This window comes from Bos indicus, chromosome 24 (genome assembly GCF_029378745.1).
Source record: "Bos indicus isolate NIAB-ARS_2022 breed Sahiwal x Tharparkar chromosome 24, NIAB-ARS_B.indTharparkar_mat_pri_1.0, whole genome shotgun sequence".
In the NCBI taxonomy this organism is placed as follows: domain Eukaryota; kingdom Metazoa; phylum Chordata; class Mammalia; order Artiodactyla; family Bovidae; genus Bos; species Bos indicus.
The window spans coordinates 13588414-13660502 of record NC_091783.1 but is presented as its reverse complement, the minus strand read 5'-3'; positions in this window follow the sequence as shown (position 1 = coordinate 13660502).

Sequence of the window (72089 nt, the reverse complement as noted above, 5' to 3'; positions counted from 1 at the left end):
TGTTTTGACCCATTTGGATAATATCAATGGTAGATTGGTTGGGATTACCTCTTGTGTATGACCTTAAATTCATCAGAATCCCAGGCTACACTTTTGTATCCACCCCTGTAGATGTTAAGGCCATATATTAGTGCCACAAATCCACTGAGTTCTATATCAATCACTCTCTCTAAGGGTAATAATAGGCATAGTTCATATAGAACCCAACCTTGTCTCATAATATTACTAGGTTTATCATTTTTAATATGATTTAATAGTTCTCAACGTACAGGAGCTTTTGAACTTTAACAACCAAAGCCTGGTGCTAACCATAAAGATCCATCCCATAACTGTGGGGGTTTTCCTTTTAATAGATGAGAGGTTAGTTTTTTTGACTAAGACTCAGTTTGTCACTCTGATTGAATTTGAATAACCCTAAGAGAAAACTGGATCATGGAAAAAGCAAGAGAGTTCCAGAAAAACATCTATTTCTGCTTTATTGACTATGCCAAAGCCTTTGACTGTGTGGATCACATGAAACTGGAAAATCTGAAAGAGATGGGAATACCAGACCACCTGATCTGCCTCTTGGGAAATCTGTATGCAGGTCAGGAAGCAAAAGTTAGAACTGGACATGGAACAACAGACTGGTTCCAAATAGGAAAAGGAGTACGTCAAGGCTGCATATTGTCACCCTCTTCATTTAACTTATATGCAGAGTACATCATGAGAAACGCTGGACTGGAAGAAACACAAGCTGGAATCAAGATTGCCGGGAGAAATCTCAATAACCTCAGATATGCAGATGACACCACCCTTATGGCAGAAAGTGAAGAGGAACTAAAAAGCCTCTTGATGAAAGTGAAAGTGGAGAGTGAAAAAGTTGGCTTAAAACTCAACATTCAGAAAACGAAGATCATGGCATCTGGTCCCATCACTTCATGGGAAATAGATGGGGAAACAGTGGAAACAGTGAGCGACTGAACTGAACTGAAGAGAAAATTTAAATCTATGGCCAGCATCAGAGCAGGTATTATTAATTGGCCAGGTGAGAGTCTACCATTTAGTGATATCAGGAATAGACAGAACAGAACTGTACTCTCATCTAAAATAAATTTCCTAGGTAGTATCCAATCAGAGCCCTGGAGGACAGAAATCCATCAAGGTGAACCAGGTGTACTAAACACAGCTAATTGGCCAAACCCAACAATTGGATTGAGTTTTAAAGTAGCATAGAATCATTGTCATGACAGAAAACATTTTATTGATAGGAATAGGTCCAAGGACTCAAGAAAACATTGTGAATGATCATACAAATCACATCAGCATCTTGGGTAAGCTGTCTTACTTCTGATGTCATCTTTTTCTCATCCTGCTGCTAAGTCACTTCAGTCGGGTCCGACTCTGTGCGACCCCATAGATGGGAGCCCACCAGGCTCCCCCGTCCCTGGGCTTCTCCAGGCAAGAACACTGGAGTGGGTTGCCATTTCCTTCTCCAATGCATGAAAGTGAAAATTGGAAGTGAAGATGCTCAGTTATATCCAACTTTTAGTGACCCCATGGACTGCAGCCTACCAGGCTCCTCCATCCATGAGATTTTCCAGGCAAAACTACTGGAGTGGGGTGCCATTGCCTCTCTTTGAGCATCGTTTTAATGTGAGTTTGAGCTGGCAGGCCTCTGTATAGACCAGTCCACCTTAGGGGCCTTTGGAAGTGGGAGTTAGTCCAAGAGTCAATATCCCTTCAGTTTCACTGTGAATGTGTCAGTTAAGAGTAGCTGACAGGTGCTTCCATCCAGATTGGAGACAGTTTCTTAAATTATGTCTTTTTCCAGTCTTGGTTGTAGATTGAAACATTTGATCTTTATCCAATGATAGCTTCAGAAATAAACCTAGAGCATCATTAAATAGTTTAATTAAATTTTACATAATATACTCTAACAGCAAAGATCTATCCAGGAAATGCATCTTAGTAGATACAGGCCTCCATTAACAAACTAGGATTTAACATTTATTGAAACATTTTTTTCTGCCTAAAATCATCATCATTTTAACCAAATATAACCAAATTAAGATGTGAATTCCTCCCTTCTCAAGGTCTCCAAAATTCCTTGAGATTTCTATACCTATTAGTGAGATAACTTTCCTAATTTATCTGATAAAGTTACTGGAAACGAAGAGTTTCCAATCTCTGGAGGGTTCAGATAGAAAAGATAAATGTTTCAATTTGTTTATAAAATATAATTTTATAAAATTACTGTCATAATTAGTTTGAGGGGAATAATTTTTTCTTACACCTGGAAGACACAGATTCAAACTGGCAATTTTTCAGATAGAAAACATGAAAGTGGTAAGCATATTCACCAGTTCATTCAGTCCTTTTGTTAACCTTTGTGAAGCCATAAGCTTTTCTGTTAGAATCCTCACCCAGTTTAGAAATCGGTATTTATCCAAAAATCCTTTCTATAAACCTTCTTGAAGAGGAAGCATTTTTGCAAAACTTGGTTAGTGCTATGACAATATTTTGAGATTGCAACTAGAATTATGACTGATAACATTTTATCCAAACATATCAGAAGTTCCACATATTTTCTAGGATAACTATACTAGGAACATTTACCATACAATATAACCCAAGACTTACTACTCAGTTGATAATACTTACCATGTATTTTTGTATACAAAATGAACCTAACTAGTGTAATATCTCTTTGTGATGTTTCAAGGGCCCTCTGAGGCATCCCAAAGTTAGCTAGAAATCAAGCTCTTCATTAGAATGATTTAGGAAGTTTTGTCAACAAATATCAAAAAGGTTTAGAACACTCAGTCAAATAGGATCATAGGTCATTGTGAAACAGCTATTCACTTAGTCAAAGTGAAATCCAAAGGATTTCAGAACAATTCCTTTAAGAGATAGAGAAACTTAAATCTATTATCAAAGGCAGTTCAACCTCTGAAGAAAAGGTGTCCTTAACAGAGAGAAAAGCTAAATTCAAGTTTTTGCACCAACTTACTTTATTTAAAAGGTAAACTTAATTAAATTTATGTTAAGCTTAGTCCTAACTACGTACAAAACTCTTTTCTCATGGTTCACTATCCACAAAACTTCTTTTCAGCTTCTATACCCATTACTGTGTTTTTTCATCCTAAAAAGTCATCTGTAAGTCAAGTTTACCTCCTTCCCCTTCACAAAATTCAATCCCATTCCTCATAACTTTTTTTTCTTACCAAAAAAAAAAAAAAAAAAAAACCACTTCCTACTTTCCTTAAGCAACAAAGAACTGACTTTTAACATTTTATAGATTGGTGAGTATAAATACCAGTGATAATTTCTAAAACCTTTGCTTTCTTGGAGAGAAAATTTTAGAATGGCACCAAACATTATTTATTTTTAAGTCCCAAATCTCTTTAGTTTCTCTGTAAGAGGAAATTAGTGTTCAATTAGTAATAAATGTCTCAAAATCTTATTTGGAAATGACTTAGCTATTCAATAGACTTCCAACACTTAGTTTAGTACAACCCTTAGAAATTCAGGTTACCCCAAAATGGAGAGACTATTTTAGACAGACATTCCTAAAGCATTCTTAATAGATTTATCTAAAAACTCATATCTCATTTACATTTTTTAGAAGTTTCTTCACTCAAGGTAATTTCCTTGCTCACAAACTTGTAGCAGATATGATAATATTTAACATTTTAAGCCTAGGTACAATAAAAATATTTTTCTTAATGTTAATTACTCTTAGATAGGTCTATATTAGTTAGGTCAAACAAGCAAACATTAATATCACATATTTAATACTTAATACTAAACATTTCTTAGTTCACATGAACCTGAAATTATTTAGGTAAATTTCTCTGGTATTTAGAATTATTTGATTTGTAAGCACTTACTTTTTTTTTTTTTTTTTTTTAAGGCCAATTAGATTAGAGCTCATTTACAAACTAATCTCAGCAATCAGCAATATTATCCAGAAAACAAAGTCACACACTGAGACATACATAGACACAAAAGAAATCCTATAGCTTTGTTTTCCAAACTTAGTTATAAACCAGATGTCACAATACAAAACTCACTAGTAGTAAACAATGGTTGGAACAAGATTTTAAAAGGCTTTGTCTCCTCTCCCTTTCTTTCTTTTTCTTTCTTTCTTTATTTTTTTATTTTTCAGGAATTAGAAATTGTGTCCAGATAAGTGATCCAGAGAGCTCTGGTGTAAAGGTATGCTGCTGCTGCTGCTAAGTCGCTTCAGTCGTGTCTGACTCTGTGTGACCCCATAGACAGCAGTCCATCAGGCTCCTCCATCCCTGGGATTCTCCAGGCAAGAACACTGGAGTGGGTTGCCATTTCCTTCTCCAATGCATGAAAGTGAAAAGTGAAAGTGAAGTTGCTTAGTCGTGTCCAACTCCTAGAGACCCCCAAGGACTGCAGCCTACCAGGCTCCTCTGCCAATGGTATTTTCCAGGCAAGAGCACTGGAATGGGTTGCCATTACCTTTTCCAGGTGTAAAGGTATAGGGGGAGTTATTTCCTCAGGGCAAGAATTCTTAAAGAGATAATTTTTTCTTCAAGCTGTCTCTGGAGTCTAAAGAATATTGTGACCACATTGTCAAAATTTTTCTGTGGTCATAGTTTTATTGCCAAAATTTAGACCAGATAGTGCTCAAACTGGCCCCGATAACAAGGGCAGTTTGGTCCCAGCAGGGATTGTCCCTCTTGAGAAGTGGGGGGTCTTAGTTTGATTAGCCTCAGCCTGTTAATTACAGGAGGAAGTCCTGAACATAAGGGAACTTTAGTCCATTTTCCTATCCTATGTCAATAAAGATCTAAAGTTTTTAGGCCATTTTTCTTGGCATTGGATCATAGCTACAGATTGACCAGTCAAAATTTTTTTTTCCAAGGGGTTCCCAGGTGGGGCATTGGAACCTTAGAGGGAACAATTCCCACATTACGTCTAGCATTTTGTACCAGATGCCTGTGCATGCAAACCAAACCAACAATACCAATCCAAACCAGAACCTCACCAGCTGGGCATCATACTCCAAATAAAACAAAAGGCAAAGAGATGCCCAGAAATCAAAAGCCAAGTGGCAAGAACACCCCCAAAAGACGGCAAAGTGATCCCCAGAAATAAAATGCCAGATGGGCTAAATACCAAATGTGACTTTCCATTTCCACTAGACCTATGGCCTGGCAGAGTCAGTGCTAGTGGCCTTTTTTTAGTTTTTATATACTTTCAAGCAATTTCTTGTTGATTTTCTGAAAGAAGTTACTCTACTGTTCACTCTTTTAGAACTTTCTAGATACCAAAGTAAGCATTCCATTCAGTCTGTTTGACCTTACAGCAGGCTTTTTCTAACTGTGCGTGAAAAAATATCAATTTTGGAATATCAAAAGAACCTCAGTTTGGGCACTTTGTTGAGATCTCATTTAGTATAATTTCTCCAATTAATTAAGTACTTGCAAGTATGAGCTATATATGTATTGTACTGGATCGGCTAGAGTGTTTGTCAGAGGTTGGCTTTCTGACATCCTTCATTTCTGTTTTTGAGATTCTGTTTCCCATTTTAAGTTGAATTTTTCAGGGATTAGCCATCACTAGTGAAACTGTTTGGTGGGCCTATGTGCTGCTTGTGAGCTTAACTCCTCCAAGTGTCACCCCAGATTCATTTCAGCTCCTCTTACATGTCTCCAATTCTGCATCTGGCAAACTAAGACCTCCATGGCTGCTCAGGTTGCTGAATGGCCAATTCATACTGTGACCCCCAAATGAGCTAGTGTTTTAATTGAGTGGGTTTCCCTATGGGACCGCTGCAAAGTAGGAGGACCCGGCCTCCACCACTGCCATAGGTTTCTCAATCACCTGAGAAAGCCATAACTGGCTGGAAGGAGTCTTGTCCCTTTTCTTTGGAGCAAAGCTCTCATGTATTTTCCTCACTTTTATCCTAACAGATTCTATGAAGACAGACAAATTGAAGAAAAATGTGTCAGATCAGCCTCTTACCTAACCACTCAGTCAAGACTACTCAGTCCCCTACAGTGGAGTAGCCACAGTATCTTTTCAACTGAGCCACGGGTATCCCTCAGTTTCCTTAAATTGAACCCCCCTCAGTACATTTCCACTGTGTGGGTGTTCCCCTGGTTATCTGCAGCTAGCACCCCTACCAAGTATCTTTTGACTGGGTGGGAATTTCTTTGTATCTTTCAATCAAGTCCCACTGAGTGTTTAGACCATGTGTGGGTATGCCCCTAATATTTCACCTGCTCCCACTGAGTCTTTCCAACTGGAAAGGAGCAGGTAACCTGCTCCATTGCCAAATAAAACTCAGAATCTCAATGAATATGGGAGATTTGAGAACCAGGGAAGACTTACACAAATTAGTCTACACTCTCCAAGGAGGCAGATGGGTGCAAGGGGCTGCTGCTGGTACCAAAGCTCTGGTTGCTTGTGGGGTTCAGGCAAAGGAGGTAAGCCCACTCTGGGTCCCTTCAGGGTCACCACAACTGTCAAATAAAAGAGATGCACAACTTGAGAATTTCTAGTTAAGTTTTATTTGAAGCAAAATGAGGACTGCAACCTGGGAGACAGCACCTCAGATAGTTCTGAGAGATTGCACCAAAGAGGTAGGGGCCAGGGGGAAAGTCAATATAAAAGATTTTGGTGAAGCAGGGGTTCAATGCAATCAAGTGTTTACAAAAGGTTTTCTGCTAGTCATCAGGATCTGATGTCATCATGAAAGGACTTAGTGTTTTTCGAGGTATGAAGAGATGCAAAGATTGGGATCATGAAATCAGTTCCTGAAAATATCTATCTGAAGACCTGTTCCACAAGATTCCCTGGAGCACGGAGTGCCTCACTCCACTTGAATTCCCTCAGGGCATGTTGAAGGTCAACAGCTGCAGTAGCACAGGTTTCAATCTCTGCAGAGGCTGATGGCAAATGCCTTTGTTGTTCAGGAGCTGGCAACACTCTTGGCAAGTGCCACTTTGTAGTTGTCAAAATGACCTTTCCAGATGTTTGAAAATTTAAGATTCTAAAGCTGTGCCCATTTAAACTAAGTGATGAAAGTTTATTTAGAAAATACTGAAACATCAATTACTAAATTAAAAAAAAAAAAGGCATTTTGAAAATGTTAATGAAAATGTCTGCATGCACGCTCAGTAGTATAAGACGACAAATGATTTTAAAAATTATTACTGATGTTTAAGCTCACTAATTTATAAAATGCCAATGTAAAGACAGTTCATAATCGCTTGCTTCTTAGTTTTATTAAAATTAAAGTTTTAACAGTTGAGGATTCTAATTTAAACATGTAATTAAAGCTATTAGAAATAATACAGCAACTTTTCAGGATACCGTAGGAAATAAAATGTATGTTTTTAGTAAAGGAGATATGAGAAATGAAATTACATTTTAGTGAGAACAAATAAGTTGGTTAATTTTATTTAGAGGAAAAATGAAAGGCTGGATACAAAAAGTAATGAGAGATTATGAAGAGGAACCCTAAGGAAAAAGTTTTATACTATGAAATGAAATGTGTTCTGCTCTAAAGTCTTCCAGTAAACAAGACTTTTCCAAATGCAAATTTCTGAGCCCAGGTGAAACAAAGTCAGCTCTTTGGAAGCCATCACCTACTTCCTCCCCAGTAAGAGCTGAGATGCTGGGAGGTGGGTGATATGAGAAGGGGCCATCAGCCACATTTTCCATCTCTTAAAGGAAATAAGAAATTAGTATGTGAACAATAAAGAAAGCAGGATTGGCCCCAAATAACTAGATGCATATGAAAGAAATGATTTCAGCAAGCCCAAAAGCTTGCATCTTCCCATACATAGAAGATGGCTAAATCTCTTTATGAAAGAGATTTAGTTTTCTCTTAATTAGCAGTAAACCTTTTAATATTCAGATGACCTGTCCCTCACTGAAATCTTGTATATAGCCTTGCTCTATCCCTGCTTTCTCGGGATCACCTGAGATACTGTCTCCTGGGGTCAAGTCCTAAAATTCCCACCAAATAAAATCAAACTTTCAACTTTTAGATTGCACATATTTTTCTAGGTCTACAATACACAGTCAGGACTAACTAAATTTAGATTGAAGTTAACTTTGTTAAGTAAGCTAATGCAAGATTGGAAATTTTATTTTGTCTAAATGCTCCTTTGCAAAAAGGCAAAATGGTTGTCTGAGGAAGCCTTACAAAAATAACTGTGAAAAGAAGGATGCTAAAGGTAAAGGAGAAAAGAAAGATAAACCCATCTGAATGCAGAGTTCCAAAGAAAAGCAAGGAGAGGTAAGAAAGCCTTCCTAAGGGGCCAATGCAAAGAAATAGAGGAAAACAATAGAATGGGAAAGACTAGAGATCTCTTCATGAAAATTAGAGATACCAAGGGAATATTTCATGGAAAGATGGGTACAATAAAGGACAGAAATGGTATGGACCTAACAGAAGCAGAAGATGTTAAGAAGAGGTGGCAAGAATATACAAAACAGCTATACAAGATCTTAACAACCCAGAAAACCATGATGGTGTGATCACTCACCTCGAGCCAGGCATCCTTGAGTCTGAAGGCAGATGGGCCCTAGGAAGTGTCACTATGAGCAAAGCTAGTGGAGGTGATGGAATTCCAGCTGAGCTATTTCAAGTCCTCAAAGATGATGCTGTTAAAATGCTGCACTCAGATCAGATCAGATCAGTTGCTCAGTCATGTCCAACTCTTTGTGACCCCATGAATTGCAGCACGCCAGGCCTCCCTGTCCATCACCAACTCCGGGAGTTCACTCAGACTCACGTCCATCGAGTCAGTGATGCCATCCAGCCATCTCATCCTCTGTCGTCCCCTTCTCCTCCTGCCCCAAATCCCTCCCAGAGTCAGAGTCTTTTCCAATGAGTCAACTCTTCCCATGAGCTGGCCAAAGTACTGGAGTTTCAGCTTTAGCATCATTCCTTCCAAAGAAATCCCAGGGCTGATCTCCTTCAGAATGGACTGGTTGGATCTCCTTGCAGTCCAAGGGACTCTCAAGACTCTTCTCCAACACTACAGTTCAAAAGCATCTTCAGTGCTCAGCTTTCTTCACAGTCCAACTCTCACATCCATACATGACCACAGGAAAAACCATAGCCTTGACTAGATGAACCTTTGTTGGCAAAGTAATGTCTCTGCTTTTGAATATGCTATCTAGGTTGGTCATAACTTTCGTTCCAAGGAGTAAGCGTCTTTTAATTTCATGGCTGCAGTCACCATCTGCAGTGATTTGGGAGCCCAGAAAAATAAACTCTGACACTGTTTCCACTGTTTCCCCATCTATTTCCCATGAAGTGATGGGACCGGATGCCATGATCTTTGTTTTCTGAATGTTGAGTTTTAAGCCAACTTTTTCACTCTCCACTTTCACTTTCATCAAGAGGCTTTTTAGTTCCTCTTCACTTTCTGCCATAAGGGTGGTGTCATCTGCATATCTGAGGTTAGTGGTATTTCTCCCGGCAATCTTGATTCCAGCTTGTGTTTCTTCCAGTCCAGCGTTTCTCATGATGTACTCTGCATATAAGTTAAATAAACAGGGTGACAATATACAGCCTTGATGTACTCCTTTTCCTATTTGGAACCAGTCTGTTGTTCCATGTCCAGTTCTTACTGTTGCTTCCTGACCTGCATACAAATTTCTCAAGAGGCAGATCAGGTGGTCTGGTATTCCCATCTCTTTCAGAATTTTCCACAGTTTATTGTGATCCACACAGTCAAAGGCTTTGTCATAGTCGATAAAGCAGAAATAGATGCTTTGGAAAACTTCACAGTGGCCACAGGACTGGGAAAGGTCAGTTTTCATTCCAATCTCAAAGAGAGGCAATGACAAAGAATGTTCAAACTACTGCACATTTGTACTCGTCTCACATGCTAACAAAGTAATGCTCAAAATTCTCCAAGCGAGGATTCAACAGCACATGAACTGAGAACTTCCAAATGTTCAAGCTGGATTTAGAAAAAGCAGAGGAACCAGAGATCAAATTGCCAACATCCGCTGGATCATGGAAAAAGCAAGAGAGTTCCAGAAAAACATCTACTTTCTCTTTATTAACTACACCAAAGCCTTTGACAGTGTGGATCACAACAAACTGTGGAAAATTCTTCAAGAGATGGGAATATCAAACCACTTGACCTGCTTCCTGGGAAATCTGTATGCAGGTCAAGAAGCAACTGTAAGAACTGCACATGGAACAACAGACTGGTTCCAACTTGGGAAAGGAGTACCTCAATTTGTATATTTACTGTATATTGTCACTCTGATTATTTAACTTACATGAAGAGTACATCATGAGGAATGCTAGGCTGGATGAATCACAAGCTAGAATCAAGATTGCCAGGAGAAATATCAATAAGTTCAGACACCACCCGTATGACAGAAAGTGAAGAAGAATGGAAAAGCCTCTTGATGAAAGTGAAAGAGGAGAGTCAAAAAGCTGGCTTAGAACTCAACATTCAAAAAACGAAGATCATGGCATCTGGTGCCATCACTTCATGGCAAATATATGGGAAAACAATGGAAACAATGACAGACTATTTTCTTGGGCTCTAAAATCACTGCAGATGGTGACTGGAGCCATGAAATTAAAAAATGCTTGCTACCTGGAAGAGAAGTTATGACCAACCTAGACAGCATATTAAAAAGCAGAGACATTAGTTTTCCAACAAAGGTCCAATCCTCTCAAATCTATGGTTTTTCCTGTAGTCATGTACGGATATGAGAGGTGAACCATAAAGAAAGCTGAGCACTGAAGAATTGATGCTTTTGAACTGTGGTGTTGGATAAGATTCCTGGGAGTCCCTTGGACTTTAAAAGATATCAAACCAGTCAATCCTAAAGGACATCAGTCCTGGGTGTTCATTGGAAGGACTGATGCTGAAGCTGAAGCTCCAATCCTTTGCCCACCTGATGCGAAGAACTGACTCACTGGAAAAGACACTGATGTTTGGAAGGATGAAGGCAGGAGGAGAAGGGCCCGACTGAGGATGAGATGATTGGATGGCATCACTAACTTGACAGATATGAGTTTGAGCAAGCTCCAGAGGTTAGTGATGGACAGGAAGGCCTGGCGTGCTGCAGTCCGTGGGATCTCGAAGAGTCAGACATGACTGAGCAACTGAACTGAACTGAAGTTCCCCTTTTGATAACAGATTCTGTGAGTTTCTGTGCCCTTAAATGATCTATATTTATTTTCTTTGTGACATTGGTTAAGTGAATAGGTGTTGCTTCAGCGATCTATGATCCTGTGTTTTAGAATCTTTTTGATATTTCTAATAACATTTCCAAATATCAAAATCTAAGTTTTTTAGTCTCCACCTGACACTGGGATGGATGCTTTGAAGAAACATCTCTGAGGAACCTCAGAAATAAATGTTAAAAAAAAAAAAGAAAGAAATGTTAAGCTAAGTTTGCTTAATATTTTTACTTCAAAAATGTTATCAAGTGATTAAAAGCAAATTTTAGGTTGTAATATATAGATAAATATCATTACAGAAATCCAAAATTTATATGGAATCCCTAACATCTGATATGTCCTGATTTAATGTTATCAGTCATAATTCTAGCAATTATACTAAAGTGTTACATGTTGTAGAAATATGCAAGTTTCCTAATTACTTTGTACTCAAATCTTTAAGCATGCAGAAGGGCCATGGCACAATAGATAGGGAAGTTGCTTTTAGAAAGAGTAATTTCCATCTGGGGAATCTCCTTCTATCTACATAGTGATAGAAGGTCCCACTTTACTGGACAAATTATTTAGGAAATTTATAAATGTTAGCCAATTACGCAACATTTCCATTGTGCCTATCACCCCAAATCTTTTGAGTTTGTGGAAAGGACGAATGGAACAATTAAAATAAAATTGGCTAAAATTATGGATGCTTATTCCTTACCTTGCCCTAAACCCCTTCCATTGGTTCTCTTAAATCTCAGATCCATTCCTCGGGCAAACATCACTTATTTCCCTTTGATATTATTACAGGGAGACCAATGAGATTGATTGAAGCACTATACGATTTGATATTACTTAAGGGAGATATATCATCTTATTGAAAGTGTTTAATCAAATTATTGACAAGTCATTCTAAACTTTTTTCTGAAGATTATCACAATAATCTATCCTCAAATGAAAATCAGATTTCCCATGACTAACAATGTACATTGGAAAAGACATCATTTAAAGGACTCCTTCCAACCTAAATGGAAAGGGTCTTATCAGCTTCTTTTGAGTAGCTCATGGCAGTAAAATGAAGGGAATTTAATCTTGGATTCATATTTCCCACTTAAAAATGGCTCATGTACCATTCTGGTCTATAGGGAGAACTGCTGAGCTCAAACTCACCTTAAAGCAACTCTCTGATAATAAGGAAACACCAAAACCAGGATGAGAATCAGACAGCAAAAGTACACAGCTGTCCCAAAATTTTGCACCTAACACGTATGATTTTTCATAACATTTTCTTAGTTTCTTGGACTCTTATACAAATCAAATGTTTTCCTATCATGGGCGTGATCTCATGCAAATTTTAGAAATTCATCAAATTATTGGGTTTGTGGTCAATTACCTGCATCCAGTATCTGGTTTACCTTAGTGGGTTTCTCCCTTCCAAGGCTCTGATTGGTTGGTTCTGAGAAAGTTTATTTTAAAATAAAGGAATTATAGCTGTCTGGGCTACTTCTGATATCACTAGATGGAACCCACTTGGCCTATCAAACATACTTATTCTGACCCTGGCCGTGAATATGAATTTTCGCTTAAGGTTATTCAAGCTCAATCAGAGCAACAAAAAAAATTTCAGACAAAAAAAAAAAAAAAATGTCTCTAGACTATTAGAAAGGATGTTGCCTCAGTCATGGGATGGTTGAAACAGATTGGGTCAGATGTCCAGAAATATATTGGATGACAGGCACCTAACGGGACTCAGTGGCTTTGTGGGTTTAATTTATGGCCTTCGCTTCTACCAGACTGGCTTGGGAGGTATACTTTAAGATTTTCTTGGGCCCCAGGCCACTTGCATACAAATTTAGAAGTGACTCCAGCATATTTACCATCAATACAAGCCTGATGGACCAAGAGATCTGTATTTAACTGGTATGATCACTTAGAAGCTATTTTTATACCTTCAGTAGGATTGGAAAATGTTATTCCTCACATTGAAGTCATAACAAAATTCACTTAAAAAGCATTAAGTGATAGCAACCAGGTTATTAGCCTACTAAATTTTGTGGTCTTTATGATGAGAAAAGCTGTATTATAAAATCATATGGCCCTTGATATCCTTACAGCAACTCAAAGGGGTACTTGTGCTATAATTCAAACTGAACATTGTGTTTACACACCAGATGAAACACATTTAATGAGTCACATGAAAAATCAGATTGCTGCCTTTGATGATCCATTTCCCAGCCTTGGTAATCTTTTAGAAAGATGGTTTGGTCCTGAAAGCTCATGGCTTAAATCCCTGTTTGTAACCTTAATTATTTTGTTACTAGCTGTGTTATTTGTAATCTTTTTATTTTATAAGATTGTTGCCTTTTGTATTACATGATGTATAACCAGGCTTCTGGTCAAATTAATGATAGCTAAACATCTTGAAAAATAGATCACATATATAATGTAGAATAATTGTAACTGTGATTCTAGGTATGGGAAGAAGCAACAAGGGAAATTTCTCCTGGATTGTGTTAGGTTAGAAGCTTGAGGATTCAGAGAATCTTTTATTATCAATAGGCCTAATCTGAAAATTAACACCTGGAGTGACATATCAATGAGAACCTTGCCTGATCTGGGATAAGTCTCCCAGTGTCTTGGGACAAAAAATAAAAAAGAAAGGTCATCAAATGTCTCCCAAATATGGTCGAATTTGTGATCATGGTGAAGGACTGTGAAATGAAAATATCTACTACCATATCAATAAATAAGAAATGTCACAGCCATCAGTGATTTCTGGCCTCCAAATGTGAATGAGAGGTCCCAAAACTGCAATCCAGCCGATGCCACTCCCGCCACGTCCCCCAAATCAGGTGATTGGTGATTGCTGAGGAGCAGGGTGGGGGTGGGGGGGCAGGGATGCAAGAAGCAGCCATCTGCCACTCCTTAAGGTGAACAAGGAAACAGGATTTGGCCCCAGGCAGCTGACATACACACGAAAGGAAAGAATTCAGTGAGCCCAGAGGCTTGCATCTTCCCACATATAGAAATTCCTTAACTTGACATCTGATCTTTGATGTTCAGACTTCCTGGTACCTTTGTTGCAAACTTGTGTACAGCCTGACCACCCCCCCACCCACACCCCCTCCTCCTTGGAGCATTTTTCTCAGCGCTACTGAGATACTGTCTCCCGAGCTTGGAGTCCTAAACATTACCATCAAATAAAGTAACTCTGTATTTTCATGTTGTGACTATAATTTTTTAGTCAACAGATCCATATTCTGTGATGATGTAACATAAGGCACATAACTACCTTTTAGGAATTTATGGGAGTTATCCAAGAAAATCAAAATATAAAGTGAAAATAAGTAGAAAGAGAGAGTAACCTCATGGACAGAACTTTAGGCAGAATATGCAAATGCTCAGCGACATGGGAGAAGATGGTATATTCAAGAAACTACATAAAGTTGAAGGGCAAACAGTGAATTGAGGTTGATAAGGAAAACAGGCTAATTCATAAGAGTTTTGATAAGTGGTCTAAATAATTAGGAATGTACCCTCTGGCAATAGCAATTCCTTGAAAGATACTAAGTGGGGAAATTATATGACCAGACTGGACCCTTAAAAGATCAGTTGAGCTGAAATGTATTAAAAGGATTACTGGGTATCAGGAGTTGGGTTAGAGGATAAATTACTTTGAGACTGTATAATTTGGGAGAGTATTAGTAGCCTGAAATAAGGTTGTATACTGGTGGAGCAAAGAAATGTATATATTTCAACATACTACGTATGAAAGTAGAATCTAAAATGCTTTATAAGAGATTGGACAAAGGAATTGAACAAAAATTAGAGTTGAAACTAATACCAAGTTTCTGGTTTAGGCAACTGGATTTATAGTGGTGCTCTTCAATAAGTGGGCAGGATTATCTGAACAGTTTATTAGGATAAATAAGGTTAGTTGTTATGTCAACCCATATCTGCCCCTGGGAAATCAAGGAACCTTGTTTTGGTTTATTTCTAAGATTATTTTAAAGTACTTGGCATTTGTCAAAGATGTTTTACAGCTGTGCTTCAAAAGATATGCAGTGATCAACTGCCCTGAACCAACTCTGATTTGATCAAAGAAGCATGTCTGGCATTTGAGGCTTGGAGATGACCAAAAGTTTCCTTTGTTTCATTACCATGCTGAAGTCTCTGACCAGTGGGGGAAGCTTGCATTTTGCTAGGCACAGTTTGTGTCATGTACAAAGAAATGTAGAAGATTGCACATACCCTAACTGCCCCTGAAAATCTCTGTCCCTTTCCTAGAGTTCTGATAATAATGCCCTCTCATAGCCCTTAAAATTCCTCCACTCATCTCCCCTCAGGAAGAAGGTGTTTTTAGAGCACTTCCTCCCTTCTCAAGGAAGGATCAATATTCCTGGATCAAAGAATATTTCCTCCTCTGCTGTAGTGAATCCAATTTTGTTAGATTGGCCTGTCAACACTGGACAAAAGACCCAATGAGGAGTCACCAACCCACTGGGGATTGGCAACAATTAAAACAATAATTTTCAAATACAGTGGCTTCATACAATAGAATTTTTTTTGTGTTGATCACTATACAATATGATGAAGAAAAGACAATTCACCAAGTGGCAACTCAGGGTTCAGGGCAACTCTGTGTCCCTTCCATCATGGAATTCTCCAACTTCTGAGTCCTTTAATTCTATTTTCATTGGTGAAATAGATTTTTTAAATTATTTTAAGCTCTTAACATTTGAAAAAATAGCAATTTTTATCATTCTGACTAATACAGAAGTAGGGTGCTACTATAGCAAACACTTAAAACATGTGGCAAATGTTAGTGGTCAGGCAGAAAGCAGGAAGCAATCTGATATTATAGATTTAAAAATTCCTATACATGTCATGTGGAGAAGGAAATGGCAACCCATTCCAGTGTTCTTGCCTGGAGAATCCCATGGACGGAGAAGCCTGGTAGGCTGCAGTCCATGGAGTCACACAGAATCGGACACGACCGAAGTGGCTTGGCAGCAGCATACATGTCATGCAGTGAAAAAATATTAGAAAAATATTTTTCTGTAATAACTTGGGAAACATATTGCTGATCCAGTTCATGACACCAATTGTCTTGCTGGTCACAATGTCCGCACTGTTCATTGAACCCAGGGTAGGCAAGGTTTGAGCTAAGAGGCTGGAAGAAGATGAGGGGCCATAGGAACTGCAGACATGTTTATTCTCTCCTAGCTGGCTTGGCAGCCATAACACAGCCTCTCTCCGGGCTGACAGCAGCCATAGCAGCAGCCACAACATACCCATAACAGAGCCATAACATAACCTCACATAACATAATCATTATGTTGCTCCAGTGTAGCCCCAATGCAGCAGCAGCCAGGGCATTCGTGGTGAAGCTCATACAGGCGAACCACACGCAAGCCATGACCAAGCGAATACCTCGGGCTGTGCATGCACAGTGCTCTAAGTGATATAAGTGCTCTAAGTGATCTCAGTTGTTACATAAACCTTGAGACATGTATGTGCAGTGCAGTGAGTGAATTCAGCTGTTACATAATCATTATTTACAAAACGTGGGGCAAAAGTTAGAGGCTGTGGGGCGAGAGCCTGACCACGCCATCTTGGCTAATTTGCTCTTTCCCTACACATACTATATATCCCGAATTGTCAGAAAATATTTTAGTTTTGTGTCCTTGGTTTAAGTGGCTGTTTTGGGCAAGTGGTGCAATGCAGACAAGAACTCAGGAAACAACTGCTTTTTAAGGATCTTGGCTAAAATTAAGTAACAAGATAATATTGTAACTAGATGAATGTGTGGTGTCAATGGAGACTTTAAGGTATGAGAAGATAAGAAGGAATGATTGCAGAGAATCCTTATACTATATTCTAACAGTAATTCCACTTGTAATCCTAAAATAATTTCTATACTTCATTCTAAATCCCCACAAGTTAGCTTTTAAACTGCATCAATGCATGGGATGTCTCTGCTTTTTCAGGGATAAATAGAGATTGAACACGCATTCATCAAACATGTATTTCATAAATGGCTTAGAGACAGTGAAGGTTTGAGGAATACCTCCATCTCAGAATACCATTCAAATTGCCTGAAGATGTTTTCACTATACAGGGCTGGCCCTTAAAGTCTTGATTCTGTGTTCAACCTCAGGGTACTCTGGGAATCACATGGCACTTGATGAATTTTAGAAGCACCACAGTACTTAGCAATAAATTCTTTCAGTCAGTATCTAGGAACTGTAGGCTTGTGGTATTCTTTTAGACCCTGAAAGCACCTAATGTCGATTACCTGTTGTATATAACTGCCTACTTGCAAAACTGACCACAGGAAAAAGAGGTGACATAGGTGAAAGACCTGGATTGATTTTCAGTTATAGTTTCAAACTATAGCAAAGCTTAATTTTCAGAGATTGCATGAAGAATTATATTTACTTTTTGTTAAAGTGCATGATACTAAGTGAAGTTACAATATGGTAACTTCTTTTTAGTAATGGTCAAACTAACTGATTGTTCCTTTTTTGATCAAACTGCAGATAATGTCCTGTTCTTCTCATGGAAATAGAAAAAAAAGTAGGCCTTTGGAGACAGACAGGAACATGGTCTAATAAGGATTTCAAATGAGTGCTACTGAGCTATTGAGTTTGCACCCAGTGCTGTATTCCAAATGTTACATTCTTAGTGTCATATATTTTCAAAAACTATATTTAAATGATGGGGAAAAAAGATGATCAGGTGTCAGCGGGAGGTATTTTAGAGCTTTCCATACTAATTTTGAACTAGATATTGCACACAGCTTTCAAATACTTTGAAGCACTGTTTACATTGGAGAGCTAATCTTTCTCAGAGAATATTATCTATTAAGTCTCCAAGTAAGGAGTGCTCCTTAGGATATATCACCTGGTTTCAGCTAAAGAGATTTGGACTGATCAGAGGTGTGAGTTTTACAATTAGGTTAATCTAATATTTTTTGATACAAATTTTTTAACTACTCCATGTTAGTTTTCTTACATACAAAATGGGAAAGTAATTCCTGTGCCTTTTACAGGAATTATAGGGTGTCAAATGTGTATTTCCATAGAAATAAATATCTAGAAAATATCTTATTTAACAATACAGTGTTTATCATTCTTATGTCCTGCTACTGCTGCTGCTAAGTCGCTTCAGTCGTGTCCAACTCTGTGCGACCCCATAGACGGCAGCCCACCAGGCTCCCCTGTCCCTGGGATTCTCCAGGCAAGAACACTGGAGTGGGTTGCCATTTCCTTCTGCAATGCATGAGAGTGAAAAGTGAAAGTGAAGTCGCTCAGTCGTGTCCGACTCAGCTACCCCATGGACTTCAGCCTACTAGGCTCCTCCGTCCATGGGATTTTCCAGGCAAGAGTACTGGAGTGGGTGCCATTGCCTTCTCTGTCTTATGTCCTATATATTATCATATTCCACTAGCTATTGTGGACCTGGGGTACTTTGAAATGTGGTACACTTTTTGTTTTAACTTTCTATTTTCAAAATTGGCTCATAGCTTGGATACGGTTGAGTTAAACAGCTCTTCCTTATGGTCACAATTATATGACTCTTGAAAATATAGGGAAGAGTGTGAAAGAAGATGGTGAGAAAACAGAACAATAATGATTCAGACTGCTTAACCTTTTCATGAAGTATTATATCTGAAAAGAAAGCTAGAGGGAAGAAAAAGAAAAAGACCAGAGTCTTCTTCTTTATCCTTTAAAAAATATTTCCTGTGGCTAAATTTACTTACGTGATTTTTAACTTTCACTAAGTGCCAGTAAGAAATTATATTTTTAAAAAAAGAAATTAGATTAAACTTTATTAATCTCTCCTGAGTTCTGACATATGTGTAAGCAGGTTGAAGCAGGCCAGCATCTGCCTTTAAAAGGAAGAATTCCTCCAAATGCCTTTTTTCAAATTGATGTCCCTGTTTCAGATTCTGCTTTTCATTTATGTCACTGGCTAATATGTACTGACTCCCAGAAATGCTCATTGAGGATTCGAATACACTCTCTTTGGTTGTAATTGCAGGGAAGCAAACTTAGAAACTAGCTTTTGGTTTCTTAGGGAATGGTGCCATCTCCCTGGCACTTACAAAGACAATGAAATATTCATGAATTTCTTAAATTGTTTTGGAAATAACATGTGCTGGAGTGGAACATTAATGAGCCAATCTCTTCTGATTTCATGCTAGGCAGGGAATGTTAAATAATGAAGGTGTAAGAAGCCAGAGTTTACACAGGAGGAGGTGGACAGAAGAATTCCTTCAGCATTGGAAATGTTCCCCTGTCATACTGAAATGAACACTCATCTGGTCCAGATTCTTTTATATTATTTCAAATATTATCTTTAAAAACATCACTGTACCCAGTGTATTAAATTGTTTTAACAAAAAATTGCTAAAGTCATATCGAGCTACTTCAAACATGTATGGAAATCATTCAACTAGTTTTATTGTGAATAGTACTATGAGGCAGTGGGGAGAAAAATAAAACAATCATACCTCAAGATTCTTGCATTCGAGTACACTCGGACTAATTGAAAAGCTATGGAAAACAAGTACTCTCTAATCAACTGTTAAACTGTATAGATATTTAAATGCTTAAGGGAGAGAGTACCATGAGCGCTGCTGAGTCAATGAAGTTTTCATGGATAATGGACTTACGTTGGGGCTTGGAAGAGTCATAAGAAAATGAACAAACATATATAGAAAGGAATGCACAAATATAAATGGTACAAATATTACACAATCTCATATCATCAGAAGACAATATAGAAAATAATATTCATATTTTTCACATTGCCAACAACCATAGAAAAAGCGAGAGAGGTCCAGAAAAACATCTTCTGTTTTATTGACTATGCCAAGCCTTTGACTGTGTGGATCACAATAAACTGTGGAAAATTCTGAAAGAGATGGGAATACCAGACCACCTGACCTGCCTCTTGAGAAATCTGTATGCAGGTCAGGAAGCAACAGTTAGAACTGGATGTGGAACAGCAGACTGGTTCCAAATAGGAAAAGGAGTACGTCAAGGCTGCATATTATCATCCTACTTATTTAACTTATATGCAGAGTACATCATGAGAAATGTTGACTGGATAAAGCACAAGCTAGAATCAAGATTGTCAGGAGAAATATCAATAACCTCAGATATGCAGATGACACTACACTTATGGCAGAAAGTGAAGAGGAACTAAAGAGCCTCTTGATGAAAGTGAAAGAGGAGACTGAAAAAGTTGGCTTAAAACTTAACATTCAGAAAACTAAGATCATGGCATCTGGTCCTATCACTTCATGGCAAACAGATGGGGAAACAATGGAAAGAGTGACTGACTGTATTTTTGGGGGCTTCAAAATTACTGCAGATGGTGATTGCAGCCATGAAACTAAAGACACTTGCTCCTTGGAAGGAAAGTTATGACCAACCTAGACAGCATATTAAAATCCGAGACATTACTTGCCAACAAAGGTCTGTCTAGTCAAAGCTATAGTTTTTCCAGTAGTCATGTATGGATGTAGTGTTGAACTGTGAAGAAAGCTGAGCACCAAAGAATTGATGCTTTTGAACTGTGGTGTTGGAGAAGACTCTTGAGAGTCCCTTGGACTGCAAGGAGATCCAACCAGTCTATCCAAAAGGGGATCAATCCTGAGTATTCATTGGAAGGACTGATGCTGAAGCTGAAACTCCAGTCCTTTGGCCACCTGATACAAAGAACTGACTCAGTGGAAAAGACCCTCATGCTGGGAAGGATTGAAATGGGAGGAGAAAGTAATGACAGAGGATGAGATGGTTGGATGCCAACACTGACTTAATGGACATGAGTTTGAATAAGCTCCAGGAGTTGGTGATGGACAGGGAAGCCTGGCATGCTGTGGTCCATGGGGTCGCAAAGAGTCAGACATGACTGAACTGACTGACACAACATCAACAATGGTTTTCCCTGGTGGCTCAAATGGCAAAGAATCTGCCTGCAATGCAGAGATCTGGATTCGATTCCTGAGTTGGGAGGACGATCCCCTGGAGAAGTGAATGGTTACTTACTCCAGTATTCTTGCCTAGGAAATCTCATGAACAGAGGAGCCTGGTGGGCTACAGTCCATGGGTTGCAGCCGGACACAACTGAGTGACTATCACTTTCACTTTTCAACATCAATCTATAATTCAGTGCTTATTTTCTCAGGGTAAATTCCCAGATGTGAAATATCTAAATCAAAATGCATCAACATTTTTGTAACTTGGGCACATTCTGATAAAAATGCTGCTGCTGCTAAGTCGCTTCAGTCATGTCCGACTCTGTGCGACCCCATAGACGGCAGCCCACCAGGCTCCTTGTCCCTGGGATTCTCCAGGCAAGAACACTGGAGTGGGTTGCCATTTCCTTCTCCAATGCATGAGAGTGAAAACTGAAAGTGAAGTCGCTCAGTCGTGTCCGAATCTGTGCGACTCCATAGACAGCAGCCCACCAGGCTCCTCCGTCCATGTGATAAAAATAGTCTTCTAAAAATGCCAATTTATAATCCATTCAATATATTAGAAAGAAAGAAAGTGTAGTTGCTTAGTTGTGTCCAACTCTTTGCAACCGTATGGACTGTAGCCCACCAGCCTCCTCCATCCTTGGGATTTTCCAGGCAAGAATTCTGGAGTGGGTTGCCATTTCCTTCTCTAGGAGATCTTCCAGACCTAGGGATCACACTCAGGTCTCCCACATTGCAGGCAGACTCTTTACCCTCTGAGCCACCAGGGAATGATCCTTCTATTTCATAAGAGATTTCTTGTCAACTTGGATATTACCTTTTAAAAAAGATACTTGCCAATTTGATAGGTGAAAATAATGTCTTTGCTTTTATTTGTATTATTTATAAATTTGAACATTTTCTTTTTTATTTAATGGACACTTTTGTGGATAATTGTGTGACACTGTGTGTGTGTATGAGAGAGAAAGAGCTGTTTCCTCATGACTTTTGACTACTTTTCTATTTCTGTGAGTAGGTTTTAATGATTCCTAACAACAATTATTATTTTTGAGGTCCCCATGATAGTCCTATTCTTGAATAAATTTGATCTTCAGATTAATGAAGAATCATACCTAGGAGTTGTTTAGCCCAAATTCAACATTACAGGAAGAAAATTGAAATCTAATTACTTTTTTCTTTTTACTGGAAATTTAAATATATTCAATTTAAACTTAAAAGGCTGATTACTTAATAACTGGCTTGATTTTTAAAACCAAAGTCTGTTTATTGTTCCACATTGCTTTATAACATACAATTTTCCACCTAGTAGGAACTATTTAAATTCAGACATAGACTTCCAGAACAAATATCTGGTTTCTGCTTTTTTTTTTTTAAGACAGCAAATTATACATTTCATTATGTTATAAAGATAATCTTTAAGTGCAGGGAAATATTTAATAAACATAATTACAACTTGGGAATATTTAGCTTGCTCATTCAGCCCTTTGCTCCCCACAAGACTGGGATGAAACATCATTCCCCTTGAGTATAATTTCACTCCTCCATTGCATACTTCCTCTTCTCCTATAGTCATCCATGAGATTGTTGTTGTTGTTCAACTGCCAACTGTTTGAGGCCCCCTTGAACTACAGAATGCCAGGCTTCCCTGTCCTTCACTATCACCTGGAGTTTGCTCAAACTCATGTCCTTTGAGTCAGTGATGCCATCAAACCATCTCATCCTCTGTTGCTCCCTTCTCCTCTTACCCTCAATCTTTCCCAGCATCAAGGTCTTTTCCAGTGAGTCAGCTCTTCCCATCAGGTAGCCAAAGTAATTGAGCTTCAGCTTTAGCATCAGTCCTCCCAGTGAATATTCAGGGTTGATTTCCCTTAGAAATGACTGGTTTTATTTCCTTGCAGTCCAAGGGACTCTTGAGAGTCTTCTCAAGCACTGCTTTTCAAAAGCACCAGTTCTTCAACACTCAGCCTTTTTTACGATCCGACTCTCAGATCTGTACCTTGCCGGGGTCCAGCCCCAGTGGATCCAGGGAACTCGAAGGGGGGATGGTATCAGCGACCAGGAAACAATAGATCAATTAAGCGTTAATTAAAGGTATAAAGAGTGGTTAAATAAGGATAGCTCAGCGAGAAAATTCAGTGGAGAAAAGAGGCTGAATACCTGGGTTTATGTGGAAAACCAATAAAATTCCAAGACAAGGAATTTGCACCACCTATATAGGCCGCAGGTGTCCTCCCGTTCTCCCGAAGGAGAGGAGACACTAAGGCCTCCCCGGTCAGATCTTAGAAGCCCAGGCAAAATTAGTAGGCTTGGTGAGCTTCCACGCTCCAGATGGGAATTCAGCCAGAAGGTGAGAGAAAGAATGACATGAGGAGACCAGGCTTTCTAGGAACTGATCCATCTCTTTATTTTTCGGGTCTGCTTTTATACACAGAGATGGAATACAAAAGTCATGCGGGGTCTGCAGTCCTGACTTTTATCAAAATCAGGTGCTTCATACAAATATATACAAAGGTCTTAGGGGTGTTACATCATCTTCTGGTCAGGGGGCCTGCTAACAATTTACAACCCTTTCTTTGTGATAGTGGTCAGTCAACCAGAACACTTATTTCTCCAGGGGTGATTTATTCCTAAACCAGGCGCCACCTTCGGAAGGCACCAGATAAAGTTGCATTCCTATAGGGTGAGGGTGCGGTGGGTTCTAATTAAGAAAAGAATTTGCTTAGCCCAAGGTCTAACGTGATTAATATCAAAGGTTAATACTTATTTCTCCTATATGCTAGTTATTTTCATTAATGTGTATAAGTGCAGGGGATGTGGAGACTTAGCATCAAACATTGGCTCAACAAATGAAAACCCTTCACCAATACAATTTCTAATCAGCCCACTATACTACACTAATAATTTCCTAACTGCTCAAAAGAATCTGTTTTTAGAAGATTTAAAGCATCTTGTGCCTCTCACTAGATGGGAGATGGGAGGCTGTGAACAATCACATGTGGCTGGACAAACCTGTCAGGCAGGCTAGAGAACCTTCAGAGGAGTTTGTTGGTTGAAACACTCTTGTCACGCCCAGGAATTATTAACTGGAGCTCTAAGTTAACTCCTTCTCAGAAAGAGATGGTGGGGGACAGACCCCTGTAAAGTCAGAGGTGTAGGTGAGAGCACAAAGCAGTAAAGTAGGCAGACTCTGGTTTTGGGGGTAGATGCTCGAGAATTTCCAGGGGGACTCCTGAGGCACGATCCCGCCTTTGCGTATGCTGAGCCTCCTTCCTCATGACCTTTGCCACAGGCGGAGTTCCTCACGCTGGCTCCTGGCAGTACATGACTACTGGAGAGACCATAGCTTTGACTAAAGGGACCATATAGTTCATTTTATTGCAAATCCTTCAGAATAAAAACCTTACTTTCATTTTTTTATGTCATTGTACCTTTAAAAAATATTTTTTTTTCTCAAACAGGAAAAGAAGATCTCTGAGGTCACAATATCTTGCACATTTTCAAAAATAACAATTTGTAGAGCCAGGAAGAGGACCTGTTACTATTTTGGAATGAATATTCATTCTAGAATAGTCATCATTCATTAAATTAAAATGTTTTCATATTAAAAGAGTTTATATCTAGTCTCATAATTAAGATCCTTGATGCACCTAGCTTAACATCATGTTGTTACCAAAATACTTTATTTTGAAAAGTTACTATTAACAGGGAAATAATGTCTGAGGCTCTGGAAAGCAAGACTGTTTAGCATACAGCTATAAATGAGTTTTGCTCTGTATTGGGGATATCTAAACTCAGCCTTGATTTTAGCTAGTGTGGTGGGAGTAGCAGTTGGGGAGTTAGGGATAGAATCCTCCACATGTGTCACTGCTTTTTGAAGTTCACTGTCATTGGGAATGTCTGAGTAAATACATGAAACCGTGCCGGATCCTCCCAGGTAAAAAGCCCCTCTATGTTCATTTCTTGTTTGTAAGGAAAAAAAGGTCTTTAGTCTCCTAGGCTTTTTGTGAGTTTCAAAAAAGCAACCTCATCTTGTTAACATTATTAAGACAACTGATTCACAGGACTACCAGTTTCTCCTAAAGGGATAAAGGTAATAATCTAATGCATATTTTTGAGTTCTGCAGAGACCAAGACTCCCATCTGGTGGAGGGTGGCAACTACATGCTGACCAAAAGCTTGCAGATCCCATACTGGTTGGTGTAATACTACTTGGTTACCTCACCATCAACCAATCAAAAGAAAGTCATACATCACGCAGCTGTCACCCTGTATTATGCCATTAAAAAACTGTTCCCTCAAAACCATTGAGGAGTTTGGGCTTTTTGATCATAGCCACCTATTCTCCTTACTTGGCCCTTGCAATAAGCCTTTCTCTGCTCTAAACTCCAAATTTTTGCTTTGTCTGGCCTAACTGTGCATTGGACACAGGAACTTGGGTTTAATCACATACACAGATAAAATGCCATCACATCCATGAAAAAGTAAATGGATATTATTAAAAATTATCTAGAATATAAGTCACTCTAAAGAAAATCAATCCTGGAATCCACATAAGGAAGAATATTTAGTGATACTTTGCTCATGGGTTGTTATAGATCAGTTTTGTTAATAAGGCAGGACCAAGGCCAGAATTTTGTAGGAAGCTTTCTAATGAAGTGCCTGCATCTATGTAAGGCAGTGGGGAAGAGCTGATCCTACAGTTGCAGTCAGTACTTCCTGGTCATTGGCAATAAGCTAATAGATCTTGTTTCTTCCTAAGCTTAAAATAAGGCTACTCTTGATCCTGAGATTGCTTTTTTCTATCTCCTTATCCTTATTTCATTGTTTACCTACTCCTTCATTCCTGGCTTTTATCCAAATCCACATTTGCATCCTCAAGTTTCACCCTTGCTTGACTTGTACTTTAGGTAATTGGTTAAGGCACTATACAGTGAATACTAGGGTGGGCATCCTTGCCCAATTTGGGGTCAGGAAGCTTCTGGTGATGATCAGGGGAGCTTTTGACAATGGTTATAATGGGAGTCAATCAGTTTCAGAGGTGATCTTAACACTGGGCTCTGCTTTTGTGATCTTAATACAAGACCTTGCACATGTGGCCTTGGAGCATGAATCTTTGGCCCCTTAACACCCTGCTCATGTCAACCTGTCTATCCTCATCTTGGGTCATGGGGACCTGGGTCACTGGCAAAGGGGCAAAAACTAACTCTAGCTTCTTCCTGCTAGACAGAGCATTGTGGGGTCCTGGGTCCCAATGCCCACTCTCTGTCATTGTGCATTTACAAAAGGAGATGAGAGTCCATGGAATGACAAGGCAGCTTGTTCTAATGTAGTCCATGTGCTAGCTGGCTGGTATTCTTGTTGTAGCACCAACTGGAAAAGTATTTGTTGTATTCTAGAAGAAACAAGCTTAATTAGATGGTTAGAGATATATGGCCCGAAGGTTTTAGAAGTAGAAAACCTGCCAAGGGGACTAAAAGAGGGGCTAACTAGGAGAACCAGGATCAGATGGACATTGGTCCATGATGTTAGTGTTTCTCTAGGTATGAGAAGATGCAATAATTGGGCCTTATGAAAATCTTTACCTGAAAAGATATAACTATTTGAAGGCCTGTTCTGCTAGCTTTTCCCAGAGCACAGACTGTCTTATTTCTGATTTCTACCCTGAACTCTTTTCAGAGGGTGTTGAAGGTCAGCAGCTGAAGTGGTTCCTAATTTAACCTTTGTAGAGGCAGATGAAAATTACCAATTTCCAATTGGCAGGACACCTTCATGGCCATAAATTTGACCATGGTTTCAGGGGCATCTCATGTCCATTTTGTCCCATGGTGTTAGGAATGCTCATTCCCAAGTCTGGCAAATATTTTTCTGGTAGGTCACTCACTTTGCTCTTACTGGATTAGATCACGAAAATAGCAAAAGTTCTGGAGCATACTTGCTTTGCTGGTAGTCTCTTGTAGTCCAGGAAAACATCCCCCCTTTTTGCTTCTTTCTGTATCTAGAGTTACATTATTACAATCATTGATCTCATGTGGAACTATATATCATCATTTTATTAGGGGCTAAGTCACACATTTGGTAGTGTAAGAGGCAACAATTTTCTGAAATAAGCAATATAAGAAAAATTATAGTTAGAAGTAATAGTAAGGCCATGAGTAAGAATTTAAGAACTTTCATACTGAACTGAACTGAAGTATATATCTAGGTAGTCTGACTTTGTTTGTTAAATGATTATAGCCTGGTGTTAAACTCCTGGTTATAGATCATGAAGCAGCTGGTCTTTATTCAAAGACTGATTTGAAGTTAAGCTTCAGAAACAAACTTTGAATGTACTTTTATTAACTCAATTAAATCTTGCAATAGTATAATGTAACATCAAGGAACTAACTGGGAAGTGAGTCTTGGTAAATGGAGACCTTAATTAACAAAACCAGAATGTAATATTTAGTGAAATGTATTTTTTTGTCTAAAATTACCCCCATTTATATTAAACACAGCTAAGACTAGTTTGTTTTAAAAATAATTTTGGTCCATTGACTATAGATACCATAGGTCTGTCATTAGATTTTCCTAGGTGATTTTTTCTTTTTTCTTCTAGAGCTTCCCAAAATACTTTGATGTTTCTGTACATGTTGAAGGCTGCCTTTTAATTTACTTGCTAAGTCTTCTCAGAACACAAGTGTCTCCCATTTCTGGAGGGACAAGACAGAGAGAAAATGAAAATGTTATAATTTTACCCAGAGATGTAAATTACCAAACTGTTTTAAGTAGCTTGAGGAGAAGAGCTTCTTTATATCTGAAAATAAAGACTAAAACCCAGTAATATGTTAGATAAAAACTCATGAAAACTACAATCATATTTAGCAGTTTATTTAATCCTATGTAGTTAATATTTGTTCTGTCGTCTTTGCCTGATGACTGAGGATGATAATGACAGCAATTGATTTAAGAAGTTTGTGAAGTTTTTGTTAAGGCTTGTATAACTTGTTTAGTGATGTGGGTCCCCTGATCATTGGAGATTATAAAAAGTATATCCCAAGTGGAAGACACATTTTTAATCTTTTTTTTTCTCCATTGTTAAAGCATCAACAATGCAGCCAAGAAATAATTTATCAAATTAAAAGGTGACATTTGTCAGAGAGCACAGAAAAGTCAAGTGGCCATCTTGGATTTTCCATAACCCTCACTGTGATTTACATCCATTGTTTGCCCATTTTAAATTCCCTGATTTAGGAGATCGTTGTCATGTTTTAAGGACATTGGGATAGCAAAAGTTTAACAATGAGTGAGGAATTAATTTTTATAGAAGCAAATTGTACTTTATCTACATGTGCCATAATTGTCATAGATCATTATGAAATGATGTTTATTCATTTTACCAAAGTAACAAAATATTTGAACAAAAAAAACAAATATAAATCACTTATAGGCAAAGTAATTCACGTAATCTGTTATTTAAAGCAGCATTCTAAGAAAACTTCATAGAATGTTTAACTTTATAAACTTACAGAGAAAATCAAATTCTAGATTAGCAGCAGCTTTTATTTACTATGAAACAATAGTTATTCACTTCAAAGTAACAAGAAAATATTTCAAAGGCACTTTAGTGTCTTAAGAAACTTGTACCACACACAAAACTCTTTTTTTGGGGTCTACTTTCTGCAAACATTTTTTTCACTTTCTGTATTCATCACTTTGTTCATTCAGAAATAGTAAGTCATACGTACTTCCTAATTCATTTTTTATATATTTTATTAAAAACATCCTATTAAAAAAAATGAACTGCCCTTTATATCAATACTCTGTAGATTAGTAAACATAAATCACGCAAAACTCTTATCACATTTGCATTTTCTTTCCTTAAAAGTTTCTTCACATTGAGTTACTTCCCTTGCTAGAAAATTTGCAGTAGATATAACAGAATCTTCTTTTGCTTATATTGAAGCTAAGCACAATAAAAGTATTGCTCTTAATGTTGATGATTCTTCAGATAGGTCCATATTAATTAGTTTAACAAAAAAACCCTCAGGTATTATCTTAACGTTAAATATTTCCCAATGCAACAATTCATTGGAAAAGACCCTGATGCTGGGAAAGGCGGAAAGCAAAAGGAGAAGATGGTGGCAGAGGACAAAATGATTAAATAGCATCACCAACTCAATGGACATGAATTTGAGCAAACTCCGGAAGAAAGTGAAAGACAGGGAAGCCTGGCATTCTGCAGTCCACAGGGTCTGAAAGAGTCAGACACATCTTAGCGACTGAACATTTCCCTTTTCACATGAACCTGATATTCATTTAGTTTAATTTCTATTGTATTTAGGATTGTTTGATTTGTAAGTGTTTACTTTTCTTTAGGCCAATTGAATTAGAGCTCGTTTACAAATTAACAGCCGCAATATTATCCAAAGACACACACTGAGAGATACATAAATCAGGACAGACAGAGATCTCATACTTTTCCACAAGAGATTTAAAATGTCTCTTTGCCCATTCTTCTGTTTTTCTCTTGGCTTGAAGTTCTACTAATTTGCCCAAGTTTGAAATCTCAGGCAGAGTGGGCTGTGTATCTCAAGGACATAAGGACTTCAGGCTTTTTCTTAGCCATGTTTCTGTTTTCTCAGGGTTGGAGCTCCAAAAAATGTATCTTAACAAGCCAGTTTTTTCTAATTGCACATGTGAAAAGAAGCAGTTTTGCAATTTCAAAAAGACTTCATTTTAACCAGTTTTCTCTGGAGTTTAAAGAATATCATAGCTCTATTGTCTTTTTTCTTTCTATGATCATGATCTCATAGTTAAAAATTTTAAACCAAAGAATGTTCAGATTGACTCTGAACAGGGCAGACTGGATGATAAGATGTTTTCTCACCAGGGATTGTCCCTCTCGGGAGATGGGGTCTTAGTTTGATCAGCAGAATCTGAAGGAGTAAGGGAACTTTCAAAAATGGGGGAAGTTTGGTTCATTCTCCCCCTCCCCCTCCAGAGATATAAGGAGTTAGAAGGGGATTCTTTAGAATATTAGCAGAGTTCATTCAGTGTTTTGATTACAGGAGAAGTCTTGGGCCAGAAAATCTGATGGAGAAGGAGATAGTGAGGATTAGGGGATAAGACAACAACAGAAAGACACATATGGCATGAGTCATTCAATCTGGATTCTGACTAAGGGCCATGAAAGTTTGAACATAAGGAACAGCAAAAGAAATCAAGTTGGAGGATTGTGTTATAATTTAGTGTCCCATTAAAAGACCATTTTTCTTGGTCCCCCTATTTGTAGTGGGGCCAAGTTTCACTGGAAAATAATCTGAAGCCTTTTGTTTTTAAGATTTTCAGAATCTTTTTTTTTTTTTTCCAGTTCCTGAGAATACGGCCTAGATGTGAATCTGAGGGAGGATTCTTGAGATATACCTGAGCCTATTCTGAGAATGAGGGTACCAAGAGCTCACCAGCCACAGAAGCTGTTGCAACTGTTCCAGTGAACCTTCTGTGTGAGATAAGGCACTGCAAAGCTAGAAGCACAAATGGCCAACCATCTCATCAATCGTGTTCAACAGCGAAAGGCGACCGACCCCTGAGCATGTGACAGAGAATGGCACAAACTGTGCAACCAGTTAGAAGCCTAGGCACAAACCATGTGGAAATGCACCTGGCAGCTAAGGCAGGAAAGGACAGAAAAGAAGTTCCTAGAAACAATCATGATTCACCTTTTGACAATTCCCTGAAATGTGGAAGACAGATTTTGGGATGACTCAGAAGCATCTCCTAGGCTCCTGGGGCTTCTCAGTTGGTTCAGGGGTAAATAATCTGTTTGCCATGCAGGACAAGTGGGACACATAGGTTCAGTCCCTGGATCAGAAAGATGCCCTGGCACAAGGAATGGCAACCCACTCCATTATTCTTGTCTGGGAAATTCCATGGACAGTCTGGCAGGCTATAGTCCACAGAGTCTCAAAGAGTCAGACATGACTGAGTGACTGAGCATGCACACCAGTAAGGAAAAGTGAAAGTAGCAGAGAAGATAGACTGAGGAATATGCCTTGTAGTCCTTCACAGAAGTGATGATCAAGGGAAAAAAATTAGTGTTTTGCTTGAACCAAAATGTGCCTGACTTTGAATTGACGTTGTCTTGCTGAGGGAACACACTAATAGCTTGGTCTGTTCCATGACTCCCTGATCCTATTATGGGAATTTTCAAGTGGTAGGCAATGACTTTAAGTTCCTGACCCATGTCTACACAATTTTAATTGGCCTGGTCTTCAGTGTAAGGGAGAAGGAGAAGAAGAGGAAAGGAGAGGTCTCACCTGCTTAGGTGGTAACTACTGGGGCACGGTGGACTGTAGGTCCTTTGGAACATGCCAGAGAGTAACCCTGGCCAAAATTCCTCAATTGCTTCCATAGTCACTTGCCTGTTTGCAGAGGATTTGAGGAAAAAGAAACAAGAGAGGAAAGGAGAGTTGGGGAAACCTTTCTAAGAGTCCCCATTTGTGTCACCAAATGTTGAGACAGTTGGAGCATGGGTTGGAAAAAACTTTCCAGAGACAGAGCATTTCAGAAAGGAGTAACTTTATTAAGAAAAAAGAGCAGAGATAAAGTGGGCACTGTAAGTGAAGCAGGCTGGCAACTTTTGATGGACCAGGGAGAGTCAACAGTTTATGTAGGTTAGTAGCCAATTTTTATAATTCCTGCTGGAAAGTTGATATTAGGTGACAGGTTAGGCCACTGAAGTTGATCAGTTCTATGAAGACCTAGAAGACCTCCTAGAACTAACACGGAAAAAAGATGTTATATTCATCATTGGGGATTGGAATGCAAAAGTAGGAAGTCAAGAGATATATGGAGTAACAGACAAGTTTGGCCTTGAAGAACAAAATGAATCAGGGCAAAGGCTAACTGCATTCTACCAAGAGAATGCATTGGTCATAGCAAATGCCATTTTTCAACCACACGAGGCAACTTTATGCATAGACATCATGAAATGGCCAATACTGAAATCAGATTGACCGCATTCTTTGTAGCCAAAGATGGAAAAGCTATATACAGTCAGCAAAAACAAGACCTGCACCTGACTGGCACAGATCATCAGCTTTTCATAGCAAAAGTCAGGCTTAGAAAAAGCAGGGAAACATAAATCAAAAGTTTGACTAGCCAGATACAACATAAATCAAATCCCCTGTGAATATACAGTGGAGGTAATGAAAGATTGAAGGGATTAGAACTTGTAAACAGTGTGTTTGAAGAACTGTGGATGGAGGTCTGTAATATTGTACAAGAGGCAGAGAACAAAACCATACCAAATTAAAAAAAAAAAAAAAAAAAAAAGGCAAGAAGTCACAGGGGTTATCTGAGGAGGTCGTATAGCTAAAGAAATAAGAGAAGCAAAAAGCAAGGGAGAAAGGAAAAGGCATATCCAACTAAATGCAGATTTCCAAAGAATAGCATGGAGAGACAAGAAGGCCTTCTTCAATGAACAGAGCATAAAACTAGAAGAAAACAACAGAAGGGGAAAGATCAGAGATATCTTCAGGAAAACTGGAAATATCAAAAGAATATTTTGCCCAAAGATGGGCACAATAAAGGAGAGAAATGGTAGAGATCTAGTAGAAGCTGAAGAGATCAAGAAGAGATAGAAAAAATACACAGAAGAACTGTACATAAAAGATCCAAACGAACTGGATGAGTACAATGGTGTGGTCAGCCACCCAGAGCCAGATATTCTGGAGTGCTAAGTCAAGTGTGCCTTAGAAAGCACTGCTGTCAATAAAGCTAGTGGATGTGACGGAATTCCAGAAGAACTATTCAAAACCCTAAAGGATGATGCCATCAAGGTGTTGCATTCCCTATATCAGCAAATCTGGAAGACCCAGGAGTGGCCACAGGACTGGAAAAGGTCAATCCTCATCCCAATTCCCAAGAAGGGTAGTACTAAAGAAAGTGCTAACCACCAGACAATGCTAGTATAACCATCTCCCATGCTAGTAAGGTCATGCTTAAAATCGTGCATGCTAGGTTTCAGTATTATGCAAACCAATAACTTCTGAACGTACAAGCTGGGTTCAAAAAAGGAAGAGAAACCAGTGCCAGAGTCCAGCTCCAGCAGCCAGGGGATCAGCCTGAAGGGATGAGCAGTGTCGGCGGTAAATGATGTAGCCTCTGACTCGAGGTACTAGACTACATGTTTATTTCAAGCATCAGGTTCTCTTTTATACTTTTTCAAAAGCATTAGGTCAGAGGTTTGTCATTTTCAGTTTCCCCTCGCCCAGATTATTGTCTCATTGTTGCCCTTCAAACACAGTTCCTGCTTCAGCGATTCTCTCAGAATCGTGTTTACTTGTGATTACATTAACTCATGCTTATGTCTGGGCTGCATACCACATTCCTCAGTTTATTTCTTATCTTTCTAAATCCCACTTGCCCCTAGTATCTTAAACTCACTTTCTCCTAAAAAGGCTTCTAGCTATTCTTAATTATTCCTAAACCTTAAGCTCAGCAAACTTCCTTTGCCAAAAATGTATCCCTCACAAACAGGTCTCAGATAACAATCCTTCCCATGGCCTCAAGCTGCAGCCTATGTGCTCGTCCTGGGACATTCTTTGCAAAAATCCTTGAACAAATGTCAATGGTTACTTTATAGATTATTTTCTGGGCACAACTGCAGAAGGCTTTATGCTTTCTCACACTTCTCTCAAGAACAATAAGTACCTTAACATTCCTTCCAGCCAACTCAACCAAAGAAAGGAAGAAACAAGTCAGAATCACAAGAGCTAACTCCTTCATCCCAGGTCCTATGGAATGAGGAGAGGGGGCTGGGGCCGTGCCTCCATTTTGTCTGTAATGCCTAACGTGGCTCCTAACAAACCAGAGATCATATTGCCAACATTTCCTAAATCACAGAGAAAGCTAGGGAGTTCCAGGAAAACATCTACCTCTGTTATATCCACTACACCAAATCTTCTGACTATGTGGATCATAATAAATTGTGGAAAACTCTTAAAGAGATGGAACTACCAGACCATCTTACATGTCACCTGAGAAACTTGTATGCAGGTCGAGAAACAGCAGTTAGAGTCCTGCACGGAACAACTGATTGGTTCAAGATTGAGAAAGGAGTATGACAGGACTGTCTGCTGTCACTCTGCTTGTTTGACCTATACACTGAGCATGTCATGAAAATGCTGGCCTGAATATGAGTTACAAGCTGGAATAAAAATAGGTGGGAGAAACAACAACCTCAGATATGCAGATGATAGCACTCTAATGATGGGAAGTGAAGAGGAACTGAAGAACCTCTTAATGAGGGTGAAGAAGGAGAGTGAAAAATTCGGCTTAAAGCTAAATATTAAAAACAAACAAACAAACAAAAAAACCTAAGATCATGACATCTGACTCCATTACTTCATGACAAATAGTGGGGTAAAAGTGGAAGTAGTGACAGAATTCTTCTTCTTTGGCTCTAAAAATCACTGCAGATAATGACTGAAGCCATGAAACCAGAAGACATTTACTTCTTTGTAGGAAGGCTATGACAAACCTAGACAGTGTGTTAAAAAGCAGAGACATTACCCTGCCGACAAAAGTCCATATTGTCAAGGCTATGGTCTTCCCAGTGGTCATGGTTGTGAGAGCTGAACCGTAAAAAAGGTGGAGTGAATAAAAGTCATGTCTGACTTTTTGCTACTCCGTGGACTGTAGCCTGCCAGGCCCTCCTGTCCATGGAATTCTGCAGGCAAGAATACTGGAATGGGTAGCCATTCATTTCTTCAGGGAATCTTACCAACCCAGGGATCAAACCCAGGTTTCCCACATTGCAGGTGGATTCTTTACCATCTGAGCCACCAGGGAAGCCCATAAGGAAGGTGGAGTGCTGAAGAATTGATGCCTTTGTATGCTGTGATGTTTGAGAAGACTTCTGAGACTCCCTTGGACAGCAATGAGATCAAACCAGCCAATCTTAAGGGAAATCAACCCTAAATACTCTTTGGAAGGACTGGTGCTAAAGCTGAAACTCCAGTATTTTGGTCATCTGATGTGAACAGCTGACTCTGGAAAAGTTCCTGATGCTGGGAAAGATTGAGGGCAGAAGGAGAAGAGGGTGTCAGAGTATGAGATGTCTGGATGGCATCACCAATACAATGGAGATGAACTTGGGCACACTTTATGGGATGGTGAGGGACAGAGACCTGGCAAGCTGCAGTCCATGGGGTCACAAAGAGTCAGACACACAGAACAACATAGGCCACTCTAGGGTGACTACCAGAGTGGACATTCTTGCCTAATTTGCTTGCAGTTAGGAAGCCTGCTGATGATGATCAGAGGGGCTTTTGGCAATGGTTACATTAAGGCTCAGTCAGTTTTGAAGGTGACATTGGTTTGGGTTCTGCTTCTGTGGCCTTGGCACAAGACATTGCACCTGTAGTCTTGGGGCAGGAGTCAACAATAACTTCTTGGTAAACCCAGTGGACTTTTAAAAAATTGATATTCTAACAAGCCTAGCTATTTAGCTTCTAGTTTAAGCTGCCAATGCAAATTAGCACCCTATTTGCTTCAGGGTCAGTTGATATGTCAGGCTATTCCAGTACTGACCCTGAAAACTAGCCCTCTAGTCAAGTGTGTTACCTCTTGAAGGATTATTTCAGACACTTCAACCACTATCCTTCCATGGATCATTCCCTAACACTTGGCCTGCTCTTTTTCATTTATGCAGTAGACAGTATGTTTTACTGCATTTGAAAGACAAGGTGAAGTCAGCAGAACTAAGTTCTGATATTCATCAGGAATATGACCTTGCAAAATTATTTAACCTCTCTGATCCACAGTCTGTAAGAATATGCCTTCCTCTAAAGGTTTCTGTGGAGGTCAAAGAAGATGAGCATTTACTGTATCAGAATACCTGGGATAGCAAGTCCTGTTTTCTTTCTTATTTCCTATGAACATAAGTAGGGCCAGTAAACAATGCCTAAGAGAAGGAAGTACAAGCTTAGGGAAACTGTAAAAGAGGTGAGTGATTCTACTGGAGAGTACCACTTAGGCAAATATTGAAAACTATAATTTCTTTGCAATGTTTAGGAGGGAGTGATCTATTCCTTGGGAAATGTAGATGATGATGTAGTTTTCAAAATCACTCTTGCATATTATCTTGTATTAATTTCACACTTCAAAATACAGTGACCTAAGTGCCATATAGAAATAAATTTATAACAGCTGAGAACCACTATGATTATTAACTGTTTTAAATTCAAATCTATCAAAATGCTTTTTAACCTATTTCTGTACAGCATCCATAAAAATATTTTGCAATTAAATATAAAATTATAAAAAGTGCCTATCCAGAAGGAGAAAAAAAGATGATTTATCTCATTTTCCTTTGGGTAGTGCCAGTTTATGTGTGTATTTCAGAATAGGACTGAAGTTTGGGGTGCCATTGTACTCTTATACTGTTGATTTGCATTTGAAATTCTCTAGCTAGTGCATTCCAAAGTGGTGATCTAATTATATTTTTATGCAGTCAATCCCCCTTGCTAGTTTACACTTGATGTTCCTGAGGCTATGAGTTTTTATTAAGGTTATAAACTGCTTTGACCTTCATAAAAGACACTGTGACTACCCATGAGGTTTAAAGCATTAATGATAAGATGGAATGCAAAATTATTATCTGACTGCAGTATCTCTCTTGCCACAGAAACTATTCAAATCATCTGATTGAAAGGCAAACCTATCCAAAAGCTAATAAAGAATTCTCCCTGGTGGTTGAAATATTGGACAAATTGCTTTCCACCTTCTGATAAGATGTTAACTGGATGACAGAGAAATGATGCTTCTGGTTCCCTATATTCCACCTCTGTAAGCCGGGTAATTGACAGTCTTTGGGTCCAGAGGTCAAAATTTGTTGGTGAGTCTGCAATGAGAAACTTCACCATAGAAATACACCAGTGATAAGTATTTCTTACTTGCCGCTGTCTCAAGTATCAAAGACTGAAGCCATGTTCAGAGTTAATGCCACGTTTGCATTCAACTGTTCATGAAAACTTTGTCCTCAGTGGAAAATTGAATGCTAACAACCTGAGAAAATGCCACTTACATAAAAACCAGTTTATAAATACTGAGTCTTACCTTTTTCTCTTCTAAAGCAAAACAGTATGCAACATGTAGGTAACACCCATAGGTGATGTCGGTGACAAATAAGTGTGTTTTGCAAAACTAATCTGTTTATTTAATCTGAAATTTAAAGCCTGTATTAAAAAGAGGCTCAAGTATGTAAAAATTGGAAAGTCTGTCTTTATCAGTGTTTACCATACTTTCATATATATGAACCTACTACTTTATTTTTTGCGTGATGGAAGGGAAAATTGTTTATGATTAAATCATAATCCAAATTCTTTAGTGTCAATTAATGTATTTATAATGAGATAGATGCTCTTGGACTTCTATTGCACAATATAATGATTTGATAGGTACTGTCAGAAAGTCAAGGAATGTTAAAGTGATCTAAAAACTTATCTTTTCATGAATCCACAAAAGCCAAAGATACACCAATATATAAAGGTAGAAATGTAGGTTGACAATTATTTTCAATGTTTCATGAAACTTGCTGGGAATTATATATTTCCTGGTTGTTATAAGTATCAGATTTAATCTAATTTTGACTAGTTTTATACCAGCTCAGAGTACACCTAATAAAATTATCTGTGTTCTCCATGGTATTCACAAACTCTGGTTGGCCGTAAAATAATTTGTGGAAAGTACATAGAATATAACTTTTCTATTCAAGCTAGAGAACTAAAGTGAAAGTGAAAGTCACTCAGTTGTGTCCAACTCTTTGCAATCCCATGGACTATACAGTCCCTGGAATTCTCCAGGCCAGAATACTGCAATGTGTAGCCTTTCCCTTCTCTAGGGCATCTTCCCAACCCAGAGATCAAACCCAGGTCTCCTGCATTACAGGTGGATTCTTTACCAGCTGAGCCACAAGGGGAGCCCAATAATCCTGGAATGGGTCATTTATCCCTTCTCCAGCAGATCTTTCCAACTCAGGAATTGAACGGGGGACTCCTGCATCACAGGTGGACTCTTTAACCAACTGAGCCATCAGGGAAGCCCCAAAAGTTTGCCTTCTCCAGATCTTCCCAACCCAGAGATTGAACCTAGGTCTTCTGCATTACATGTGGATTCTTTACCAGCTGAACCACAGGGGAGCCCAAGAATCCTGGAGTGGGTCACTTATCCCTTTTCTAGTGAATCTTCCTGACCCAGGAATTAAACAGGGGTCTCCTGAATTGCAGGCAGATTCTTTGCCAACTGAGCTATCAGGGAAAAGTCCATGAAATAACTAAACTTAGCCCTTAATGACTATGTAGTTTTTTATATTGCTGATGCATTTTCTCATACCAACTAGGCATTAAAGCATAATAAACAGAACTGGTGCCCACTTCAGCAACACATAGAAAAAAATTTGAAGCAATTCAGAGAAGATTATCACAATTTCCGAATGAGGATGACACAGAAATTTGTAAATTTCATATTTTATATGAAATTTATCATAGATATTGACTGACAATTTAAATTTTGAAGCAAAGCATGATTGCAACACACAGACTACTTTTGTACTAGAATTTGCTAACTTGTAATATGGAATTTTCCTTTTGGATGATACTCAAGATTTCCTTATAAATTACTTGGACTTTGGTTAATTTTTGGAGATTTAAATTCTAATAATTATGACAGCTACATTGAAAATAATTGTGCTGTAGTTAACTTGCTTAATTTATTTTAACATTCTTAATGCTTGCAAAATGAAACTGTTTTAGGGAGATGAAGCAGAGAGAGGCATGGGCAGTTTCTTTTGTAAGTGTAAAATATATATTCAATATCAAAAAACAAAGAAGACAAAATAAACAACAAAACCAAAAAAAAAAAACCAGCACTGAACTGAGAATCAGGAAACCTGACCTCTGGTAATGACTCAGTCAATATCTATGACAATTTTTAAAGACTGTTTTATTTAATTAAGTATCTAATTTCTGTTCTTACAAGATAATCATTAAGGCCTCTTCCAGGTTTGAACTTCCATAAAGAAGCTACAGACTTTGTTGCTGAATGTGCTTATTATTGGGGCATGTGAGTAATATCTTCTAGCTACTCCCTGTAGAAAGTGTTTGAACACTGGTTTTTAATCAAAAGGAGAAGCAAATATGGTAGCCAGCCCATGTTCGTCACTATTTCCTATAGAATAATAGAGAAAATCAAGAAAGAGAGTCAAAACTACACCTGAAAGATACAATCTATGTACTTAAGGCATCACTAATTTAAATATTTGTTGTTGCTCAGTCACTAAGTCGTGCCCAGTTCTGTGCAATGGCATGAACTATAGCATGCCAGGCTTCCCTACCTTCACTTTTTCCTGGAGTTTGCTGAAACTCATGCCCATTGAGTCAGTGATGCCATCCATCCAGCTCATCCTTTGTTGCCCCCTTCTCTTCCTGCCTTCAATTTTTCCCAGCAACAAAGTCTTTTCCAATGAGTCACTTTTTGCATCAGGCGGCCAAAGTATTGGAGCTTCAGCTTCAACATCAGTTCTTTCAATGAATATTCAGGGTTGATTTCCTTTAGGATCAATCCTTGCTGACCAAAGGACTCTCAAGAGTCTTCTCCAGCACCACAGTATGAAAGCATCAATTCTTCAGTGTGTTCAGTATTCTTAATGGTCCAACTCTCACACATGTACATGACTACTGGAAAAATTATAGCTAGGACTATATGGACTTTTGTTGGCTAAGTGATGTCTCTGCTTTGCAATACACTGTCTAAGTTTGTCATAGCTTTCTTCCAAGGAGCAAGCATCTTTTACTTTCATCTCTACAGTCACTGTCCACAGTGATTTTGGAGCCCAGGAAAGTAAAACAGTCACTGATTTCACTTTGTCCCCATCTATTTGCCATGAAGTGATGAGACCAGATGCCATGATCTTAGTTTTTTGAATGTTGAGTTTTAAGCTAGCTTTTTCATTTTCCTTATTCACCCTCATCAAGAGGCTTTTTATTTCATTCTCACTTTCTGCCATTAAAGTGGTATCATCTGCATATCTCAGGTTATTGATATTTCTCCTGGCAATCTTGATTACAGTTTGTGAGTCATCCAGCCCAGCATTTTCATGATGTAGCTTTTAAATATATTTTGAAATCAAGAAATGTGATGTCTCCAACCTTGTTCTTTATTCTCAAGATTGATTTGACTATTTGCTATCCTTCATGGCTCCACATGAATTTTTGAATTGTTTTTTCTATGTCTGTAAAAAGTGCCATTTAACTTGCTTTATTTTGTAACTTCAAATATGTTAATAAATATTTTTTCTGGGTTTATAACCATAAAATCAGTGTTAAATTTTATAGTGGTTTTATAGTATTACATTGTGTGGAGGTACTATGTATGCATGCTAAATGGTTTCAGTGGTTTCTGGCTCTTTGTGGACCCTTGGACTGTAGTCTATCAGGCTCCTCTGTCTGTGGGATTCTCTGGGCAGGAATGCTTAGTGGGCTGTCATGTGCTTCTCTGGGGGGTCTTCCTGGCCCAGGGATTGAACCCATGTCTTTTATGTCTCCTGCATTACCAGACTGCTAGTGGTTATTTATCACTAGTGCCAACTGGGAAGCCCATAAAATCTTCATCTTTAGGGCATTTATATAATTTTTCTTTTACATTGTTTATGATTATTTTAAGAAATTCATACTTACATCTTATTTATTTGTCTAGTTATTTACTTGAGATGAATTTCTAAAAATGATATTTTCTGTGTGTGTGTGTGTATGTGTGTGTGTATGTGTTAGTTGGTCTGTCGTGTCTGGCTCTTTGCCTGTGGACTGTGGCCTAAGGGATTCCTACCCACAGTAGTAGATATAATGGTCATCTGAGTTAAATTCACCCATTCTAGTCCATTTTAGTTCGCTGATTCCTAGAATGTCGACGTTCAATCTTGCCATATCCTGTTTGACCACTTCCAATTTGCCTTGATTCATGGACCTAACATTCCATGTTCCTATGCAATATTGCTCTTTATAGCATCAGACCTTGCTTCTATCACCAGTCACATCCACAACTGGGTATTGTTTCTGCTTTGGCTCCATCCCTTTATTCTTTCTGGAGTTATTTCTCCACTGATCTCCAGTAGCATATTAGGCATTTACCGACCTGGGGAGTTCCTCTTTCAGTATCCTATCATTTTGCCTTTTCATACTGTTCATGGGATTCTCAAGGCAAGAATATTGAAGTGGTTTGCCATTCCCTTCTCCAGTGGACCACATTCTGTCAGACTTCTCCACCATGACCTGTCCCTCTTGGGTGGCCCCATACAACATGGTTTAGTTTCTTTGAGTTAGACAAGGCTGTGGTCCGTGTGATCAGATTGGCTAGTTTTCTGTGATTATGGTTTCAGTGTGTTTGCCCTCTGATGCCCTCTTGCAACACCTACTGTCTTACTCGGGCTTCTCTTACCTTGGACGTGGAGTATCTCTTCACAGCTGCTCCAGCAAAGTGCAGCTGCTGCTCCTTACCTTGGATGAGGTCGCCACGCCTGACCTTGAACTTGGAGTAGGTCCTGTCGGCCCTCCTCCGCCCACGCAGCTGCTTCTCCTTGGACGTGGGGTAGCTCCTCTTGGCCACCGCCTCTGACCTCGGACGTGGGGTAGCTTCTTGTGGCCGCTGCCCCTGACCTCTTGATGAAAGTGAAAGAGGAGAATGAAAAAGTTGGCTTAAAGCTCAACATTCAGAAAACGAAGATCATGGCATCTGGTCCCATCAGTTCCTGGCAAATAGATGGGAAAATGGTGGAAACTGTGGCTGACTTTATTTTGGGAGGCTCCAAAATCACTGTGGATGGTGATTGAAGCCATGAAATTAAAAGACGCTTACTCCTTGGAAGGAAAGTTATGACCAACCTAGATAGTATATTCAAAAGCAGAGTCTTTTTGCCAACAAAGTTCTGTCTAGTCAAGGCTATGGTTTTTCCAGTGGTCATGTATGGATGTGAGAGTTGAACTGTGAAGAAAGCTGAGCATCGAAGAATTGATGCTTTTGAACTGTGGTATTGGAGAAGACTCTTGAGAGTCCCTTGGACTGCAAGGAGATCCAACCAGTCCATCCTAAAGGAGATCAGTCCTGGATGTTCATTGGAAGGACTGATGCTGAAGCTGAAACTCCAATACATTGGCCACCTCATGTGAAGGGTTGACTCTTTGGAAAAGACCCTGATGCTGGGAGTGATTTGGAGCAGGAGGAGAAGGGGACGACAGAGGATGAGATGGCTGGATGGGATCACTGACTCGATGGACATGGGTTTGGGTAAACTCCAGGTGTTGGTGATGGACAGGGAGGCCTGGCATGCTGTGATTCATGGGGTCACAAAGAGTCAGACACAACTGAGTGACTGAGCTGAACTGAACTGGACTGTGGCCTGCCGGGCTCTTCTGTCCATGGAGTTTTCCAGGCAGAAATGCTAGAGTGGGCTGCCATTTCCTTCTCCAGGGGATCTTCTCAACCTAGGGATCAAACCTGGATCTGCCACACTGTGGGCAGATTCTTTGCCATCTGTGCCACCTGGGAAGCCTATTTAGGGGGTACACATTTAAAGTTTTAGGTAAATTTTTAAAGTTTCCTCCAGATTTACTGTACTTGTTTGTACCACTTTTGCAGTGCCTGAGATATCTCATTTCCCTATGTGTTCACCCAGACTGCATTTTGTCATTGGTTTTTCATCTTGGTTATTTGAGTAGACAAAACAATATCTTAATTGTTGCTTAATTTGTTGAAATTTCACATATTAAAAACCAATTTGTATTTCATATTGAATGAAATGCTGGTTTATTTGCTCACTTTTTATTGGAATTAAAAAATACTTTATAAGATCTCTATATAGGAATTATATTAACCCTTCATCAAAAATACAATTAAAATATTTTCAGTTTATTGTTTAACTTTGGCATAGGAATATTTTTTGATTAGTTGTCTTAACATCTTTTGGGTGCGTTTTCTTTTTCTTTTTTAGCTTTTTCAATGTATAATTGATAAATGAAATTGTAACATGGTTAAAAAACAGTGATATCATCTGCATATCTCAGCTTGTTGATATTTCTCCCAACAATCTTGATTCGTTTGTGAGTCATCCAGCCTAGCATTTTGTGTGATATACTCTGCATAGAATTAATAAGCAGGGTGACAATATACAGTCCTGATATACTCCTTTCCCAATTTTGAACCAGTCCATTGCCCATGTCCGGTTCTAACTGAGGTTTTTGTCCTGGCAATCTTGATTCCAGTTTATGAGTCATCCAGGCCAGCATTTTGCATGATGTAGCTTTTTAATATATTTTGAAATCAGGAAATGTGTTGTCTCCAGCACTAGCTATGTCAGCAAATCTGGAAGACCCAGCAGTGGCCACAGGACTGGAAAATGTCAATCCTCATCCCAATTCTCAAGAAGGGCAGTTCTAAAGAATGTTTAGAGGAGGGACAAGATGGCAGAGGAGTAGGTGGACATGGAATACATCTCTCTCCACAGATACTTCAGAAATAAAGACACAGAAGTGGTTGCAGAATAGCAGCTGAGGGTGGCCAGGAGTACCTGACCACTGGAAAAGAATATGTAGAATCATGCAAAACTTGGTAGGATGAAGAAACTAGGGGGAAGAACAGGAGTGTTAGTAGGACAGGATCTGCCATTGGTGGGTGGGGGAACTGAAGCAGAGGTCTGATCCCCACATTGGGGCAATTGTCTGAGTCAGAGGAGAAGCATTTGAAGCTGAGAGTGAAGCAGCTGATCAGTGACAGCCTAAATGGAATAAGAATCAGAGAATCCTTGCCACAGTCATATATATAGGGATGCAGGTCCCCTAGAAGCCACAGCAGCAGGGATCCAGAGCATAGGGATTGTGGAGCAATCCCCAAGTGAGGGCTGCTACTGACTGACTGCTGGGAGACTAACCGAGTGGACATGAGGGAGGAGACTGTGGTGGGAAATGCCTGTGAAGGAAGGTCAGGCAGCCATGGAAGCAAGGCAATACTGCTGAGTCATGCATAGGGATTGGAGCCATCACAGTAGCTTCTCTCTCCATGTACCCCAACACTGGCAGCTAAACAATAGAGAGGCTGGCCCATCAAGCACCTGATGCCCAGAGCAACAGAGAAGGACCCCACCCAGTGTATCCCTTTAAGTGTCTGATATGCTGAACAACAGAGTAGGACCCCAGGCTGGGGGAGAGGGCACTTTCTGTGCCTGGTGCACAAAACAACAGAGAAGGGTCCTAGGCAAGGGGGAACTCTAAGTGCCTGAATGGGAGGAGCAACAAAGAAAGACTAACCAAAGAGGCCTTCCAATTGCCAGCTGCCAGAGGCTTGAAAAAAGACTCTAATAGAGCCATAGCCCCTGTGGCTGAGATAGTCCGTGTCCCTGCACACTTGGCACAGCCAGGGTTCCTATGACCCAAACAGCTGCACTACCCTTATGCTTAATCCTCACTGGGGCAGAACTGCCACAGGCAAAAAAGTGTCTGGCATCTATGCATGCAGGGTTGCTTCAGTCATGTCCAAGTCTGTGACCCTGTGGACTGTGGCCTGCCAGGCTTCTCCGTCAAAGGATTCTCCAGGCAAGAATACTGGAGTGAGTTTCCGTACCCTTCTAGAGAATTATATTTCCTGCTGCCATAAGCTACCAACTCCCCTGAATATCTGGTGTCGCCAGGGAATCTGTGACCCAAGCAGCTGCTCAACCTCGACACCTGGCACTCACTGGGACCAAGGTCCTGCCAAGTCCTCCAGGACAGCCTTAGGAGCAAACCCAGTGGATGACCTACATACAGAGATGGAGATAAAACCACAATTAAAACCCAGGGGCAGTATGGCTAAGCAAGAGGACCCAAAACTTTCCTACCAGCCGTACAAGCTGTAGATTAAATCCATGCAATTAACTAGGCAGACTCTGTGTCTATGGAATATATATAAGAAAACTGAGAGTTCCCACAAAAGAAAACACACTAGTTTTGATAGCTGTGGACATTACAGCAAAGAACACACAGGAGTAGGAAAAGATTAGAGTTTGAGCTGCCCTCACAGCAGGTCCAGAGACCAGCATAGTGTTGGAGGACATCATAGGGAGGCGAGGTGGACTCCCAGCAAGGGAAAGGACGCTGTCAGCAGAGACTCAGGAAAAAACTTTTATTATTCTTATATTTTGACTTGTTTTATAGTTTCTTTTGGGTTTTTTTATCTTTCTTTTTTCCTCCCCCCCCCCCCCCGTTGTAGTTGTCAATTTTATTAGCACTATGAAATCTATTTAAGCTTTTGAGATTTTTTTTTTTCCAATGACAATTTTCATCTCTGTTATAAATTTCTGCCTCCATCTTGGCCTTTTGCAGTTCTGTTGAGTTTTTCTTTTTTTGTTGTTGTTGTTTTATTTTTAAATTTTAATTTATAAATTTTTTAAGCTGTTATTATTTTTAATACTTTTATTCATTTGTTTCCTTTTCCTACTATTCTTTCCCCCTTGCAGTTCATCTTTAATATATATAAATCTTATCTACTTCTATTTCACTTTGCATTTCTAGTCTTTATTTCTTTTCTTTCTTTTTCTCACCATGTTTGTTAGTTTTTTTTTTCATTGCCTTATTCCCCAGTTGGTACCTTGATTTAGTTTTGTTTTCCAGTTTGTGCTTTAGCTACTTTTGTTTTTAACTGGTGGATAGAATTTCTTTGTTTCCTTTGTTCATCAGGTCAATCTATTCTATTTTATGCCTGTTGGACTTTTTGATTTTGCTTATGGGTGTATATGTAGGTGTGTATATTCCATTATTTTAATTATCATTTGCCTGATTTTGTAATTACTATTTGTCTGGGGTTCGTCTTTGGTTTTTCATTTTTGGGTATTTGTTTTAACCCCATTTAGTGTCATAACAAGCCAGTGGAATCTCTGTTCCTGGCCAGAGACCATGCTTGAGCCTTTGGAGTGGGAGTCCTGGCTCCAAGACCCTAGACTACCAGAGGACTGCTAACCCTCAGTTCAGTTCAGTTTCTCAGCTGAGTTCGACTCCTTGCAACCCCATAGACTGCAGTACACCAAGCCTCCCTGCCCATTGCCAACTCCCTGAGTTTACTCAAACTCATGCCCATAGAGTCGGTGATGCCATCCAACCAACCATCACTTCCACTGTCATCCCTTTCTCCTCCTGCCTTCAATCTTTCCCAGCATCAGGGTCTTTTCCAAGGAGTCAGTTCTTCTCATCAGGTGGCCAAAGTCCTTCCAATGAATATTCAGGACTGATTTTCTTTAGGATTGAGAGCAACTGTTGGATCTGCTTGCAGTCCAAGAGACTCTCAAGATTTTTCTCCAATGCCAAAGTTCAAAAGCATCAGTTCTTTGAGAGATGCTATTCCAGCTGAGCTACTTCCAGTCCCTACTGCTGCTGCTGCTGCTAAGTCGCTTCAGTCACGTCTGACTCTGTGCGACCCCATAGACGGCCTCCTGCCAGGCTCCTCTGTCCCTGGGATTCTCCAGGCAAGAACACTGGAGTGGGTTGCCATTTCTTTCTCCAATGCATGAAAGTGGAAAGTGAAAGTGAAGTCGCTCAGTCGTGTCTGACTCCTCGCCACCCCATGGACCGCAGCCTACCAGGCTTCTCCGTCCATGGGATTTTCCAGGCAAGAGTTCTGGAGTGGGGTGCCATTGCCATCTCCGCTTCCAGTCCCTAAGGTGTATCAAAAAATGACAACTCCCACAAAGGCTACCACTTGTATATAAGACCCAGCATCACCCATCTACCAGTAGCACCCTGTACAAGAAGGCTCTTCCACACAACAAACAAGACAAAAATTCACACTCAATCATCAGTTTAGCCCTGTTCATCAAAGGAAAAAAAAAAGAAAAAGAAACTCACCTCCTCCCACCATAATACAAGCACAAGTCATTCCCTACATGAAGCTTACACAAATCACTGGACCAAATTTATTAGGGAAGGAAAAAAAAAAAAAGGAAGAAATAATTCAATCTTGAGGCCTGGGAAAGGAGACCTCAATATAATAAGTTAAAAAAAAAAAGAAAGAAAGAAAAGGCAGAGAAATTCTGCACAAATTAAGAAACAAAGTAGAAACACACAAGCCCAAATAAGTGCAGAGGAAATAGGCAAACTACCTGAAAATAGAATTCGGAATAATGATAATCAAGATGATCCAAATCTTGAAAATAAAATGGAGAAAATGCAAGAATCCATGAACAAAGATCTAAAAGAATTAAAGAATAAATATACAGAGACAAACAACACAATAATGGAAATTAAAAATACTCTAGACAGAGTCAATATCAGGATATCTGAACCAGAAGAACAGACCAGTGAGCTGGAAGATAAAAAGGTGGAAATAACTGCTGAAAAGAAGAATGAAGAAAAAAAGAATGAAAAGAACTTAGGATAGTCTCAGAGACTACTGGGATAATATTAATCACATTAAGATCAAATTATAGGGTTCCCAGAAGAAGAAGACAAAAATTAAGGGTATGAAAACATGTTTGAAGAGATTATAGCTGAAAATTTACCCCACATTGAAAGGAAATAGTCAATCAGGTCCAAGAGGGACAAAGAGTCTAATACAAGATAAATCTAAGGAGAAACATGTCTAGACACATACTAATCAAATGAACAAAGTTTAAACACAAAGAATACTAAAAGCAGCAAGAGAAAAGCAACAAGTAACACACAAGGGAAGCCCCATGCATTTAATAGCTGATCTTTCAGCAGAAACTCTGCAGGCCAGAAGGGAATGGCAAGAAACATTTAAAGTATTGAAAGGGAAAAGTCTACAGCCAAGATTACTCTACCTGCAAGGATCTCATTCAAAATTGATGGAGAAATCAAAAGCTTTACAGACAAGCAAAATTTAAGAAAATTCAATACCACCAAATCAGCTTTATAACAAACGTTAAAGGGCCTTTTATAGTCAGGAAGTACAAGAGAAGTAAAAGATATACAAAAACAAACACTAAACAATTAAGAAAATTGCAATAGGAACATGTATATCAATAATTACTTTAAATGTAAATGCATTAAAAACCCCAACCAAAGGACACAGTCTGGCAAATGTATACGAAAATAAGATCCATATATATGTTGTCTGCAAGAAACCCACTTCAGACCTAGTTCAGTTCAGTCATTCAGTCGTGTCTGACTCTTTGCGACCCCATGAATCGCAGCACGCCAGGCCTCCCTGTCCATCACCAACTCTCAGAGTTCACCCGGACTCATGTCCATCGAGTCAGTGATGCCATCCAGCCATCTCATCCTCTGTCGTCCCCTTCTCCTCCTACCCCCAATCTCTCCCAGCATCATTCTTTTCCAGTGAGTCAACTCTTCACATGAGGTGGCCAAAGTATTGGAGTTTCAGCTTTAGCATCATTCCTTCCAAAGAAATCCCAGGGCTGATCTCCTTCAGAATGGACTGGTTGGATCTCCTTGCAGTCCAATAGACTCTCAAGAGTCTTCTCCAACACCATAGTTCAAAAGCATCAATTCTTCGGCACTCAGCCTTCTTCACAGTCCAACTCTAACATCCATATATGACCACAGGAAAAACCATAGCCTTGACTGGACAGACCTTTGTTGGCAAAGTAATGTCTCTGCTTTTGAATATGCTGTCTAGGTTGGTCATAACTTTCCTTCCAAGGAGTAAGCGTCTTTTAATTTCATGGCTGCAGTCACCATCTGCAGTGATTTTGGAGCCCCCCAAAATAAAGTCTGACACTGTTTCCACTGTTTCCCCATCTATTTCCCATGAAGTGATGGGACCAGACGCCATGATCTTCGTTTTCTGAATGTTGAGCTTTAAGCCAACTTTTCCACTCTCCACTTTCACTTTCATCAAGAGGCTTTTTAGTTCCTCTTCACTTTCTGCCATAAGGATTGTGTCATCTGCATATCTGAGGTTATTGATATTTCTCCCGGTAATCTTGATTCCAGCTTGTGCTTCTTCCAGTCCAGTGTTTCTCATGATATACTCTTTATATAAGTTAAATAAGCAGGGTGACAATATACAGCCTTGACGTACTCCTTTTCCTATTTGGAACCAGTCTGTTCCATGTCCAGTTCTAACTGTTGCTTCCTGACCTGCATACAAATTTCTCAAGAGGCAGATCAGGTGGTCTGGTATTCCCATCTCTTTCAGAATTTTCCACAGTTCTTCAGACCTAAAGGCACATATAAACTGAAAGTGAGAGGATGGAAAAATATATTTCATGCAAAGGAAAGCAAAAGTAAGCTGGAGTAGCAATTCTCATGTCAGACAAAATAGACCTTAAAATAAAGAATGTTACAAAAGATAAGGAAGGACACTACATAATGATCAAGAAATCAATCCAAGAGGAATACATAAAAATTATAAATATTCATACACCCAATATAGGAGCAACTTAATACAAAAAGACAAACACTAATAGACATAAAAGGAGAAATTGAAAAAACACAATAATAGTTGGAGACAATAACACCCCACTTACACCAAAAAATAGATCATCAAAACAGAAAATTAAAAAGAAAACACAAGTCTTAAATGATCCTTGGAAGGAAAGTTATGACCAACCTAGATAGCATATTTAAAAGCAGAGACATTACTTTGCCAACAAAGGTCCATCTAGTCAAGGCTATGGCTTTTCCAGTATTCATGTATGGATGTAAGACTTGGGCCATAAAGAAAGCTGAGTGCCAAAGAATTGATGCTTTTGAAATGTGGTGTTGGAGAAGACTCATGAGAGTCCCTTGGACTGCAAGAAGATCCAACAAGTCCATCCTAAGGGAGGTCAGTCCTGGGTGTACATTGGAAGGACTGATGTTGAAGCTGGAACTCCAATACTTTGGCCACCTCACGCAAAGAGTTGACTCATTGGAAAAGACCCTGATGCTGGGAAGGATTGAGGTCAGGAGGAGAAGGGGACAACAGAGGATCAGATGGCTGGATGGCATCACTGACTCGATGGACATGGGTTTGAGTGGATTCTGGGAGTTGATGATGGACAGGGAGGCCTGGCGTGCTGCAGTTCATGGGGTCTCAAAGAGTCAGACACGACTAAGCGACTGAACTGAACTGAACTGAAATGATATATTAGATCATATCAAACATCTTTTCTGATCACAATGCTATGAGAGTAGATATCAATTACAAAACAGAAAATGTAAAAACACAAACACATGGAAATTAAACAATGTATTTCTAAATAATGAACAGGTTACTGAAGAAATCAAAAACAAACAAAAAAAAATTCCTAGAAACAAATGACAATGAAAACACGACAATTCAAACCCTATGGGATGCAGCAAAAGCAGTTTTAAGAGGGAAGTTTATAGCAGTACAATCCTACCTCAAGAAACAAGAAAAACATTGAATAGACAACCTCACTTTACACCTAAAACAATGGGATAAAGATGAAGAAGAAGAACATCAACGAAACACCAAAATTAGCAAAAGGAAAAATCATAAAATCAGGGCAGAAATACATGAAAAAGAAATGAAAGAAACAATAATAAAAATTAATAAAACTAAAAGGTGGTTCTTTGAGAAGATAAAATTTACAAAACTTTAGCCAGAATCAATAAGAAAAAAAGAGAGAAGAATCAAATCAAAGAAATTAGAAATGAAAAAGGAGAGGTTACAATAAAGAATGCAGAAATACAAAGGATTATGAGATTATTATGAGCAAATATATGACAATAAAATGGATAGTTGGAAGAAATGGACAGATTTTTAGAAAAGTTTAGTCTTCCAAGACTGAACCAGGAGAAAAATAGAAATTATGTACAACCCAATTACAAGCACCGAAATCAAAACTGTGATCAAAAATCTGCCAAAACAAAAGCCCATGACCAGATGACTTCACAGGTGAATTCTATCAAACATTTAGAGAAGAGTTAATACTTATCCTTCTGAAACACTTTTAAAAAAATGACGAATAAAGAACATTTACAACTTCTACAAGGCCATCACCCTTATAACAAAACCAAACACAACACACAAATGAAAACTACAGGCCAATATCACTGATGAACATAGATGCAAAATTCCAGACATCAGAATTCAGCAACACATTAGAAAGCTCATATACCATGATCAAGGTGGGTTTATTTGAAGGATGCAAGGATTCTTCAGTATATGCAAATCAATCAATGTGATACACCATATTAACAAACTGAAAGATAAAAAGAATACGATAATCTCAATAGATGCAAAAAAGCCTTTGACAAAATTCAGCACACATTTATGATTTATGATTCAGTACAGTTCAGTTCAGTCGCTCAATCATGTCCAACTCTTTGTGACCCCATGAACTGCAGTATGCCAGGCCTCCCTGTCCATCACCAACTCATGGAGTCCACCCAAACCCATGTCCATTGTGTCAGTGATGCCATCCAACCATCTCATCATCTGTTGTTCACTTCTTCTCCTGCCCTCAATCTTTCCCAGCATTAGGGTCTTTTCAAATGAATCAGCTCTCCGCATCAGGTGGCCAACATATGGAGTTTCAGCTTCAACATCAGTCCCTCCAATGAACACCCAGGACTGATCTCCTTTAGGATGGAGTTGTTGGATCTCCTTGAAGTCCAAGGGACTCTCAAGAGTCTTCTCCAACACCATAGTTCAAAAGCATCAATTCTTCAGCACTCAGCTTTCTTCACAGTCCAACTTTCACTTCTATACATGACCACTGGAAAAACCATAGCCTTGACTAGATGGATTTTTGTTGGCAAAGTAATGTCTTTGCTTTTAAATATGCTATCTAGGTTGGTCATAACTTTCCTTCCAAGGGGCAAACAACTTTTAATTTCATGGCTGCAATCACCATCCGCAGTGATTTTGCAGCCCAGAAAAATAAAGTCAGCCACTGTTTCCGATGTTTCCACATCTATTTACCATGAAGTGATGAGGTCAGATGCCATGATCTTCGTTTTCTGAATGTTGAGCTTGAAGCCAACTTTTTCACTCTCCTTTTTTACTTTCATCAAGAGGCTTTTGAGTTCCTCTTCACTTTCTGCCATAAGGGTGGTGTCATCTGCATATCTGATTAAAGCTCTTCAAAAAATGGACATAGAGGGAACCTAACTCAGCACAGTAAAGGACATATATGATAAGCCCACAATGAACATTTTTCTCAATGTTGAAATATTGAAAGCATTCACTCTAAGATCAGGAACAAGACAAGTGTGTCCACTTTCACCACTATTATTCAACATAGTTTTCATAGTCTTAGCTACAGCAATCAGAGAAGAAACAGAAATAAAAAGAATCCAAATAGGAAAAGAAGTAAAGTTCTCATTGTTTGCAGATGACATGATATTATATACAGAAAATCCTTAAGATAGTACCAGAAAAGTACTAGAGCCAATCAGTGAATTTAGCAAACTTGCAGAACATGAAACCAATACACTCCTATATATTAACAGTGAAAAATCAGAAAGAGAAATTAAGGAATCAATCCCATCCACCACTGTAACAAAGAGAGTGAAATATCTAGGAATAAAACTACCTAAGGAGACAAAGGAACTGTATATTGAAAAATATAAGACACTGATGAAAGAAATCAAAGATGACACAAACAAATGGAGAGATATTCCATGTTCCTGTGTAGGAAGGATCAATATTGTGAAAATGACTGTACTACCAAATGCAATCTACAGATTCTATGCGATCACTAATAAATTACCAATGACTTTTTTCACAGAACTAGAACAACAAAAAAAAAATCACAATTCATATGGAAACACAACAAACCCCAAATAGTCAAAGCAGTCTTGAGAAAGAAGAATGGAGCTGGAGGAATCAACCTTCTTGACTTCTGATTATACTACAAAGCTACAGTCATCAAGACAGTATGGCACTGGCACAAAAACAGAAATATAGACCAATGGAACAAGATAGAAATCCCAGAAATAAGCTCACACAACAATGGGTACCTTATTTTTGACAAAGGAGGTAAGGATACACAAGGGAGTGGAGATAGCCTCTTCAATGAGTGGTGTGGGAAAACTGGACAGCTACATGTAAAAGAATAAAATTAGAACACTTCCTAATACCTACATGAAGATAAACTCAATATTGATTAAAGATCTAAATGTAAAACCAGAAGCAATTAAACTCTTAGAGGAAAACATAGGCAGAACACTCGGTGACATAAATCAAAGCAAGATCCTCTATAATCCACCTCCTAGAGTAATGGAAATAAAAACAAAAATAAGCAAGTGGGACCTAAGTAAATTTAAAAGCTTTTGCACAACACAGGAAACTACAAACAAGGGAAAAGACAACCCTCAGAATGGAAGAAAATAATAGCAAATGAAACAACTGACAAAGGATTACTCTCCAAAATATACAAGCAGTACATACAACTTAATACCAGGAAAGCAAACAACTCAATAAAAAAGCGGGGAAAATATCTAAACAGATATTTCTCCAAAGAAGACATACAGATGAAAAAGAGGACCATCATCACTCATTTTTAGAGAAATACAAATCAAAACTACAATGAGATATCACCTAACACCAGTCAGAATAGTCATAATGAAAGTCAACAAGCAATAAATGCTGGAGAGGGTACAAACTTAAGGGAACACTCTTGCACTGTTGGTGGGAAGGTATATTGATACAGCCACTATGGAAGATGGTATGGAGATTCCTTAAAAAACTAGGAATAAAAGTACCATATGACCCAGCAATCCAACTCCTAGGCATATATTCTGAGGAAACAAAAGTTTAAAAAGACACATGTATCCCAATGTTCATAGTAGCACTTTTACAATACATAGAACATGAAAGCAACCATGATATCCATTGAGAGATGAATGGATAAAGAAGTTGTGGTGCATATACACAATGTAATATTACTCAGCCATAAAATGGAATGTATTTTATCACTTCCTCAGTGATCAATACAAAGAAATAGAGGAAAACAATAGAATGGGAAAGACTAGAGATCTCTTCAAGAAAATTAGAGATACCAAGGGAATGTGTCATGCAAAGATATGCAAAATAAGGGACTGAAACAGAAGTAGAAGTTATAAAGAAGAGGTAGCAAGAATACATAGAAGAACTATACAAAAGAGATCTTCATGACCCAGATAAGCGTAATGGTGTGATCACTCACCTAAAGCCAGACATCCTGGAATGTGAAGTCAAGTGGGCCTTAGGAAGCATCACTTTGTAGTGATGGAATTCCAGTTGAGCTCTTTAAAATCCTAAAAAATGATGCTGCTAAAGTGCTGCACTCAATATGCCAGAAAATTTGGAAAACTCAGCAGTGGCCACAGGACTGGAAAAGGTCAATTTTCATTCCAATACCAAAGAAAGGCAACGCCAAAGAATGTTTAAACTACCACACAAGTGCACTCATCTTACACGCTAGCAAAGTAATGCTCAAAATTCTCCAAGCCAGGCTTCAACAGGACATGAACTTTGAACTTCCAGATGTTCAAGCTGAATTTAGAAAAGGCAGAGGAACCAGAGGTCAAATTGCCAACATCTGTTGGATCATCAAAAAAGCAAGAGAGTTTCAGAAAACAATCTACTTCTGCTTTATTGACTATGCCAAAGCCTTTGACCGTGTTGATTACCACAAAATTCTTTAAGAGATGGGAATCCAAGACCACCTGACCTGCCTCCTGAGAAATCTGAATGTAGGTCAAGAAGCAACAATTAGAACTGGACATGGAACAATAGATTTGTTCCAAATTGGGAAAGAAGTATGTCAAGGCTGTATATTGTCATCCTACTTATTTAACTTATATGTAGAGTACCTATACTAATTGTTGGGTTGGATGAAGCACAAGCTGTAATCAAGATTTCTGGGAGAAATATCAATAACTTCAGATATGCAGATGACACCACCCTTATGACAGAAATTGAAGAACTAAAGAGCCTATTGATGAAAGTCCATCGTGAAGGAGATCAGTCCTGTGTGTTCATTGGAGAGTTGGACTCTAAAGAAAGTTGATATATTCCTAAGTATTTTATTCTTTTCGTTGCAATGGTGAATGGAATAGTTTCCTTAATTTCTCTTTCTGTTTTCTCATTATTAGTGTATAGGAATGCAAGGGATTTCTGTGTGTTGATTTTATATCCTGCAACTTTACTATAATCATTGATTAGTTCTAGTAATTTTCTGGTGGAGTCTTTAGGGTTTTCTATGTAGAGGATCATGTCATCTGCAAATAGTGAGAGTTTTACTTCTTCTTTTCCAATTTGGATTCCTTTTATTTCTTTTTCTGCTCTGATTGCTGTGGCCAAAACTTCCAAAACTATGTTGAATAGTAATGGTGAAAGTGGGCACCCTTGTCTTGTTCCTGACTTTAGAGGAAATGCTTTCAATTTTTCACCATTGAGGATAATGTTTGCTGTGGGTTTGTCATATATAGCTTTTATTATGTTGAGGTATGTTCCTTCTATTCCTGCTTTCTGGAGAGTTTTTATCATAAATGGGTGTTGAATTTTGTCAAAGGCTTTCTCTGCATCTATTGAGATAATCATATGGTTTTTATTTTTCAATTTGTTAATGTGGTGTATTACATTGATTGATTTGCGGATATTGAAGAATCCTTGCATCCCTGGGATAAAGCCCACTTGGTCATGGTGTATGATCTTTTTAATGTGTTGTTGGATTCTGATTGCTAGAATTTTGTTAAGGATTTTCGCATCTATGTTCATCAGTGATATTGGCCTGTAGTTTTCTTTTTTTGTGGGATCTTTGTCAGGTTTTGGTATTAGGGTGATGGTGGCCTCATAGAATGAGTTTGGAAGTTTACCTTCTTCTGCAATTTTCTGGAAGAGTTTGAGCAGGATAGGTGTTAGCTCTTCTCTAAATTTTTGGTAGAATTCAGCTGTGAAGCCGTCTGGACCGGGGCTTTTGTTTGCTGGAAGATTTTTGATTACAGTTTCAATTTCCGTGCTTGTGATGGGTCTGTTAAGGTTTTCTATTTCTTCCTGGTCGAGTTTTGGAAAGTTGTACTTTTCTAAGAATTTGTCCATTTCTTCCTCGTTGTCCATTTTATTGGCATATAATTGTTGATAGTAGTCTCTTATGATCCTTTGTATTTCTGTGTTGTCTGTTGTGATCTCTCCATTTTCGTTTCTAATTTTATTGATTTGATTTTTCTCCCTTTGTTTCTTGATGAGTCTGGCTAATGGTTTGTCAATTTTATTTATCCTTTCAAAGAACCAGCTTTTGGCTTTGTTGATTTTTGCTATGGTCTCTTTTGTTTCTTTTGCATTTATTTCTGCTCTAATTTTTAAGATTTCTTTCCTTCTACTAACCGAATAAAATACTTAGGAATATATCTACCTAAAGAAACTAAAGACCTATATATAGAAAACTATAAAACACTGGTGAAAGAAATCAGAGAGGACACTAATAGATGGAGAAATATACCATTCATGGATTGGAAGAATCAATATTGTGAAAATGAGTATACTACCCAAAGCAATTTATAGATTCAATGCAATCCCTATCAAGCTACCGACAGTATTCTTCACAGAGCTAGAACAAATAATTTCACAATTTGTATGGAAATACAAAAAACTTCGAATAGCCAAAGCGAACTTGAGAAAGAAAAATGGAACTGGAGGAATCAACCAACCTGACTTCAGGCTCTACTACAAAGCCACAGTTATCAAGACAGTATGGTACTGGCACAAAGACAGAAATATAGATCAATGGAACAAAATAGAAAGCCCAGAGATAAATCCACGCACATATGGACACCTTATCTTTGACAAAGGAGGCAAGAATATACAATGGATTAAAGACAATCTCTTTAACAAGTGGTGCTGGGAAATCTGGTCAACCACTTGTAAAAGAATGAAACTAGAACACTTTCTAACACCATATACAAAAATAAACTCAAAATGGATTAAAGATCTCAACATAAGACCAGAAACTATAAAACTCCTAGAGGAGAACATAGGCAAAACACTCTCTGACATACATCACAGCAGGATCCTCTATGACCCACCTCCAAGAATATTGGAAATAAAAGCAAAAATAAACAAATGGGACCTAATTAACCTTAAAAGCTTCTGCACATCAAAGGAAACTATTAGCAAGGTGAAAAGACAGCCTTCAGAATGGGAGAAAATAATAGCAAATGAAGCAACCGACAAACAACTAATCTCAAAAATATACAAGCAACTCCTACAGCTCAACTCCAGAAAAATAAATGACCCAATCAAAAAATGGGCCAAAGATCTAAATAGACATTTCTCCAAAGAAGACATACAGATGGCTAACAAACACATGAAAAGATGCTCAACATCACTCATTATCAGAGAAATGCAAATCAAAACCACTATGAGGTACCATTTCACACCAGTCAGAATGGCTGCAATCCAAAAGTCTACAAATAATAAATGCTGGAGAGGGTGTGGAGAAAAGGGAACCCTCTTACACTGTTGGTGGGAATGCAAACTAGTACAGCCACTATGGAGAACAGTGTGGAGATTCCTTAAAAAACTGGAAATAGAACTGCCTTATGATCCAGCAATCCCACTGCTGGGCATACACACTGAGGAAACCAGAAGGGAAAGAGACACGTGTACCCCAGTGTTCATTGCAGCACTGTTTATAATAGCCAGGACATGGAAGCAACCTAGATGTCCATCGGCAGATGAATGGATAAGAAAGCTGTGGTACATATACACAATGGAGTATTACTCAGCCATTAAAAAGAATACATTTGAATCAGTTCTAATGAGGTGGATGAAACTGGAGCCTATTATACAGAGTGAAGTAAGCCATAAGGAAAAATACCAATACAGTATACTAACGCATATATATGGAATTTAGAAAGATGGTAACAATAACCCTGTATACGAGACAGCAAAAGAGACACTGATGTATAGAACAGTCTTATGGACTCTGTGGGAGAGGGAGAGGGTGGGAAGATTTGGGAGAATGGCATTGAAACATGTAAAATATCATGTATGAAATGAGATGCCAGTCCAGGTTCAATGCACGATACTGGATGCTTGGGGCTGGTGCACTGGGACGACCCAGAGGGATGGTATGGGGAGGGAGGAGGGAGGAGGGTTCAGGATGGGGAACACATGTATACCTGTGGTGGATTCATTTTGATATTTGGCAAAACTAACACAATTATGTAAAGTTTAAAAATAAAATAAAATTAATTAAAAAAATAAAAATAAAAAAATAAAGAAAGTTGAGCACGGAAGAGTTGATGCTTTTGAACTGTGGTCTTGGAGAAGACTTTTGAGAGTCCCTTGGACTGCAAGGAAATCCAACAAGTCCTTCGTAAAGGAAATCAGTCCTGGGTGTTCATTGGAAGGACTGATGTTGAAGCTGAAACTCCAATAGTTTGGCCACCTGATGCGAAGAGCTGACTTATTTGAAAAGACACTGATGCTGGGAAAGATTGAGGGCAGGAAGAGAAGGGGACGACAGAGGATGAGATGGTTGCATGGTTGGATGGCATCACCGACTCGATGGACATGAGTTTTGGGTAAACTTCAGGAGCTGGTGATGTACAGGGAGGCCTGGCATGCTGTAGTTCATGGGGTCACAAAGAGTCGGACACAACTGAGCAAATGAACTGAACTGAAGTGAACCAGTCATGTAGCGGAAGGTGTAAAAACGAGTCCTCCAAAATCATCAGGGTCCTTGTTGGGAACCAATTCCCCTTGGGCCCGCTAACATAGTAAACTGTACCCCACTATCTTGAGTGCCCTCCAAGGAGTGTTTTTTGACTACAGATTATAGAACCACCCCATGTGCATAGACTCAAGACTTTTTCTAGCCTCTGGCAGCTCTTTCCTGGTGGGAATCATGCAAGGATTACATGGTTGCTTGGATCACAGAGACCCTGGCAATGCTGGCTACGCAGGAGCCCTGGTGGCTATTGTCACAGGAGATATGGTTCTATCAGGGCTTTTTCTAGCAGCTCTGCCCCAGTGAGGATTGAGCATGAAGGCGGTGCAGCTGCTTGGGTTGCAGGAATCCTGGCTGCACCACGTGTGCAGGGACACAGACTGCCTCAGCTGCAGGACATATGGCCTTATCAGAGACTTTTTCTGACGTCTGACAGCTGGATATTAGAAGGCCTATTTGACTAGGTCTTCACCATTGCTCCACCCATTCATGCATTTAGAGGGCTCTCCTGGCTGGAGTCCTTCTCTTTTTTTGGGCACTTCAGACACTAAAAGTGCTCCCCTGACTAGGCTCCTACTCTGTTGTCCCATATGTCAGGTGTTTAAAGGGCCTTCCTTTCTGTTGTTCAGCTGCCAGGTGCTGGTCTGTGGGGAGAGAGAGGCTTCAGAGATGACTTCAACTCCTATGCATGACTCAGCAGTATTGCCTTGTATGCAGCCTGCCTAGTTTTCTTCCACAGGCATTTGCCACCACAATCTCCCCCCTCACATCCCTTGGGGCTGTCTCCATGCAGTCAATAGCAGGCCTCACCCTGAGATTGCTCCACAATCTGTATGCTCCAGCTTCCATTGACTGTGCTTTCTAGGGAACCCACATCCCTGTGGCTGCAGCAAAAATTGTCTGTGTGATTCTCATTTCATTTAGACTGTCACAGATCATCTGTTTAACTCTCAGCCTCAAATGTTTTCCCTCTGTCCCAAACAATTGCCCCAATGTGGCTATCTGGACTTCTGCTTCAGTTCCCCCACCCACCAAGGGCAGATCCAGTCCTACTAACTCTCCTCTTTTTCTCCTACTTCCTTCATCCTACCAACCTTTGCATGGTTCTATATATTTTTTTCCATTGGTCAGGTACTCCTACCTGCTCTCAGCTGGTATTCTGCAAGCACTTCTGTGTCTGAAGGTGTATTCCAGATGTATCCGTGGATAGAGATGTACTTCACATCCACCTACTCCCCTGCCATCTGTTCTCTCCTTATTGATTGATTTTTAAATATTCAACCAAACTTGCATTCCTCAGATGAACCCTAGCCGGTCAAAAAGTATTTTAAAGCTATATCGTATTCAGGTTTCTAAAATTGTCTTTGTTGTTTTCCCATTGTTTCCATAGGAGATGTTGGCCTGTAGCTTTCCTTTATAATAATGGTTTTGTCCAGTTTTGGCATCAACATTTATTTTGCTAAATGCTAGTTACTAAAGAGATATATCCACACCCTAATACCCAAGACCTGTGAGTAATATATGGTGAAAGACTCAATGTCTCCTTATGTGACTCTCCAAAAATATGATTACATTAAAGATCTTGATAAGCAGGGCTTATTCTAGATTATCTGATTATCAATTCATAAAAAAAGTTGCAAAGGGATATTTGAGACAGAGAGTAGGGGAAAGACACAGACAAAGAAAAGGGGAAGTCAATATGTCTGACAGAGTCAAAGACTGAGGTGATGTGGCCAAAAGTCAAGAAACACCTGAAGACACATAAAGTTGGAAGAAGCCAGAAAAGATTCTCCTATAGAGACTTCAGGGGGTGTGTGGTCCTGTTGACACCTTGATTGCAAACTTTTAGACTCCAGAACTAGAAGAAAATAAATTTCTGTTATTTTATATTACTTAGCCTATATTAAGAAACTAACATACAAGGAAATAATGTCCTCACAAAATGAGTTTCTACAGCAGTTTGTATAGAACTAGGATCATTTACTTTTCAGATATTTGTTAGAAGGTATCAGTAAAGCCATCTGGGCCTTTCTTTGTGGAAGGATTTTGCTGCGTGTTTGGGGGTTTGTTTTTTTTCCTACAAATTTATTTTCAGTAATGGATGTAGGGACTAGTCAAGTTGTTTATTTCTTCATAAATTAATTTTACCTTTAATTTTTTTTTCTCCATAAATTAATTTTACCTTTCAAGGAAATTATATGTTTCATTTATATTTTCAAATTTATTGGTATAACATTTTCTGGTATCAGTATTATTTCTGATATTAGCTGTAATAGTTTTGATTTTTCTTACTTTTTGATTGTTTAAGATGTTGTGGCATGAACTGTGTTTCCCTCCACACACTCCCTCTAAAACAAACTAACAAAAAAAACCACATTTGATGTTCTAACCCTTAAAACCTTGCCTAAATTTCTTATCTTGCATCTGATCAATTTCTATCAATAAAGGAGGTCAAGAAACCTGGTTGACAACATTTTCACATATTTTTAATACTTATCAAGTGGATTGCAAAAAAACAGATGACCGGCTAAACTAAATGAAAAAAAAAAAAAGAACTTTACCTTCCCCAATAGATACATTGCATTTAAATCACTATTCCAAAACTGTCAGAACTACAGTTTTAACTCCCAGAAGAGACTGATTTCATAGCTAGATAATGATGAGCCCCAGGAAACCTTAATTTTAGCTTCATTACATATCAGTTATATATTGAAGAAAATGATCCAAGGGTAAAACTTGCCAGCAGCATAGGTTTTATTTAATTAAAAAAAAATGTTTGGGTTTTTTTTTAATCTATAAAGAGCAGCAAAGACAGCCTTTGGCATACACATTTGTCTGTGAAGCAATGGTATCTTCACTGGCCTTGCCCTTTGGGGAGAAAAGAGCAGAATAAAGAATAGACTTCTTAAATTTTGAATAGATACATTCAGTGGTAGATTACCTATAGACTATCTGTCTCTATTGACTCGTTTACATTCTAATTTTTCTTCCTGTGGTTAAAAAAAAAAAAAAAGAAGAAGAAGAAGAGGAAGAAGAATTAATGGGCACTTTCAGGTAAAGAGACCAGATATACTCTCTTCTTTCCTTGACATCTCACATGACATTTCGCCATTTTTCTTATATTTCTGGTTAACTTAATATGGAAAGTTTCATTAAGGTCAAAATTTACTAGAGAAAATTGCAAATAATTAGTCAGAACTCTCTCTCTCTCTCTCTGTATCCTTTGTTATAAAGCCCATTTCATGATCTATTGTTACTCTAGATCTTTCCACTTTCTTCAATTTGAATTTTTCAGTTTTGTGATCTCCAAAGGAAATGAATGTTCTTGCATTCAACTCAACAAATATCTATTAAGTACTAGTGTGCACCAAAAATTTAAAAAACCCTGTAAATGAAATAGAACACAATTCATTCCTTCAAGGACTGTTCATCCAGGCTGACCTGGGGTGACAGATACATTTACCATTAGTACAATGCAGCGTAGTAAAAGCTGTGTGCATTGCCTTAAACATTGTCATGGGATCCCAGAAAAATAAACTTTGTTTTTCCATTGTAGCCTTTGTATTCCACTCTCCTTGTAGTCTTTGTATTTACCACTACTTAACAACAACAAAAATGCAATCTCAAGAGTAATAAACTTAAATGTAATAGCTTCTGAGATAGTGAGCTGGAAGTTCTGTAAGGTAGGGCCAGTTCAAACTGATCCTACTCTGTGGATAATAAGATACTAAGTTTTATTCAGAGACAGCAGGACAAAACTGAAAGCCATGCAGCCAATCATGTAAAGAGAAGAAAATTTTTACCTCAAATAACACCCATAACCAAAGTTTCTCCCTTCTGTATGGAACCAAAGGACTAGGGCAGGACTGCAATCTGAATGCCAGACCTGTGTCAGAAATGAATGGTCTATTTTCCAAGAAGATATGGTGCTGAAACCCCTTGATCACATATTACCATAAACTGCCAGTTTCAAAAGCCATACAATTGAAAACTACCCCATCAGGGCTTCCCTTAACCCATAAAAGTTTGACCTGACCTCAGATGAGAGAGACATATTTAAGAGCCTTGTCTCCTGTCTCCCTCTCAGTTGACCTCTCAATAAACTTTTTTTTTTTTTTTCTAAAAAACCAGTGTCATAGTATTGGCTTCTTTTTGAGTTGAGCAGTAAACCCTTTCTTGGCAATAGTTTACAGATTTCCCTAGGAAGGAATGTTGATTTATCCATAGTTTGACGATATAGTCAGCTCAACATGGAAAGATTCCATAGACCAAGCACAGTGGGAATGTAAAGTCAGCTTTGTTCTCAGACTGATACACTTTTATTTTCTGCACACATCCCTGTGTATACATAACTCAATGCACCTTTGAAAAATTTATTATCTGGATATTGTCAGTAGTTCTTTTGGGAATAAGTTTACCATGAGTTTTTGAGAGAAAAATATATCACAATTGTTGACAAATGACTAGAGAGACTTTAATCTACTTTGTTTCTTATGTATCCTGGGAGATGATTAGAGGGTAAAATGCTGGTGAGACACTTTTTTTTTCTTTCTGTTTTTCCTGTATATCTTAGGTTTATCTATTTTAAAGAAACATAAAAATAAAAACATGATTAGCTAGTGGATACTTTGGTTCATAAAAATATTTCTACATATTGCATTTAATCTACTTCAATGTATGTGATTCATATTTAAAATAATGGGGTAAATTATCCAGTAATTCTATAGTATTTTTTGGTAATGGGAGATTATTTAGTCTGGAAAGGCATTCAAGTCATGATTTAGGTTTCAGAGGTCTTTTGTATTAACAAATAGTTCTCAGAACCTTACAAATTATAATTGATATTGCTGTAATTGGTATATAAGTTTTCTTTTTTTTAATAGGAATTCCTTGTTAACTTCATCATGAATCTCCAAATTCTAGAAATGAGAGACTTCTCAATTGTTATGAGATGACATGTTCTAGTTCATGTTACTACATTACTTAATTTAATTGTTTCTTTGAAAATATTTTCAAATTCATGAAATAATTGCAATAGTACAAAAAGTTCCTGTATGCCATTTACATAGTTTCTCCAATTGTTAATTCTTAATTTTGTGTTAACATCTTCTTTTTTTGTTTGTTTGTTTTTAACTTCTTTCTCTGTACTATATGACAGTAAGCTGCATATATGATACCCTATTAACCTGTAATGCATCAATGTATATTAGCACAAAGGATGCATTCTTTTCATGGCAACAATAAACCATCATGATCAGAAAGTTAATGCCACCCAATATCACCATCTTATTAACTGATTTCACTGAAATTTTATCCAGTGATATGTATATCAATAATACTTTTTGGTAGTTAGAATAGGAAAAAGGAGTCCAAAATGGTGGTGGCTAAAAAACAAAGAAAGGGGAAAGCCTGCAAAAATGGAACAAAAGAAAATCTGTGGACTGGAGGAAGAAGGTCAGGTGAAACAAACAGCCCGCTTTCTTGGCTAGTCCAATTTGCACAAGGCAGGCTCAGTGGGAAGGAGACAAAACGTATAAAAAGAGAAAGCCAAGATGGATTGAGGCCTCTCTTTTGGGGCTGGCCCGCCCTCACACCTCCAGAGTGTACTAGCCTTTGTTTGCCAAATAAAACTCTGAGCTGTAACACTGGGCTGCCATTTCAAATCTTTGTTGCTGTGAGACAGAAGTGAGCAAATTACACACTCTCTGGACAATACCCAGAACCCTGTGCTACATTTAGTTATCATGTCCCTTAATGTCCTCCAGTCTGGAATAATGCCTCTCTTTCCTTATGTTTTCTGACTTCAATATTTTTAAAGATTATAGCACAAACATCTTGTAGGATTTCCATCAATTTGGACTTAATTGTATTTCCTCATAATTTATGCAGAACTAATACATAAAAAATAATGACTTGGGAAGGGGAGGAAAATATTAAAAGTGATGCTAAATTATTTTCACCGCATCATATTAAGAAAGACATGAAACAAACTTGTTCCTTTACTGGGGGTATTAACTTTTATCATATGGTTAAGATGATGTCAGACTTATTTCTACACTGTAAAATTAATCAAAAAACATGTTGAATAATTAATAAGTAATAATCACTTTATGAGAGGATATTAAGATTTCTACTGTTACATAAAGCTGCCCTCACTTCTGCATTTATTTATCTATTTCACTTATTAACTACTTTTTGTTTAGTCACTAAGTCATGCTAAGTCACATCTGATTCTTTGTGACCCCATGAACTGTACCATGCCAGGCTTCCCTGTGCATCACTCTCATGTCCATTGAGTCAGTGATGCCATCCAACCATCTCATCCTCTATTGCCCCCTTCTCCACTTGCCCTTAGTCTTTCTTAGCATCAGGGTCTTTTCCAGTGAATCAGCTCTTCACATCTGTTGGCCAAAGTATTGGAGATTCAGCTTCAGCATCAATCCTTCCAGTGAGTAGTCAGTGTTGATTTTCTTTAGGATTGGCTGTTTTGATCTCCTTGCTGTCCAAGAGGACTCTCAAAAGTCTTCTCCAGCACCACAATTTGAACGCATCAGTTCTTTGGTGCTCAATCTTTTTTTATAGTCCAACTCTCACATTTAGATGAGGGTGTTGATAGCCTTGGGAGGGAGGTCAGTGGTCCGCAAGCAGCAGGAGGAAATGAAGCCACACCTGGCAGGCTTTTTTTCCTCTTCCAATCCTGTGTTGTCATGGTGACACCTGGTTCTCCCTGAACTTAACTTTATCTCAAACCTTGAGCTAACCAATGAAGTTTTTCTCACAGAAAGGTCTTGCATAAACTGTTAATGAACTATGTGTTTTCTTGGGAATCTGCCTTTCTTAAAGATTCAGGTCAATTGTTTTTTTGGCCCAGGATGACTCAGTTTGAGCCAATGTTATCTCAAAATGCATGTTGTGAGGGGCCTGCTGCAGTTCTCCCAGTTTTGAGGCATTTCTTTTCTCTAATTAGAAGCTTCCTAATAGGTATATAACTCTTGCTAAAAACTATCAAGGGGGCATTCTTTCTGTCCCCTTCTGATGTCTACATCAGAAGCTTTCTATATCTCTTTTATGCTTTAATAACTTTAATACACAAAAAGCTCTGAGCAGTCAAGCTTCATCACTGGCCCTGAATCAAATTCCTCTCCTCTGGAGGCCAAGAATCCTGGCATCATTCATGGCTCATAGTAGCAAACTTTCAGTGCTGCTGCTGCTAAGTCACTTCAGTCATGTCCTACTCTGTGTGACCCCATAGACATCAGCCCACCAGACTCCCCCGCCTCTGAGATTCTCCAGGCAAGAACACTGGAGTGGGTTGCCATTTCCTTCTCCAATGCATGAAAGTGAAAAGTGAAAGTAAAGTTGCTCTCTTAGCCACCCCATGGACCACAGCCTACCAGGCTCCTCCATCCATGGGATTTTCCAGGCAAGAGTACTGGACTGGGGTGCCATTGCCTTCCCCAAAACTTTCAATAGTGACCTGCTAACTGTACTGACTGACAGCACTAACTAGCAATGCTAACTATGATAACAAAGCTAATTATACAGACTATGCTAATAAACAATATTAATGATGCAACCTGTATCAACAATACTAATTAACTACTGTCTCTCCCAACAGGAAGCTTCCACAAGTCTCTTATCCTTATCTATCAGAGGGCAGGCAGAATGAAAATCACAATCACAGAAAACTAACCAAACTGATTGCATGGGCCACTAGCCTTGTCTAACTAAATGAAACCATGATCCATGCTGTATAAGGCCTCCGAAAATGGACGGTCACAGTGGAGAGTTCTGACAAAATATAGTCCACTGGAGAAGGGAATGACAAACCACTTCAGTATCCTTGCCTTGAGAATCCCATGAACAGTATGAAAAGGCAAAAAGATAGGACACTGAAAGATGAATTCCCCAGGTCTGTAGGTGCCAAATATGCTACTGGAGAAGAGTAGAGAAATAACTCTAGAAAGAATGAAGAAATGAAGCCAAAGCAAAAACAATGTCCAGTTGTGGATGTGACTGGTGATGGAAGTAAAGTCTAATGCTGTAAATAACACTATTGCTTAGGAACCTAGAATGTTAGGTCCATGAACCAAGGTAAATTGGAAGTGGTTAAACAGGAGATGGGAAGCGTGAACACTGACATTTTAGGTATCAGTGAACTAAAGTGGACTGGAATGGGTGAATTTAATTCAAATGACCACTATGTCTACTACTTTGGGCAAGAATCCCTTAGAAAAATGGAGTAGCCCTCATAGTCAACAAAAGAGTCCAAAATGCAGTACTTGGGTGCAGTCTCAAAAATGACAGAAAGATCTCTGTTCATTTCCAAGGCAAACCATTCAATATTAGAGTAATCCAAATCTATGCCTTGAATACTAATGCCAAAGAAACTGAAGCTGAATGGTTCTATGATGACCTCCAAGACTTTCCAGAACTAACATCAAAAAAAAGATGCACTTTTCATCATAGGGGACTGGAATGCAAAAAGTTGGAAAGCAAGAGATACCTGGAGTAATGGAAATTTGGCCTTGGAGTACAAAATGAAGTAGGGCAAAGGCTAACAGAGTTTTGCCAAGAAAACCCACTGGTCATAGCAAACACCCTCTTCCAATAAGACAAGAGATGACTCTACACATGGACATCACCAGATGGTCAATAAGGAAATCAGACTGATTATATTCTTGGCAGCTAAAGAAGGAGAATTTCTTCTCCTTCTTTACAGCCAGCAAAATCAAGACTGGCACCTGACTGTGGCTCAGATTATGAACTCCATATTGCAAAATTCTGACTTAAATTGAAGAAAGTAGGGGAAAACTACTAGACCATTCAGGTATGACCTAAATAAAATCCTTTATTATTATACATTGGAAGTGACAGGTAGATTCAAGGGATTAGATCTGATAGGCAGAGTACCTGAAGTACTATGGACAAAGGTTTGTGACATAGTACAGGAAGCAGTGATCAAGGTCATCCCCAAGAAAAAGAATTGCAAAAAGGCAAAATGGTTGTCTGAGGAGGCTTTACAAATAGCTGAGATAAAGAAGAGAAGCTAAAGCAAAGGAGAAAAGGAAAGATATGCCCATTTGAATGCAGAGTTCCAAAGAATAGCAAGGAGAGATAAGAAAGCCTTCCTAAATGATCAATGCAAAAAAAAAAAAGAAAAAGGAAAAGGATAGAATGAGAAAGGCTAGATATCTCTTCACAAAAACTAGAGATACCAAGGGAATATTGCATGCAAAGATGGACACATTTAAGGACAGAAACTATGGATCTAACAGAAGGAGACTATATTAAGAAGAATTGTCAAGAATATATGGAGGAAATATACAAAAATATATTTTAATGACCCAGATAAGCATGGTGGTGTTATCACTCTCTGAAAGTGCTGCACTCAATATACCAGCAAATTTATAAAACTTCACAGTGGCCACAGGACTGGAAAAGGCCAGTTTTCATTCCAACCCCAAAGAAAGGCAATTGTCAAAGAATATTCAAATTACCACACAATTGCACTCATCTTACATGCTGGCAAATTAACACTCAAAATTTTCCAATTGAAGCTTCAACAGTACATAAACGGTAAACTTCTAGATGTTCAAGCTAGATTTTGAAAAGACAGAGGAACCAGAGATCAAATTGCCAACATCTGTTGGATCATCAGAAAAGCAAGAGAGTTCCAGAAAAGCATCTATTTCTGTTTTATTGACTACGTTAAAGCCTTTGACTGTATGGATCACAATAGACTGTGAGAAATTCTTCAAGATATGGGAATACCAGACTACCTTACCTGCCTCCTGTGAAATCTGTATACAGGTCAAGAGGCAACAGTTAGAACTGGACATAGAACAATGGACTGGTTCCAAATTAGGAAAGGAGCTCATCAAGGTTGTATACTGTCACACTGGTTATTTAACTTTTATGCAGAATATGTCATGCTAAATGCCAGGGTGGATGAATCACAAGCTCCAATCAAGATTTCCAGGAGAAATATCAACAACCTTAGATGTGCAGACGGCACCATTCTTATGGCAGAAAAAGTAGAGGAACTAAAAAGCCTCTTGATGAAAGTGAAAGAAGAGATTGAAAAAGCTGGCTTAAATATCAACTTTCAAAATACTAAGGTCATGGCATCCGGTCCCATCATTTCATGGCAAATAGATGAGAAAACAATGGCAACAGTGACAGACTTTATTTTTGGGGGGGCTTCAAAATCACTGCAGTTGGTGACTGCAGCTTTGAAATTAAAATACGCTTGTTCCTTGGAGAAAAATTATGACCAACCAAGACTTCACATTAAAAAGCAGAGACATTACTTTGCCAGCAAAGGTCATCTAGTCAAAGCTATGATTTTTCCAGTGGTCACATATGAATGTGAGATTTGGACCATAAAGAAACCTGAGTGCCGAAGAATTGATGTCTTTGAACTGTGGTGTTGGTGAAAACTCTTGAGGGTGCTTGGACTGTAAGGAGATGGAACTAGTCAATCCTAAAGGAAATCAGTTCTGCATGTTCATTGGAAGGACCGATTCTCAAACTGAAGCTCCAATATTTTGATCACCTGATGCAAAGAACTGATTCATTGGAAAAGAACCTGATGCTGGGAAAGATTGAAGGCCAGAGGAGAAGGGGACGACAGAGAATGAGATGGTTAGATGACACCACTGACTCAATGGACATGAGTTTGAGCAAGCATGGGAGTTGGTGATGGACAGAGAAGCCTGGCTCTGCATTCCACGGGGTTGCAAACAGTCAGACACGACTTAGTGACTGAACTGAACTGAACAGAACAGTAAAAATAGTTATTATAGATGATAACTACACTTTTCTTCCTCCACAACTATGGTATAGGTAACTTCAGACACCTTTATTGGTAAAGAGGCACAAGAAGTCACATAAACTTTTCAGTAGCCGCAATGAAATGTCAGATCTGTCCCTTTGTGGGTTCCAAAAATACTTTACAATGGAAGTAAATGTGATAACAACTTTAGGGGAAAGATCCAGCTGACACTAATAGTCAGGTTACCAAAGAATCACGTTACCAAAGCCAGTTGCTAGACGCAAGGCCAGTTATGAATCAAACATAAATAATAATTGTGAAACATGAACAATAAATAACTCAACATTCTTATACCCTTATAATAGGCAGCAGTATGGACTGTCTGAATAATATTTCAGAAAATCCATATATTGTGACCATTATTAATCTTGCCAATACAACATTAAAATTGTATATTCTTGGTGCTAATTAACAATCAATAATATAAATACTACAAAGTCATTCCTATTATTTATTATGCTCTTTAGCAATGATTGTGTGGTAGTTTGAGCATTCTTTGCCATATGGCAATGCTAGACACATTACTTTGCCAACAAAGGTCCGTCTAGTCAAGGCTATGGGTTTTCCAGTGGTCATGTATGGATGTGAGAGTTGGACTATGAAGAAAGCTTAATGCCAAAGAATTGATGCTTTTGAACTGTGGTGTTGGGGAAGACTCTTGAGAGTCCTTTGGACTGAAAGGAGATTAAACCATTCCATTCTAAAGGAAATCAGTCCTGGGTGTTCTTTGGAAGGAATGATGCTAAAGCTGAAACTCCAGTACTTTGGCCACCTCATGCGAAGAATTAACTCATTGGAAAGACTCTGATGCTGGGAGGGTTTGGGGGCAGGAGGAGAAGGGGATGACAGAGGATGAGATGGCTGGATGGCATCACCAACTTGATGGACATGAGTTTGAGTGAACTCCAAGAGTTGGTGATGGACAGGGAGGCCTGGTGTGCTACAATTCACGAGGTCGCAAAGAGTCGGACACGACTGAGTGAACTGAACTGAACTGAACTGAAATTTGGCAATGCCAAAAAATGCTCGAACTACTGCACAATTGCACTCATCTCACATGCTAGTAAATAATGCTCAAAATTCTCCAAGCCAGGCTTCAGCAATATGTGAACTGTGAACTTTCAGATGTTCAAGCTGGTTTTAGAAAAGGCAGAGGAACCAGAGATCAAATTGCCAACATCCTCGGATCATCAAAAAAAGCAAGAAAGTTCCAGAAAAACATCTATTCCCACTTTATAGACTATGTCAAAGCCTTTGACTGTGTAGATCACAATAAACTGTGGAAATTCTGAAAGAGATGGGAATACCAGACCACCTCACCTGCCTTTTGAGAAACCTGTATGCGGGTCAGGAAGTAACAGTTAGAACTGGACATGGAACAACAGACTGGTTCCAAATAGGAAAAGGAGTACGTCAAGGCTCTATATTGTCACCCTGCTTATTTAGCTTATATGCAGAGTACATGAGAAATGCTGGGCTGGAGGAAGCACAAGCTGGAATCAAGATTGCCGGGAGAAATATCAATAACCTCAGATATGCAGATGACACCACCCTTATGGCAGAAAGTGAAGAACTAAAGAGCCTCTTGATGAAAGTGAAAGAGGAGAGTGAAAAAGTTGGCTTAAAGCTCAACATTAAGAAAACTAAGATCATGGCATCACAACTAAGATTGTCCCATCACTTCATGGCAAATAGATGGGGAAACAGTGGAAAAAGTGGCTGACTTTATTTTTCTGGGCTCCAGAATTACTGAAAATGGTGATTGCAGCCATGAAATTAAAAGGCACTTACTCCTTGGAAGGAAATTTATAACCAACCTAGACAGCATATTCAAAAGCAGAGACATTACCTTGTCAACAAAGGTCCATTTAGTCAAGGCTATGGTTTTTTCAGTAGTCATGTATGGATTTAGGAGTTGGACTATAAAGAAAGCTGAGCACCGAAGAATTGATGCTTTTGAACTGTGGTGTTGGAGAAGACTCTTGAGAGTCCCTTGGACTGCAAGGAGATCCAGCCAGTCCATCCTAAAGGAGATCAGTCCTGGGTGTTCATTGGAAGGACTGATGGTGAAGCTGAAACTCCAATAGTTTGGCCACCTGATGTGAAGAGCTGACTCATTTGAAAAGACCCTGATTCTGGGAAAGATTGAGGGCAGAAGGAGAAGGGGACGACAGAGGATGAGATGGTTGGATGGCATCACTGACTCAATGGACATGGGTTTGCGTAGACTCTGGCAGTTGGTGATGGACAGGGAGGCCTGGCATGCTGCGGTTCATGGGGTCACAAAGAGTCAGACATGACTGAGTGACTGAAAGAGTCAGACATGACTGAGTGACTGACTGAACTGAACTGAACTTAGCAATGATTACCTTTAACATTAAATATACATTTTGACTGATGCCAAATGATGAAGTGGTTCACAAGAAGTCAAGTGTGA